The sequence below is a fragment of the Galeopterus variegatus genome, unplaced genomic scaffold (assembly GCF_000696425.1).
Source record: "Galeopterus variegatus unplaced genomic scaffold, G_variegatus-3.0.2 Scaffold212, whole genome shotgun sequence".
Lineage (NCBI taxonomy): Eukaryota > Metazoa > Chordata > Mammalia > Dermoptera > Cynocephalidae > Galeopterus > Galeopterus variegatus.
Genome location: NW_007726323.1, coordinates 53,480 through 123,937, shown reverse-complemented (window position 1 = coordinate 123,937; position 70,458 = coordinate 53,480). Strand labels below are relative to the sequence as shown.

Genomic DNA, 70,458 nt, shown 5'->3' with positions numbered 1-70,458 from the left:
TGAAAAACTGCATCTGAGAAACTTAGAAATGGGCTGTGGTCTCAGCAGCCCAAAGCTCTCTCTCCCCTGGGCTTTGGATCTGCCCATGCCTCGGGCCGCGCTTCCATGCTTTGGGACCAAAGCCAGGCCTGCAAATCACTAGAGACTCAGCAGACTTCTACTGGCTTGGAATTTGGTTTTGGGTATGGCTTGAAATATCTGGACTGTTTGGATGACTTGGACATTCTTTACTTGAAATGGAACGTTAGGGTAATTTGTTAAATATGTATGGAAAATGTCTGTGGCCAGGGGTGACAGGGGACATGAAATGGGGTGAGGTGCTGCTGGATTCTGACTGGAGAGGCTGCTGGTCTGATGGGGGAGGGAAGGCAAGGATCCAAGTGATAGCTGTGAGGCAGGATGTGATCAGTGATAGATGGCTTTGGAAGGTCAGAGGAGGAGAAAAGCTCTCTGGTTATTAATGTCTGCCAGGTTTCCTGGAGGAGGAAGTGTTTGCGAGGATGCAGGCTGGATGAAGGGGGACAATGGGACACAAGATTGGGTCACGGGGAGGCTGCAGTGTCTTGCTCAGGAGTTTGGATTTTATTCTGTAGCTGATAGAGAGGACAGAGGGTTGTAAGTAGCTTGTTGAGTTGCTGCCTGTTACTGTGCCTTGTGCCAGGCACTGTGCCAGGCTCTTTATAGACACCCCATTGAAATATTACAATACCCTGCAATGTAGCTGCTGCTGCTGCTGCTGCTGCTGGTGATAGTAACCCCCACCCCCACCCAGTTCTCAGATGGGGAAATGGTGGCTCAGAGGGGTGGAGTCACTTAGTGAGCTGGACTTTGAACCCAGGCCTGAACTGTTCCTGCCCTATTGTGTTTCTTCTCTCAGGGGTCATTTGGCCAAAGATGGTAGCAAGACTGGCAGGGCTAAGATCAGCCCAGAGTAGATGCTCATCATGGCCCAGCAGAGAGCTGATCAAAGTCTGACTCAGGCAGTGGGCCTGAGAGGGAAGGAGGGGGAGGCTGCAGGACTTTGTAACAGCTCCCTTGCAAATTGGGAATCAACACAGGTGGTCTAAGGTTTGGGGAAGGGCCTTTAAGGGTCAGTATCACTGCTTTTCAATCCCTGAATGGCTCTCTACAGGCAGAGGGGATAGAGCTGGACCTTGAACTCAGCTGGAATTGTCCTGTGGGGCTCCTGAGGGCAGAAGCAACACAGAGGGTGACAGCTCCGGGCAAGCTAACTGGGAATAAGCTGAAAGAACACAGAGACCAGAGAGTTGGAGGAGGATGCAGGAGGAGGTACCAGAGAGTCAGGCCCGGGTGACCGCTTTCAGTTCCCTTTTCACTGAGAATCTCAGCACTGGGTCATGCTCAGCCCTCTTCCTCCCCCTGCATTTCTCATAGCTTTCCTAGCTGCCCTTCCTGTGCATCTTGGGAAGTTCCATACCCGCTTGGCCTGCAGAGCTCCACCTGCAAGAGTTCTTGCCCTTTGGAATATGCTCAGCCTGACTGACCTTCAAGGGGGCCCCTCAGGGATATCCAGAGCAGTGGCCAGAGTGTGGGCTGCTGGGGACTGTAGTTTCCCAGAGGACTTGAAACTTCTGCTTTATTTCCCCATCTGTGAAATGGGGTTAGTCTCTCTTTTCTCAACTATGAGGAAATAAGGCTGAGTCATGAATCAGGCTGAATCAATAGGGGTTGGGGAAGAGGGCTAGTGGGTTTGAAAATGAGGAGCAGGGCTTGGGGGATGGGGGTGGGATGGCAGGGTTGTCCCCCTCCTTCCCCTCAGTAATCATTAAAGGAGGGTCTCCTGGTCTCTGGGGGTCACCAGCAAAGGCACTTTCTCCTGCCAATGGGGCTGTTACAAAGCTCTTTCCATCAGCTTGGGTCCTGGAGGTCTGGAGCTCATTGGAAGAGGTGGACTTTGGGGGGCATATGTGTGACTTCAGGGCTAGAGCCAGTCTGCCACCAAAGCTCTTCTTTAAATGGAGGAGAGTTTGTGCTAACTTGCCTCCTGGTCCTTTTTATTCCTGCCTTCTTATTTCTTGATACAGATTGGATTAATCTAATTTAAAAATGTGCATGGCAAAAAAAAAAAAAATGTGCATGGCAGATGAACATTTGTTTATTTGAGGGCAAGGTGTGGGAGGTGGCCTTACGTGACCACAGTGCCCCATCTCCCACTTTCCCTCAATCTTCAAGCAGAACCTGCTTTCTCCCTCCCTGGCTATGCCCTATCCCTTCCTGCCTCCACATCTCTGCTTGTGGTGAGAATGCTGCACCTCAGTCACTTGTCCTCACCTACCCCGAAATCCACCCCTGCTAGTGCTCAGCTCCAGCATCACCTCTTCCATGTAATCATTTCTAATTCCCCAGCGCTGGTATTGCCTGCTCCCTCCTTTACTTGTGCAGGACCTGTTATCTGGACCTTTCATGGGGCCCTTTCACTCCTGGTTTTGAACTCCGGTTCTTTAAAGACACGGCTCATCTCCTGTAAGCTCGTTGTCCTGGAGGCAGGGGCAGTGTGTGTCCCATTTGCAGTGGGGGTGGGCAGCATTGCAAGCGGAGGCAAAAGTCCTGGCTTCAGATCCCAGTTCTGCCACGTTAGGTGTAATGTCAACTGCAAAATGTCATTGAGTAAATCAGTGCCTGACACATAGAGCTTAGGAAGTAGTAGTTTTGTTACTCAGATATAACAATGGTTAGTATTATTGTTTATTATAATTATTTTTTGGTGGCTGGCAAGTTTGGGGATCTGAACCCATGACCTTGGTGTTGTAACACTGTACTCTAACTAACTGAGCTAATTGGCCAGCCCCAGTATTATTGTTTATGGCTAGGAAGTGATCTGTCTTTTTAGAGGTAGAGGGAAGAATCCCCACAATTTGAGTTTCTGAACTTTCTGCCTATAGCCTCAGAAGGCTTATGCAGATGAGGAAACTGAGGCTGGAGAGAGAGCGTAGTTTGCATGATGTGCGGGAGCTCCTAGTCTCATCCAGGAAGGCTGATGGAATTTCCTCTCTGTTACTTCTCTGTTTTTTCTCTTCTCTTCTGTCATTAAGGTTAAAGTGCTTATGTTCCATAGGCTCACTCTTTTCCCTGGTGGCCATGTCGAGCAGTGCCTAAAGCTTGCACCAGATAAGTTGGGCTGGCTGGAAGGCCGTGCTGAGCAGGTGGCCCTGGTGCTGCTCTCATGACCAGAAACAAAGCTGGAGCTTCATGAGGCCTCTCACCCAGCCTCCCATGGGAAGGTAGAGAGGATGGTGGCAGGGAGTGGTTATATGGGCTTGGTTTTGGGGCAGGTGGCTAAGAAATCCAGACAGAGCAAAGGTTGGGAGCTAGGCTCTGGAGCTGAAGATCTGGGTTCAAATCTCTGCTGGACCACTTCCTACTTGGGGGATCTTGGGCGAGCTGTTTAGTTCTTCATCCGTACAGAGGGGATAATAATTGTCCCCATCTCACAGCATTTAGGAAGATAATATAGGGAAGGTACTTTCTATGAGCTCAATCCATGTTAGTGAGGTATTGATGTAGTTGATATTATTGTTATTGATTAAAGAGCTCATTTAATCCTCACAACAGCAGTAGCAGATAGACACTACTATTATCCCCTTTGAGCAGATGTGGCAGCTGAGGCTTGGAGAGGTGGGTGGCTCAGCCTGGAGGAGTTTAGACTCAGGGGATTACAGTCAGGGTCTTCTGACTCTGGGGGCTGCTCTGCACAGAGAAAGTGGACTTGTTCTGTGAGGCACTGGCAGGCACATCTAATGGGTAGATGTGCCAGGGGAGACTGACTTCAACTCAGTGATGAGGAATCTTAATCAGAGCAGACCAAGATGGAAGGGGGTGAGTCTGGAGGGAGTGAGCTCCCCATTTCTGGAAGTGGGAGCAGAATCCTGGAGCTCACACGATTAAGATGTAGTGGGGACTCTGGCTTCGTTCAAAAACTGAGGTCTGGCAACATGAGGGAGGGCTTGGACTCTCATCGTCCCCAGGCCGGCCAAGGATTGGCTTGTCTGGGCAGGTCCTGGGGTGGTGGTAGGTGGAGGTTTGCTGTAGTCATTTTTTAATGGCAGCCACCTCAGGTTTACACTGCCAGCCTTGCAAATAGCTACCTGCCCAGACAGAGGCCAGGTGAGGAGAAATGAATGTTGTCACAGCAGGGCCTTTACTCATGCTGTGCCTTCTGCCCGTGTGCCCTTCCTCCATTCCTTACATGTGGGCAACTCCTGCTCATGCTTTTATGGGAGTATAAGCATCATCTATTTGTGGAGGCTCTCCCTGATTCACCTGCAGGTTAAGTTAGTAGTTCTTAAAGCTGAGTTTGGGACCCGGTAGCATCAGCATTAGCTGGGAAGTTGTTAGAACTGCAGATTATCTAGCCCTACTCCAGACCTACTGAATCAGATACTATGGGGGGTGGGATGCAGCAATCTGTGTCTTTAGAAGCCCTCCAGGTGATGTGTGCTAAAGTTTGAGAGACACTGGGTTAGGTCATTAGAAAAACAAAACTAGATGCCTCTTTCCTTGGGTTCTCCTGTTTTCAGCATATTCAGACACCCAGCAAATGTGGGACACCTAGAGTTTCCCTCTACCCTGTCATCAAGGAGCTACCATCTTGTAATAATAGCTCCCTGTCCCCCAGGAAACAATCTCTGACACGTGCTGGGGTACAGAAGAACCCCAACGTGATTAGAGGAGACAGTGCTGGGGCAACTTGAGGAAGGCAGGATGGGGACTTTGGAAGAGTGGGAGGGGTGTTTGTAGGTGGCAAGGATGAGTGCCAGGAACAAGCCAGCTGTGTTCTGGGGCTGGGGCTGGGGTTGGGCAGAGAGTGTGGGTCCTGTCTCAGAGTGATGCGTGGGTGATGTGTTCTGGGGCTGGGGCTGGGGCTGGGGTTGGGCAGAGAGTGTGGGTCCTGTCTCAGAGTGATGCGTGGGTGTGTGTGTGCAGGCATGCGTGTGTGTGTGTGTGGGGGGGCGTACATGTATGATCACGACGAATAGATGTGGTCTGAGAGAGCTAAGGGACCTTAGCTGTCACCAGTCCAGTGGTTTTAAGCTTCTCAATAATTTTAATGACAATGATCATAATTGCTGCTCACATTTATTGGCAGCTTATAAATCCTTGCTAGGCACTTTCATGTCACTTCATCTGGCATAATCCCTAAAACAATCCTGTAAGGTAGACAGACACTCTTATTGTCCCTTGTTTATAGATAGACATACCGAGGCCATATAGCTCTAAGTGTACGGGAGATCTAGGAGTTCTATAGAATTCTCTAGGATTGCTTGGAAACACGATCTCATTGGAAGAATGGCAGTGGGGGATTGTCATGGAGTGTTTGTGTAGTAGGCACAACTTAGATTGGCTTTCTAAATATGTCCCCAAATATTTAATTAATTAATCAATTAATTTATTTATATATTTACTTTTTGGTCCCTGGCCAGTACTTTTTGAGATCCAAACCCTTGACCTTAGTGTTACAACCCCATGCTCTAACCAACTGAGCTAACTGGCGCTGGCCCACAAATTAGCCCCCACAAATACATATTCTATCAAATGAGTGAATCAGGCTTTGGGGAGGGCCAGTGGATTGTGTTGGGGTGGTTAGGGGTCCAGCCTCCAAGTTGTAGCCTCCACTGCAGACATTGTTCTTTTCAGTCTCAGAGACCCGGTGGTGAGTTCAGGGTCCCACAGCTAGGGCAAGGATCAAATCAAAGAGATAAGTGAGTCTCTTTGGGTCCTAGGAGAGGTAGGAGGGTCAAGATCAGAGCCCCCTGCTGTTCTTTCCTGTCTCACTGTCCCCAAGGTACTGCCCCATGGGCTTCCCTGACACAGGGTAGGAACCCCTTCATTTCACAGTTAGGGGGCTGAGGCCCAGAGAGGAACAGGGTCTTGCCCACGGCTACACTGGGTGTCAGAGGCACAGTTGGGACAGCAACCTAGAATTGTCTCTGTCCTGACCAGAGAAGGGTTTATTTCTCAAAACCTATCCCTGCCCCACCCCATCTTTGGTAAGCTGGGTAGCCGTAGCCCTCAGGATGCCCAGAACAATGCTGGGGGCAGAGATGGGGTGCCCTGGGAGAGGGCCAGCAAGAAGGGGTGGGACAGCCTCCAGGAGGAAGAACACCAAGAAGCCCAGACTCTAGACGGAAACCAAATGTGTTTTCTAGGTCCTGGGAGGATATTTGAAACAATAGAAGTGGGATGGGGGAAGCTGGACTATAAAAAGGGCTTCTTGGTATCCTTAAGGAAAAAAAGTAGTCTTTAGGTTTGACTTTTGTTCCTCCGAAGGATGTTTATGTAACTTCCTGAAAGCAGGGTCCCAGAGCTTTGTGAAGTTTGTCAGGTGCTGCTGTTTATAGACTCAGGGCTCCGGAGCTGGAAAGAACTTGATCGGGTAGTCTCCCCTGAGAAACAGAGGCTGAGAGGTGGGAGGGGCCTTCCCAGGCCTTACAAGGGGCTGTCCATCTTGGCTTCTACCCCCCAGGGCTCTGGCTGGCATGGAGGCTGGGCAGGGTCTTCCCTGGAAATGTTCCTTGCTGCTGAGGTTGGGGTAAAGCCAGGTCTGGTCTGCAGTGAGGTGGCCCTGCTGGTGGAGAGGGCTGAGACAGTGCGCTTGGTGATGCCACCCCCGTCCAGATGCCAGGACCAGCTGTGCACCGTCTGCCCAGCAGCTGGGAGCCGTGAGTCACACCCAGGGGGTGCAGAAGCGAAGGCCATTGTGTGTCGTGATTCATTCTTTTCTCCCAGCCCTGAAGGGATGACGGGGCCCTGAGCCCCATTTGTGCCCACGCCTGTGGATGAAGACAGCTGTGGGTTTGCGCTCTGAGTTTGCAGATATGAGGGGGTCCCGGGCGCCTAGGGGAATCCCCTCCCTCTGCCAACTCCTGTCTCTTGAGTGTCCCGTGATCTTGGCCTGTTCATTCCCACTAGTGCAGGGGTCTGTGAGTCCCTGAAGTCAGGTGCAACATTTTGTAGGCATTTATGTGCTTTTTTTCCTGAGGAAAGAGTCTGTCAGTTTCATCAGGTTGTCAGAAGACTAGGTGTCCCTCTGAAGTGCCGACAGGGGCCCGCACGTACTGCAAGCTTGCGAGAACCTGGCAGTGTGGTGCAAGTAGAAAGCAGCCAGGTGGCGGTGTGCCTTGTGGTCAGAATGTGGTGTCCAAGGCTGGCCGCCGGGTCCTCAGCCAGCTCCTCCACGTATGAGCTGTGTGACCTTGGGTAAGTTCCTTTGCCTGTGCTTCAGTTTCCTCATCTGTGAAATGGCATTACTGAGAATATTTGTCTCGCGGTGTTATAGTTAGACTTTTCAATAAGGTAATGCATATGAAGGACTTATCCCAGTGCCTGCACAAAGTATTTACTTGGTGAAAGTTTGCTATTCTTATTGGTTCTAGCTCTTGCTGCTGTTTGCTGTGTGATCTGTAAGTGCCTTATCTTGGGGCCTTGGTCTCCACCTCCAGCTATGTACTCTGTGTTGGCCTTTCCGGGAGCTGCAGGGCAGGCTTGGAGAGCAGGGGTGGGTAGGGGAGGGAGGACAACCCTCTGCATTCTGGGACTCCCTAGCCCAGGCCCTCCCTGGCTTTGTCCTGAGGCAGGGTTATGTAACCAGTGGCCTTGTTCTGTCCCTCCATTGTCTCGTCCTCTCCCTTCCCCCATGGAGCTGTCATTAGCTGACCTGTTCTTCAAGCTCCAGGGATGAAATCAGACCCATGTTGTTCTGCCACCCATTGATTTAGTATGGAGGTTTGCTGGGCAGGCAGCCCCTCCTCCCACCACCTGGGGACAGAACACACCTGATGCCTCTGTGCCTGCTTTGGGGACGGTGAAAGGGACTCCTTTTTGGGGGGAAAGGCAGGCCGTCTAGATGGCCTGTGCCCTTGGTCCAGCCTGCTAGGTCTTAGAGCCGGAGGCACCCACTCATAGCCCTGGTAGTTCCAGCACTGCACCCTGTTCCCTCCCCAGGAGAGCCTTCCTCTCCTCGCAGCCAGCTCCCAGGCCTCTTTTCCCAGGAAGCCTTCCCTGGTACCTCAGCTGCAGGGAAGTTGGCCTCTACTGAGCCTTCCTCTCCTCGCAGCCAGCTCTCAGGCCTCTTTTCCCAGGAAGCCTTCCCTGGTACCTCAGCTGCAGGGAAGTTGGCCTCTACTGAGCTCCACAGCATGTTCTCCATCCCTTTTAAGAAAACAGAGGTCACAAGCTGGCTGGCCACATTTGCCCTGTGGGAGGATTTTGTTTGACCCATGCCAAATATTGAGCTAGTTGCCAACAGAAGATTTTGCATTAAAAATCCAGACTTCTGGCTTTACTTCAAAAATGGGAAGATCGGAAAACCTTGAGCCTACATTCTCCAGTGGCCACTGCTGGAGATGAGGCATGTATGGGGCACGTACACTCACTCCACTTTACTCCCTCCCCAGCTAGCCACTTCATGCTCTTGCATGATCTTTCTGGTCCCGGAGGCAGCTGAGTTTGCAACCCTGTCCTTAAGGCATAGACTACTTTCTCTCTTGACTTGTAGTGTGCTGCCTTGTCTGTCTCCTTTGTGAGCTCCTTGAGGACAGTGGGGGTGGGGCTGACTCATCTCTGTGTGCCTTGAAACATTGTGCTTAGGCTCAGGACTGTGTACCCAGAAGGAGCATCATAAGTGCTTCCTGTGTGAGGAATGGCATGGCAGCAGTATGTCCCCGCCAGCTGTGAAGTTTCCATTTGATAGAGGCCTCTGGATCAGCCTTCCCTGTGGCCCTTGAATCCTCCGCCCCAGATAAGCTCTGGCTGCTTAGCCATGACCCAGGCAGCTTCTTAAGCTGCAGATAAATAGTCCCTGAAAGTGTTGCCCCCACACTGCAACACCTGCAGCTGTCCCCAGGTTTCACTCTCACAGGGAGCTTGGAGCAGTTTGAGAAGGAGGAGGGCTGAGCTTGGAAGCCTTCAGAGGGCATCAGGTCCAGACCTTTGCGTCGCAGGGACAGGTGACTGGGGGTGTGGATTGGTTTGGATGTTTACTGGACTGGGTTTCCCCTCTGTTGGGCCTTTCTCTGCTGTATTCTCTTAGGGTAGGTTACTTTATCCATTAGCTCCTTTGTCCAGCTGTCTGTCCATTAAAAGTTTATTTGACTCTTTTAACTGAAATCCTAACTATCCCTCAAGGCCAGCTAAGATGTCTCTTCCTGGAAGAGGTCTTAGCTGAGAGGTCAGAATTGTTCTGGGTACAAGAAAAACCTGAGAAGCTTGCAAAAATTCACAGATTTCTGCCCCCCCTCCCCGCTACCATCCCCTGCTCTGATTCTTTTAGTCTAGGGTACAGCCTCCCCCTCCCCAGAAGATTCAGACATGGGGGTCTATAGACTCCACCTAGAGGATCCTGTCTTAATGCATGGAGCCCAGGGCTGGTTGGGAGGACCCATGGGTGGCAATTGTGCTATGTGACAGCATGAACCTTTCTCTGTCTGCACCAACATGCCAGGCTCCTCCTAGTTGTTGTGACTGAGAGTGCCTTGTGAGCCATCTTTGGAGAGGATAACACAGAAGGGATCAGGGCAGGTGCCCGTGTCTGGGTAAAGTGAGGGTTCCCAGTCCTGGCCCCACCCCAGCCAGTCCTGGAGGCATTTCACATTCTCAGCAGGTAACAGCTCAGGAGAGGAGTGTTTTGACCCAGGGGAGGAGGTAGGCCAGAAGCCCGGGTCGGAGTGGGCAGGAGCTATGCCCCTCGTGTCAGGCCCCACTGGGAAGGCTTGGCCTGGGTGGCCCGAAGACTTGGCTACAGGCTGAGGGACTCCCACGCTATATGCTCCTGTGGCAGGCAGACTGAAATGTGAAGTGCAGGCTTGAACACCCCATTTACAGTTGGGTAAACTGAGGTACCTAGAGGGAAGAGACTCTCCTGATGTTACACAGTGGAAAGTCAGGCTGGGACACCATGTCTTTTGAGTCCAGGTAAGGCCACACTCCTCTGTCCCCACCTCCCTCTGCAGGGTCAGTGGCAGATCACCCAGCTGGGACAGTCTTCTGATTGTCTGTGATGACCTGGAGGCTACAGCCTTCAGAGTGAACCATCATCACACTTCTCCCCCCAACCCCCCAGGCATGAAACTGGTTGGCTGTGCAAATTATCCTGCAAACATCCGTCTGTTTTTTTTGTTTTTCCTTAAAGTGTCTCTGATGGGCCAGCTGCCTCTGTGCCCGCTTCCGCCTGGCACTGGGCTTCATGCTCTTTTTTCTGAGAACAAAGCTTCCTTCTGACAGTCCTCCTGCTGACCATGGGGAAAGGGCAGGCATGGCGCTGGCCTGCCTCCTCTGCCTTCTCTGCCGGGAGCATGGGACAGCCTTTGTTAGACACTGGCCCCTGGCCCCACTGGTAGGCTGCAGGGGAGGGCAGCAGCAGTCCAGCCCATGTCCCCTCTGGTGGCCCAAATTCAGGACCCAGAAGTTCTCAGTTGCCATAAGGATGGGCAAAGGCACCAGACAGGGACGGATGTAAAGTCCTGTCCATTGGTCCTAGCAGGCAGTTGTCCTACAGCAGGATTGGGGATTGACTGGGAACAGGTCACATGAAGACCCTCAGGGTCTCAGCTGGCACAGGTGGTATATCATACCAACCTTCAGGTAACCCTAGGCTCCTCGGGGCCTGCAGAGGCCAAAAGTGTGTTCAATGAGGGCAGAAATAGTCCTCATTCAACACTTTTTTTTTTTTTTTTTTGATGGCTGGCTGGTAAGGGGATCTGAACCCTTTGATCTTGGTGTTATAACACTGTGCTCTAACCAACAACACATTTTTGTTAAGCATCTGCTTTGGTCCAGGCCCTTTTCTAGGTACTGGAACACAGCAGAGAACAAAACAGGACAAGTCTCTGTTTCAGACTTGGGGCTGACATCCTAGTGGTAGGATAGAGTCCACAAACCAGCAAATACATCTGTTTGTCACGGCGTGAGAAGTGCCTGGAAGGAAAATAAAGCTGGGTTGGGGATAGAAAGTGTGACTCGAGGGAGTGGCCCTGCCATGGTTGGTGGTGGTGGAAGGTCTCAGGTGAAGGGGCAACAGATTCCGGAAGGAAGGGGGCGGGCAACGGGCAATCTCCCAGGCAGAGGCAGCAGCCCCTCAGAGGCTTGGAGGCAGAAGGGTGTGTGTGTGTGAGGAACAGCAGGGTGGCGGGTGCGGCAGAAAGCCTGAGTGAAGGTGGAGGGAGATGGGCGGGGTTGCCGGGGGCAGATTGTACAGGGCCTCAGCCCCGCAGGAGGATTTCACTGTTTGGGTGAAGGAGAAGCTGCTGGAGGGCTGTGGGCCCAGCACTGACTTGTTTCCATACATTCTAGAAAGGTCACATGGGCTACCTACCGCATGGAGGAGAGACTGGAGGGTGGCGAGGGTGGGTGCAGGACCACTGGCTGGGGGCCTGCTGCAGTCACACAGATGGGAGGATGGACGGTTCAGTGGCGGGGGCAGAGGGGGAGGCAACCAGGAGGGGTTGGATTCTGGATTTATTTTGTAGGATGAGCTGATAGGATTTGCTGATGGATTAGAAGTGGAGCGTGAAAAGAAGAGAGAGTGTCGGCTGCAAGGTTTCTGGCTTGAGGAACTAGAAGGACAGTGTGTTGCCATTTACTGAGACAGAAAAGACTGCAGGACAAGCAGGTTTGGGGAGAGAATTTGAGAATTTGGGTCAACTGTGTAAGGTTGGGGTATACGCTGGTGGGGGGTGGAGGTACATTGCTAGAGATTTGTCCTGGGCCCTGCATGCTGTTGGGGCAATTCCTGCAGAGATGTGCGAGGGGGTGTCCTGTAGGGCCCTCCACAACCTCAAGATTCTGTTCTGTAAGAACAAACGTTTCCTGGTCCCTTCATGTTCTTTTCTCTGTCTGCAAACCTCCTGCTGCTTTTCCCTTCATTCTGGACAGAGGAAAAAGGCAGATTCTGAGGACTCATTGCCACAGTGGTGGTCCCACCCTTTCTGCCTGGCATGCCTCATGGGTGGGAGTTCCTTCTGGGGTGGGAGGAGCTGGAAAGGGAGGCTGGAGGCCTTAGGTCACCATAACCTGGCTCTGCTACCAATAGAGAGAATTCTGTGCCTTGGTTTCCCCTCCTGTGCACAGAAATGTTGAGCTGGCTCCTGTGCTCTGAGGGTGGCAGGGAACATTTGAGGAGGCTGTATGCACAGTGGTTAAGAATCTGGGCTGGGAGTTAAGCAGGTGTGGGTGTGGATCCTTGCTCTGCTGCTTGGCTATGAGACTCTGTGCAAGTGACATAACCACTCTGAGCCTCAATTTTCTCATCCGTAAAAATGGGCTAATCATAGTACCTGCTTCACAGGATTAGTGTGAGGGTTAAATGAGAAAATGTGCATAAAACACTCTGCAAAGGCCTTGACACCAACTATACCCAGTTAATGGAGGCTGTTAGTAATGGTGACCTATGTAGTTGGTCAGGTTAAGGGTCTTTGCCCAGTGGGTAGTGGGAGCTATGAGAGGTTATTGAGCAGGAGCATGTTATGCATGTGGTTTGATGGGGCAGCTGTGAGTGTGGAGACTTGGTCTGAGTTCTCTTAGCCAGTCCCTGAGCCCCTTCCACCTTCCAGAATGAGAATGGAGGGTTGGCTCTAATGGACTATCTCCCCCTTCCCCAGCTGAGGGTCTTCATTGACCTGGCATGGGCAGCCTCTGTCTTTCACAGGTCCTTCAGAGATGGGGGTGGTCATTTTCCTTACGGTCTCCTGTAGGACTCTTTGTCTCTACATCCTAGTGACCAGCCTTAGGGAAATGTGAGTGAGGGGCATTGAGGAGTGGGTGATATTGAGGGGATTTAAGTTGCATGTAGGGCTCTGGACAGGGCTGGTGGGGCAGGGCATTCCACTGGGCACTTGGATGTGACCTTGGTTCCTGGTTTGGGTCCAGGCTGGGTGTTGCCTGCTCCAGTGGAGCCGTGGAGAGGTTGACAATGGGTGGAATGTGGCCCCCTTAGGACCCACACTTCACTGGTGCTCAGGCATGCTGGCTGAGCTCTGTGCTTCTGCAAGCCTGTTTTCCAGCAGTTGGGCTGTGCCAGGATGGCCAAGGACATTTTAGAGTCCTCAGGGCTCATAGATAGGCCGTCACCAAGCATTGCTTGTTTTCATAGGATCCAAGGGTCTTTAGGGGTGGAGGAGGCACTGGAGATATTCCAGGGACTTTTCTTAACATCTGGGTAAATTGAGGTCCGGAGAGAGCAAGGCACTTGACCAGGGTCTCACAAGGCCCCCTCCCTCATAACTGTCACCTTCCTCTGTTCCCATGTCCCTTACTCAGACTCCTGGCCTACTGCCCAGATGTTTGTAACAACCTCCCTCTTGTGGGCTTCCTGAGAGTTTTGTTTATCCTCCTATTATCATAATCTTGCCATAAACTGCCAGGCACACTCACCATTTGATGTGTCTGTCCCTCTGTCCCCCTCCAGTGACTGCCTGCGATGGAGTCTCTCAGACAGACCTGAGCAGCACAGGCTTCAGGCCCAGGCTCTGGAGCCAGACTGAGCTCAGGTAGAATGCCAGCTCTGCCCCTTCCTAGCGTGGCCACCCTGGCATGATGCCCTACATTTCCAAGCCTCAGTGTCTCTGTCTGTGAAATGAAAGCAGTAGCAGTGCTTAATTTATGGGGATGTTGGGATGGTTAAATGAGATAATATGCGAAGTACTGAGTACAGTGTGTGGCATAGAGTAAACTCTCAAAACTGGTCGTTGTTCCAAAGGCCCATCAGTGCTGGCTGAACTAGAAAGATGAGAGTGTGGAGGAGTAGACCCAGCCTTGGACAGGGAGGCAGAGGATGTAGGCGCCAAGTTCACTGTAATGCTCTATGGTTTTTGGAAAGTCACTCATCCGCTGGGAACCCCACTTTCCTCTTCTGAGAAAGGGGGAAGAAATCCCTGCTAGGCTTTTATAAAGTTGTTAGGTGACACCAAAGCAGTCACTGTAAAAAAAAGCTTTGCATCTGTGTAATGATTTAAAAATGGCACAGTGGTGGCTGTGGTGTGCTGATGGTGATGAGGACATTGTAACCACAGTGGTGGACAACTGGCTGGGCTGGAGGCTGGTCAATCTCTGGAATGCTCAGCACTCACGCGGATTTCCCCATCTCCGCCTACCTGCTCCTGGCTGTCCACCAGCCTGCCTTGCACATTAACCCCAGCGTTACATGCTAGAAAATGTGGCAGGTGCAAAGATCCAATGGCATTTTCCTGGCTCTGGTGGGATTGGGGTTATCGGTGGGTGATGCCATGACAGGGTGTGGGAATTAAGAGTCAGATAGACGCTGGTATGAATCTCAGCTGAGCACTTCCCAACTGGGAGCTTGAACAAGTTGCTTAACCTCCAGGTGGGTTAGTGCCAGGCTGGGGCTGGGATGGGGTGAGTGAGGCACAGGTGCAGAGTCGCAGCAGCACCCACTCCCGGGTGCCCACTGTGCGCTCGCACACGGAGAGGACCAGTGCCTTCTCCAAGGCGGCGCCCTGGTGCCTCACTTGCCTCACCTGAGCCCGGCCCTGGGTTAGTGTCTGATCTAGGACTTGAACTCCAGTCTCCTGACCACTGAACTGTTCAGGACCCCTGCAAAGCACCTTCTATAATGTCACCAACCCTCCTGAGCCCCTTTAAAAGGAGCCTGTGTGATGTAGGTCATTGGGCACTTTTTGCTCTGTGTCTTTGCTCTCTAGCGGTTGGTGCATTCTAGAGAAATCCAGGTCCTCCTGCCCACCTCCCTCCACCACTAGCCCCCCAAGCCCCACCAGCTACGTCCCCCTTCCCCAGAAGCTGCACCTCCATGCAAGCGTGTTGAGCCCCCTCACACCAGAGCTGTGTTGGCAGTGAGCTCCTGTTGTGGTGACAAGACCCAGCAAGTCTGGAGGGACAGTCTGCTTTCATGTGGGCCCTCGGTGAAGCCTCCTTGGTCTCAGCAGGCCCCGTGTTGTGCCCGCCAGGCCTCCAGGAGATTAGGGGGCTTCTGCAGCTCCAAATGCCTCAAAGCTTTTCCCTCCTTCTGTGTCATCCGCAGCCTGCCTGGCTTCCCTCCCCTCTGGCCGTGGGGCCTGGAGGCTTTTCATTTTCCCAAGGCCTTGGCGTCTTCCAGGGTGGGCTGGTCTTGGGGTGTTCATCTGTCACCACTGCCAGTCTTGCCCACTGGCTACAGCTACTAATCCCAGAAAGGGATTCCTAGGATTTACCCGTGGCTGGTGGGACCCTAGATCACCCTTATGGTGTGACATAAGGCTCTGGAAAGTCAGCCCAGTCTCCATCCCTAAGCTCCACACATATAAACACACCATCTTTTTTTTCTACTGCTGCTCTTAGGGCCATAGGCTCTCCTTGATGTCCTCTAGGAAGGGAAATACCTTTTCAGGTGGACACTTTTGAGTGTTTGCTGTCAAGAAGTAAACCTAGGCTGGCCTGGCCCTTTTCAGTTTAGCATTGCGATGCTCTGGCATTGATTTTTAACACTCTCCACACCTTCGTCAGTCGCCTTTCTCTCTCCTCTGCAGGGTGGGGCAGTGTAGGCTGGCCTGGCCCTTTTCAGTTTAGCATTGCGATGCTCTGGCATTGATTTTAACACTCTCCACACCTTCGTCAGTCGCCTTTCTCTCTCCTCTGCAGGGTGGGGCAGTGGGAGGGGCCTGGCAGCTGAGCTGGGGCAGGGGCCGGGGCTGAAGGCCAATGTCATAGACCATAGACGCCTTGACCACCAGTTCGTCCTTATAGGGGATATTGGTCCTTCTTCCTCTTCAGGACAGGTGGGGAAACTGAGACCTGGAGGGGGAAGGGCCTTGCCCTTGATCACATAGTAAGTCAGGCAGAGGGGGACCAGAACCCAGTCATCCTTATTGCCAGTGAGGGCTACTTCCACTCCTGGCTGCCACCTTTCTTGAGAGTTGACCAGAGGACCCATTGAGGGTCAGGGGCATGCTTTCTCCTTTTCCAAGGAAGGCATCTCTAGGCATGGTCCCTGCCTGCTATGGGGATCCCTGGGCATCGGGCAGAACTGGGGGGGATATCCTATTTCTGAGGTTGAGGAGGTATGAGCTGGTGGCCCTAGCAAGGGAGGTGGGGGTGGGGGGAGGCCGGGAGGTTTCCGGGAATGTGGTTGGTGTCTCAGGGTGCCCTAGGGCCAGCTTCTTCCCTTCTTCCTTCCCTCCCTCTCAGGGAGGGGACTGGGCCGACAGTAATGCCATTTGTTCTGGCTCTGGGATTAGGTGCAGCCGTGTTTAGTGAGGAGTGTGGAGCCATTGAGGGGACGTGGCCAAGTGAAGAGGAGCCGAGCAGCCGCTGCCTGGAACTCTGGTGGGTCCTGTCCTTCCTTCCCTGGCTCCCTGTACCCTCTGGCCACTGTCCCTAGTCCCCTGCCCTGTCCTTCCAGGTCTGTCTGAATGCGTGTGTGTACTTACATACCTCAAGGGAGGGGCCTGGGTGTCCTACCTTGGCTTTTGGTGGGGGCCGCTCACAATCACCCTGAATATGTGTGTTTGGGGAGAGAGTCTGCTAACAACTGCCATTAGATTCTCAAAGGGTTCTGTAACCCCCAGAAGGTCTCACACTTTTACTCTAGTCCAGCCCTCGTTGTGCAGTTAAGGAAACTGAAGCTCAGAGAGGGGAAGGGGCTTTTCCAGAGGCACACAGGCAGTGATGGAGTCTCTGAGACATCTCCCCATCGGCACTCTGGCCTCAGCTCCCGACCTCATGGGCTGGGGGAGCCTGGCTCACTCAGAGGGGACTCTCGTCCCCCTAGTACTCAGAGCCTGGGGAGGGGCTGGGATGCTGATGTGGATTCCAGTCCTACATCCATGAGATGGAGGCCCTCAAGTATGCCTGCTGCTTGGAATCTCTCGGGGTGTCTGGCGGCCTGGAGTTGGGCATGTGAGAAGGTAGGGGCTGGTGGGGAACAGCACTTCCCAGCTCCTCCTCTGCAGTGGGAGAAGCTCACTGCATGATAAAATTCTTTTCACTTCATTGGGAATAAATGACAAATACATGAGGTAATGACTGGGAAATGCTTGGTATAGTGCCTGGCACGTACCAAGCCCGTGAGGCATGCTGGTCACCATTGTCCTTTGCGTTCCCTTTTAACTGAGATCTCTTGCTTTTGACTCTCGCTCCTGTCTCTTTCCTCTTCCTTAGCATGAAGCCTCTGCCTGGGGCATGGAGGCAGCCCTCTTTTCTCATGGGTCCCGGGGGAGGGAAAAGTGAGGACCCTCTGGCTGAGGTTCTGCCTTTCTGGGGCCCATGGTGCACTTCTTGGTCAGTGCAGGCTTTCCCAGGAGGCTGAACCTCACCTTTGCTAAAGAAGATAAGTCATCAGCCCTGGGGCTGGTCATTTACAGGTAGCCTCTCTCCTGGGCTCAGGAATGGCGTGGAGTGCTAGGCAGCAGGACTATATAGGGGTTATGAACAGGGGCTCTGAGATGGGCTGGGAGGGGCTGTTCTAGCTCTACTTCTGCCAAGCTGTGTGACTCTGAGTGACATACTTGCCCTCTCTGAGTCTCTGTTTCCTTGTCTGTAAGGCGTGGAGTGCTAGGCAGCAGGACTATATAGGGGTTATGAACAGGGGCTCTGAGATGGGCTGGGAGGGGCTGTTCTAGCTCTACTTCTGCCGAGCTGTGTGACTCTGAGTGACATACTTGCCCTCTCTGAGTCTCTGTTTCCTTGTCTGTAAGGTGCACGTAGCAGTGACACCAGCTGTCAAGGTGTGAAGATAGAGCATGGTGAAGCAAGGGGTGCTCTCAGCATAGCCCCCAGGAGTTTGCAGGAGCTCTGTCAGTGTTGACTGCTGTCAACGGGGGGAGGTTATGAAATTTGTAAGGAAATGTTGTTCTGTTCCTTTTGAGTGTCTGTGATCTGAACCTAAGAATAATAGTTCAGGATGAATTTGACTCTGTTGTAGGCAGATTTGGGAGTTGGCGGAGAAAGAGCCTATTTTGGGAAGCTTCATGAGCCAATGAATAGCATGTCCTGTGATAGGCCTGCCAGCCTTGGTCTGCATTAGAAGCCTCAGTGGGACTGGTGGGAGCTTGTCCTTGGGCTGGGAGGGTGGCTGGTCCCTACCTGCCTTGTTCCCCACACAGCCTCCACCCCCAGGCTGTCAGTTTGTTTGCTTGGTAAACCCTTTCTTCAGAGTTGGTACAAAGATAAACTCTCAACTCAGACCCCGTTGGAAGAAGCAAAAATTCTCAACAAGTAGGGTCTAAGTTCTGAGGTTTTCTTCTGGGCCTTCTCTGCCAGGGAACCCAGAACAAGTTGAGAACCAGGGAGTAAACTGGCACTTTAGGCTTTGTTTGCTGGTTGTAAGCTTTGTTTGCTGGTTGATTGATGGGTGATTTGTGGGGCTACTTCCAAGAAGGATCATTAGAAGCTGCTCATGATTGTTAAAACACACATAAGATGGATGAAAACAAAAACAGAAGGGGAACCACTCAAAGGGAGCAGAGAATGGGATGTATGAGGCATCTGGCAAGTGTTAGCTGTCTTAGGGGAACAGAGGGGGCCCGTGGAGCTGAGGGGTGAAGAGTCTACACTCAGTGGCCTTGTGCTCAAATTCCTATTCGCCCACTCACTCTTTGGGCCTCAGTTCCTCATCTGTAAAATGGGGGAATATAGGTCATGGTGCTGTTGCAAGGTTGAAATCATAGCACATACTACAGAAATATTGTGTGTAATAAATGGAAGTTAACATTAATACATTTAGCTTGGAGGTGCCTTGTAGCAGATTCAAGAAGGGGAAATTAAATGGCAAAGGCACTTTGCTCTTGAGCACCTACTCTGGGTAGGAGACCACTTCTGCCTTGGAAAGCTTTCTGCGGGGTTGGGAGACCTGTGTTCTAGTTGCGAGAGCAGTTCACAACTGGCATTGCACGGTGGGATGAGAGCAGGAGAGCTCAACTAGGACTTTGGAAATCCACAGCAAGTGGAATCCAACTCCCTGCTGAGGCTGGCCTTGGAGGAGGATGGACAGGGTTTTTAATGGACAAGAAAATGGGCCAAGGTAGTTGGGAGCTGAGTAATCCTGGCCAGCAAAATAACAAGGAGTCCTTTCCTCTCTCTGGGCTTTAGTGTCCCTGTGTGCTCACTGCAGGGTGGACTGTGTTCTCTGTGGCCCTATGGACTCCAAGCCAGACCTCTGACAGTCCCTCCCCTGGCGGTGGCAACCCTGGACTCCGGGGTGACTGACAGGCGGCAGCTTGGCCCCTGGCCAGGCAGCACTGCTGGGTGGTGGGGGATGGGATGTGCCGTGAATTCCAGCAGAGGAAGGGATTTGCTTCTGGTCTCGGCCTCCCAGGAGTGTAATTGCACTGGAGAAACTCCCGCACAGCTGGGAAGCAAATGTGGAAGATTTTCTCTGCTGTGCTGGACATGGTGGGTGGAGCAGGCTGTGGCAGGGTGGCTGGTGGAGCTGGGCGGCTGTGGGGTGTGGCTGGGTGTGGGTGGTATTGCGACTGTGCTGGGGGTGTGACAGGCTGGGAGGGGCTGGATCAGCTGTAGGGAGTGGCCCTAGGTGCCTGTGGGACTACCAGTGTCTGGGCCTATAGCCGCCACTCCCCCTCCCTGCTCAAGTCCTTGCCCAGGCCTGATGCCCATTCACACGCTTTTGAATCTGCTTGCAGGCCTCTTCCTACACTGACCTCCTCTTAACCTTGTCCCCCCATGTGCATGTGATGACACCTCTGAGCATGTCAGTATACTGTAAGTGTGTCTATGCATTCATGTGCATGTGAGTGTGGTGTGTCAGGGAGGGCGGCCCACAGTGGGCATTGTCAGAAATGACCCAGGCTGGAAATAAAATATGGGCTGGTGAGCATTTAGGGATGTCGGGACCTTCCCCTATTCACCCTGCCGCAGCATCAAACCAGAGACTTAAAACCCTGGATCCCAAACACCTTTGGAAACCATTGTGGGTCTTGGTCATCACTGCATTTTCAATGCCTAGTGCCATGCCTGGCACCTAATGGTGCTCAATAAATGCAGAATGAAGGGAATGATCCCTTGCTTGTTCCCGACTCCCGGTGTGATCTCAAACCTTTCACTCCTTTCTGGAGCCCTTTCTCTTGCTTCTCCCCTCTGGCTTCAACGTGACCTCTCTTCCTCTTTCTTTCTGGATCTGCTATTAAGTTGATATGTAGTTCCTTCCTGAGCCTCTGTTTCCAAATCTGTTCAATGGATAATCATTTTATTAGCCTATGTCACCACATGCCAGGCACTGAGCTGAGTGTGTTAGGTGCATCATCACTCTTTGTCTTTGCAGCAGCCCTGCAAGATAGATAAGTAGTATAAACCCTATTTTATACTTGGGAGACAAGGCTAGACTGTCTCCAGTCTGAGCACTTACCTGCACTGCTAGCAGCCACTATGCTGCTGTCTGTCAATTGAGATAGAATGATGCACACAGCCCTTCCAGGAGGCTTGCTGGCACACAGTAGGCACTAAGTACATGGGTTATTGGGCACACTTTACCATCAAAAGCACAGCTAGCTCAGTCTCTTTGCCTGCTCTCAGGGAGCTCTTGGTGTCGTTCCTGGAGCCCACCCATTCATCTAAGGCCCAAGCTGGACCCCCTTCCCTGGTCCCAGTCTCTGGACAGATTGCTCTGTAAGAAGGCACTTGTACCTCTGCCCCTTTCTCCTCNTAAGTCATCAGCCCTGGGGCTGGTCATTTACAGGTAGCCTCTCTCCTGGGCTCAGGAATGGCGTGGAGTGCTAGGCAGCAGGACTATATAGGGGTTATGAACAGGGGCTCTGAGATGGGCTGGGAGGGGCTGTTCTAGCTCTACTTCTGCCGAGCTGTGTGACTCTGAGTGACATACTTGCCCTCTCTGAGTCTCTGTTTCCTTGTCTGTAAGGTGCACGTAGCAGTGACACCAGCTGTCAAGGTGTGAAGATAGAGCATGGTGAAGCAAGGGGTGCTCTCAGCATAGCCCCCAGGAGTTTGCAGGAGCTCTGTCAGTGTTGACTGCTGTCAACGGGGGGAGGTTATGAAATTTGTAAGGAAATGTTGTTCTGTTCCTTTTGAGTGTCTGTGATCTGAACCTAAGAATAATAGTTCAGGATGAATTTGACTCTGTTGTAGGCAGATTTGGGAGTTGGCGGAGAAAGAGCCTATTTTGGGAAGCTTCATGAGCCAATGAATAGCATGTCCTGTGATAGGCCTGCCAGCCTTGGTCTGCATTAGAAGCCTCAGTGGGACTGGTGGGAGCTTGTCCTTGGGCTGGGAGGGTGGCTGGTCCCTACCTGCCTTGTTCCCCACACAGCCTCCACCCCCAGGCTGTCAGTTTGTTTGCTTGGTAAACCCTTTCTTCAGAGTTGGTACAAAGATAAACTCTCAACTCAGACCCCGTTGGAAGAAGCAAAAATTCTCAACAAGTAGGGTCTAAGTTCTGAGGTTTTCTTCTGGGCCTTCTCTGCCAGGGAACCCAGAACAAGTTGAGAACCAGGGAGTAAACTGGCACTTTAGGCTTTGTTTGCTGGTTGTAAGCTTTGTTTGCTGGTTGATTGATGGGTGATTTGTGGGGCTACTTCCAAGAAGGATCATTAGAAGCTGCTCATGATTGTTAAAACACACATAAGATGGATGAAAACAAAAACAGAAGGGGAACCACTCAAAGGGAGCAGAGAATGGGATGTATGAGGCATCTGGCAAGTGTTAGCTGTCTTAGGGGAACAGAGGGGGCCCGTGGAGCTGAGGGGTGAAGAGTCTACACTCAGTGGCCTTGTGCTCAAATTCCTATTCGCCCACTCGCTCTTTGGGCCTCAGTTCCTCATCTGTAAAATGGGGGAATATAGGTCATGGTGCTGTTGCAAGGTTGAAATCATAGCACATACTACAGAAATATTGTGTGTAATAAATGGAAGTTAACATTAATACATTTAGCTTGGAGGTGCCTTGTAGCAGATTCAAGAAGGGGAAATTAAATGGCAAAGGCACTTTGCTCTTGAGCACCTACTCTGGGTAGGAGACCACTTCTGCCTTGGAAAGCTTTCTGCGGGGTTGGGAGACCTGTGTTCTAGTTGCGAGAGCAGTTCACAACTGGCATTGCACGGTGGGATGAGAGCAGGAGAGCTCAACTAGGACTTTGGAAATCCACAGCAAGTGGAATCCAACTCCCTGCTGAGGCTGGCCTTGGAGGAGGATGGACAGGGTTTTTAATGGACAAGAAAATGGGCCAAGGTAGTTGGGAGCTGAGTAATCCTGGCCAGCAAAATAACAAGGAGTCCTTTCCTCTCTCTGGGCTTTAGTGTCCCTGTGTGCTCACTGCAGGGTGGACTGTGTTCTCTGTGGCCCTATGGACTCCAAGCCAGACCTCTGACAGTCCCTCCCCTGGCGGTGGCAACCGTGGACTCCGGGGTGACTGACAGGCGGCAGCTTGGCCCCTGGCCAGGCAGCACTGCTGGGTGGTGGGGGATGGGATGTGCCGTGAATTCCAGCAGAGGAAGGGATTTGCTTCTGGTCTCGGCCTCCCAGGAGTGTAATTGCACTGGAGAAACTCCCGCACAGCTGGGAAGCAAATGTGGAAGATTTTCTCTGCTGTGCTGGACATGGTGGGTGGAGCAGGCTGTGGCAGGGTGGCTGGTGGAGCTGGGCGGCTGTGGGGTGTGGCTGGGTGTGGGTGGTATTGCGACTGTGCTGGGGGTGTGACAGGCTGGGAGGGGCTGGATCAGCTGTAGGGAGTGGCCCTAGGTGCCTGTGGGACTACCAGTGTCTGGGCCTATAGCCGCCGCTCCCCCCTCCCTGCTCAAGTCCTTGCCCAGGCCTGATGCCCATTCACACGCTTTTGAATCTGCTTGCAGGCCTCTTCCTACACTGACCTCCTCTTAACCTTGTCCCCCCATGTGCATGTGATGACACCTCTGAGCATGTCAGTATACTGTAAGTGTGTCTATGCATTCATGTGCATGTGAGTGTGGTGTGTCAGGGAGGGCGGCCCACAGTGGGCATTGTCAGAAATGACCCAGGCTGGAAATAAAATATGGGCTGGTGAGCATTTAGGGATGTCGGGACCTTCCCCTGTTCACCCTGCCGCAGCATCAAACCAGAGACTTAAAACCCTGGATCCCAAACACCTTTGGAAACCATTGTGGGTCTTGGTCATCACTGCATTTTCAATGCCTAGTGCCATGCCTGGCACCTAATGGTGCTCAATAAATGCAGAATGAAGGGAATGATCCCTTGCTTGTTCCCGACTCCCGGTGTGATCTCAAACCTTTCACTCCTTTCTGGAGCCCTTTCTCTTGCTTCTCCCCTCTGGCTTCAATGTGACCTCTCTTCCTCTTTCTTTCTGGATCTGCTATTAAGTTGATATGTAGTTCCTTCCTGAGCCTCTGTTTCCAAATCTGTTCAATGGATAATCATTTTATTAGCCTATGTCGCCACATGCCAGGCACTGAGCTGAGTGTGTTAGGTGCATCATCACTCTTTGTCTTTGCAGCGGCCCTGCAAGATAGATAAGTAGTATAAACCCTATTTTATACTTGGGAGACAAGGCTAGGCTGGCTCCAGTCCGAGCACTTACCTGCACTGCTAGCAGCCACTATGCTGCTGTCTGTCAATTGAGATAGAATGATGCACACAGCCCTTCCAGGAGGCTTGCTGGCACACAGTAGGCACTAAGTACATGGGTTATTGGGCACACTTTACCATGAAAAGCACAGCTAGCTCAGTCTCTTTGCCTGCTCTCAGGGAGCTCTTGGTGTCGTTCCTGGAGCCCACCCATTCATCTAAGGCCCAAGCTGGACCCCCTTCCCTGGTCCCAGTCTCTGGACAGATTGCTCTGTAAGAAGGCACTTGTACCTCTGCCCCTTTCTCCTCTGGGTCTTGGAGAGGGTTGTGGTGAACCAGAGCATTTTCGGGTGGGGAGGTGGGGTAGGGAGTGACTTTCAACTCCAGAGCAGTGGCCATGGTTGCTGTGGTATTTCCTGAAACTGCAGCGTTGCCCTGGCGTCTCCATGACAACCAGAGCATCTCATTCATTATCCCCAGCACCTTGGCAGGGAAAGCTGGGGCTAGGGCTGGGAGAGTGGAGTGGGAGCTGAGCTGAGGGCTGGTGGCCTTGGTGGCTGAGGTCCCCTCAGGCTTCCACCTACTCCCAGCCAAGGTTCCCCTGCAGGCTCTGGAGCTATCTCCCTCTCCTGGGGTCTGGGTTCAAGTTTTAGTTCTGCCACTGACTAGCTTTGTGATTTTGGGAAACTGACTTAACCTCTCTGTGCCTCATTTTCTTCAACTGTTAACATGAATAATAACGGTATTAGTTGTAAGGATTAATTGAGATAAGGTATGAAAAGTGCTCAGCACAGTGCCAGGTTCATAGTATCCTCAAGATGTGGTAGCAGTTAATAATTATGCTAATTATAATGGCATTATTGTTGTTGTTAGTTTTATGATAGAAACTATTATATATTATATATTATAGAAACTTCTATGTATATATTATAGAAATTACAGTTTTATGGAGGAATGAAAGACCAAACTCAAAAGTCAGGAAGGAAACCTGTTTGAATCCAGATTTAGCAGATTCAGGGCTGGATGGTTAGCTCAGTTGGTTAGAGCACTGTGTTGTGACACCAAGGTCAAGCGTTCAGATCCCTGTGCCAGCCAGCCACAAAAAAATTTAGCAGTTTCCATGTGACTGTGGCAGTCTTCATCTCCTTATCTGTAACTTGGGAATAATAACAGCTGCTCATTCATTCATGTCCCGAGTACTCAGTAAGGAACTGGCCCTAGGAAAAGTAGGTGCTTCCATGATGAATCAGACTTGGTCTCTGCCCTTGTGGCACCCAGGCCGGGGGAGAGGGGGAAGAAAGGAAATTATTTGCCAGGTTCTGGGCAGGGTCTGCCTATGTAGAGGTCAGTAAGTACCGGCCTTGCCCTGAGGAGCTGGAGGCTCCAGGAGGCAGAGGCGTGTGTAGAAATGCCCAGGTTTGCTCTGCACAGACCACACGCTTGGGTGCACCCAGGGGCTGGACAGGAAGTTCAACGACGGGGATAGTTTGGCTGTGAGACTGTAGAGAGAGGCGGAGAATACATGGCCCATCTGAGGCGGGCACTGTAAGTGTGTCAGCTGATGGTGGCTGATGGGAATGTGTGCCCGGTGTCACCAGAACATGCCTTTTTTTCTTTTTTAAAGATGATCGGTAAAGGGATCTTAACCCTTGACTTGGTGTTGTCAGCACCAGGCTCTCCCGAGTGAGCTAACCGGCCATCCCTATATAGGGATCTGAACCCGTGGCCTTGATGTTATCAGCACCACACTCTCCCAAGTGAGCCATGGGCCAGCCTGAACATACCTTTTTTAAAAGAGAAATTAGAACTTCTGACTTTTATGTGAAATTTCCTGATTTAAGAATGTTGATAAGGAATCCCAAATTAAAGAAAAATGCTGTGCAAGCCAAGGAACACATGTGTTTTTTGTTCTGGACTGAGGGTACTGGTTTTCAGCCTCCATGCTGTGGAGTGGGGACGGGGCGGGAGCCTAAGGACTGGGACTCAGGGCAGGAGAGGGGGTGGTGGTTGGAGATGACTTCAGAGAGGTGATGACATTAGAACTGGGATCTTGAATGATGAGTAAGTGTCCCAAGGGGTCAGAGGATGCATTCCAGGCAATGGGAACTTCATCAGCAAAGGCCTAGATGCTTGACTGAGATTGGTGACCTGCTGGGTGAGGCTGGAGTTTAGGGGAAACAACTGGTAATGTCAGCAAGGCCTAGGGTGAAAGGGGCATTGAGGCCTCAGCCCCAGCTGTCCTTGAGGCCTTGGTGGCTCCAGGGGGATTAGAAGCCCCCAGTTATTTGCACCTTGATCCCAGGGGCTCTGGAATGCAGGCTGCTGAGGAGGGCCTTGAATGGCGGAGTAGGTTGCAGCCAACTGTGCTGCAACCCCCTTGCCAGCGAGCTGAGTGGTCAGTGCTTTGTTTTCAGAGCAACTGGCTCTCCCCCAACCCCAGGATATTGGCCTTCTTTGGGGTCAGGGGCTACTTTGTCCTCTCCGTGGCCTGGGTTTTGCCATGGCCTTATCCCTGGACTCCTGGTTTCTAATTTTCTGGGCCCTGCCCATCCATCCAGCTCCTGGGGAAGATGGGGAGCTTTTCCAAAGATGGGGACTCTTCCCAGGGTGTGGTTTGGGGAGGACAGCTGCAGACAATGAGGAACAGGCAGACCTCCCTCGTACCTTGCTGTGTGCCTCTGGGAGGTGAGCGTGCTCTCCATGTCTGATTCCTAGGGCTGTCAGAGACTTGAGCCAGACAGATGAGCTAGAAAGCGCTCTGTGAGCTAAGCCATTATCCATGTTGTGAGGGGTTTTTGTGAGTATGTTAAATAAGCTACAGAAGTGCAGGATAATAGTAGCTGACAGTTACTCAGGGCTGTGTGCCAGACATGGTTGTGAGCGTTTTATTTATCAACTCATTTGATTTTCACAACCTTGGGAAGTATGTAAAAATTTCCTGTTTTGCAGATTAGGAAACTGAGATACCGAGAAGTTAAATGACTTGCCCAAGATTACACAGCCACTGGGTGGTAGAAGTAGGGTTTGAACCGAAGCCACCTGGCTCTAGTCTGCACATATAGGCTCTATTAACTTAGGACTTTAAGTCCATGGATGGACTTGGGAGATGAAGGTCTGAACTTCTTGAAATTGTTACAGCATTTTTCAGGATATGTGCATATTTATTTTTTTAAGAGACTTTATTTTTTAGAGCAGTTTTAGATTGACAGCAAAATGGAGAGGAAGGTACAGAGATTTCCTATATGCCCCCTGCGCCCGCAGATGCATAGTCTCCCTCACTGTCAGCATCCCCACGAGAGTGGTGCATTTGTTACAATTGGTGAACCTACGTTGACACATCATTATCACCCAGGGTCCATAGTTTTCATGAGGGTTCACTCTTGGTGCTGTACATTCCATGGGTTTGGACAAATGTATAATGACACGGATCCACCACCATAGTATACAGAGCAGTTGCCCTGCCCTAAGAATCCTCTGTGCTCTGCCTATTCATCTGCTCCACCCCTAACCTCTGGCAAAGAAGTGCATTTTTTTAAAGTGCATATTTTTTATATCTGAAAAATGTCAGATTTCCACAGGCATCCCTGACCCCCAGATGCCTGAAACTCTGTGGACTGCAACATTAACATGCTGAAATGCCATTGATGTGACAGACAGAGGGTCAGTGACCACAGAACTCAGGCCTGCGAGGAGTGGCCTGTGGCTGCACTCCTCCTCTTCCATGGGGTTGGGTGGCTGACTTCGGCAGGCACTGTCAGTGTATCCCTACCTCCCCACCCCCTGTGCTTCTCTCTTGTCCCTGAGCCAAGGGGTGGGGCTCTGCTGTGGTTACAGACAGAGGGCTGCTCTTATCAGAGGTAGGGAGACACTGGTGCACCCTGGGCACAAACTTGACCAGTCACCCCAGACTTCCTTGCTCTGCCCATGACACTGGCCCCTTCTTGCCCTGCTTTCAGCTAGAATTGTAGGGAGTCCCTGGAAAGCGCCACACACTCCCTTGTCTCCAAGCTGTGGCATGTGCCATCCCCTCTTCCTACCCCAGGCCAACCCTTACTTCTGGTTCTGGTCAGCTCAGGTACCACTTCCTCCAGGAAGGCTTCCCCAGATTCCTTCCGCCTCCACAGTGGTTAAGTGCCCCTCAGTTCTCCCAAACACCCTTCCCTTCTCCCAAGCCTACACTCATTTGCCTGCATTGCCCCTCTGGATTTTCTTGGCTGCCTCTGGTTCCCCAGGGTGCTGACACATAGGGGGGACTAAAATGTAGAGTGTCAGAAGTAGAGATTATCTGGCCCAAGCCCCTCTCTAACAGGAAGGAGGCCCAGAGAGGGATAGGATTTGCTCGGGGTCACACAGCACATCATGGCAGAGCTGGGACCAGACCTGCTGTTCCTGTTGTTGTTTCCTCATTTCACAAATAAAAAGTGGAAGATAAAAACCACCCAGTGATAATCGCTGTTAACTTTTTTTTTTAAATTTAGCACCAGTTTCTAGCCTATGTATAACAAAAGGTTTAACAAAAATATGTATGACCACACATACAAACTGTTTTATAAATGTTTTCCACTTTAACAATATATATGGTAATCTTATTTCTATGTCAGTAAATGTTCTTCTTTGACGTACTGTAAATGGCTGCCTAGGATTCCCTCACATGCTTGCATTATAATTTCTAAAGACAATCCCCCTATTGTTGGGCATTTGCTATTATAAACAGCACTGGGATTCGTATTTTTTTTTTTTTTTTTTCCCCTATATAAAGATGACCAGTAAGGGGATCTTAACCCTTGACTTGGTGTTATCAGCACCACACTCTCCCAAGTGAGCTATGGGCCGTCCCGGGATTCGTATTTTTGAGGGAAAATCTTTATGTAGTTCTGCAATTACTACCTCTAGGATAAATTCCTAGAAGTGCAACCTTTGGGTCTCTGGCATGCTGTACCCATGCTGAGCACACCATATAGTCTTGGGGCTGGGAGGGATTTCAGAAATCTTCCCTACCAAGGCTGGGCTTGAGGCTTCGGAATTCCCTCCCAGGCTCTCACCCCTTTGGCTCTGGTCGTGGAGAGCTCTCCTGCTGGCTTTCAGCAACTGTCGCTGATAGAAAGTTGCTCTGTGGATTGCTGGGAAATCTCACTTCCTGTGGCTTCAACTCATGTTTAAGAGAGACTGGAAGGCCCTGTTTGGGGTTGCTGTTTGGGGTGAGGGAATTGGGGCCTTTGCACAATGTATGTGGGTCTTCATTAACTCACTCTAGTGAGATGGGTGCAAGTGGCATGGCCTGTGTTGGGGTTCAGGTTGTTGGGGGAGGCTGGAACCTGGAATGCTGGCTGCCTGGGTGGACAGAAGGCTCAGTGTGGGGGAAGCCTCCTTGTCAGTCCCTTGGTAAGCTTGGAATCCTCAGGCAGGGGTGGTCACCTGCTGTCCTGGGCTGCTGTGTGCATCTGTGGGCACATGCCCTGAGGGTGAGAGGGGCCTGGTTGCACTAGGGGCAAATAGTGACTGCTGCCATTTCTGGGCATTTCTTGTGTCGAGCTCCTCAGACTCATTTGCTCAGTTAACTCTCAGCCACAGTCCTGCACCACAGAGGTGATGATCTTACAGATGAGCTTGAGAGGAGTGGGGTGCTCTAGCTGGGGCCTTTTTTGCACAGGGCCTCAGCTGTGTGTTTAAATCCTGGCTTGGCTGCTTTTGCTGGAGACTTAGTCTTTTCATGTGTTGGATGAAGCTGCTGGGCTCATTCAGAGAAAGAAATGGATAGGGGAGTGTGGGAGATGGTGAGGATGTGGTGTCTCATGATTTGGAATTCCACCTTTAGCTCCCAGGCCTTGCAAAGGCCATCGCTTCACTTTATTTTTTATTTTTTTATTTTTTTCTAAAAGATGACCGGTAAGGAGATCTTAACCTTTGACTTGGTGTTATCAGCACCACGCTCACTCAGTGAGCTAACCAGCCATCCCTATATGGGATCCGAACCTGTGGCCTTGGTGTTACCAGCACCGCACTCTCCCGAGTGAGCCACTGGCCAGCCCCATCGCCTAACTTTACCCTTCCTGCTTCTGGATTTTTCTTGGCCTAGTCTTGGACTGTGATAATAATAAAAAATAGCAACTACCATTTGTACCATTTGTACCAATAGTACCATAAGCTGGGTACTGTTCTGAAGTGATTTACGTACATTGTGGGACTTAATCCTCCAACCCCTTGTGAGATGGCTGCTATTTATTGTCTGCCCCATTTCACAAATGAGGAAACTGAGGCTCAGATTAAAGAGCTTGCCCCAAACCATGCAACCAGGTTGGGCAGGAGTACTTGAACCCGGGCCCACCTAGGTCAGGTCCATGTGTCCGCAGTCACTGCCCCCTGAAGCCCACACTCTGCCTCTCCTGTTCTCTCCACAGCTTTAGCCTGGTGGCCCACTGAGTGAGTGCCATGCAGCACCCCCGGGCCTGCCTGTCCTCTGGTCTGCTGCCCAGCCCTCCCAGGAGGCCCTGACGCCCTGGGGCACTTCTGCTCTGCGCAGGACCACGCGGGGGTTTGCCATGGTGACATAAAGGGCGTGGAGGAAGGAAGGAGCGCGACCAGCCTGCGGACTGCGCCCCCGGCTGGGAGGAAGGGCCAGGGGCCGAGATCCTCTGTCCCCGCTGCCTAAGTCTCTGTGGATTTATTCGTCAGCTGACGACTCTTGTGTCTCTCCTGTGTGGGGCCTTGGGGTGGCCAGGGCAGGCTGGGCCTCCGGTAGCCAAGGTCTCGGGGGCCAGGATGCCTGCCCTGGCGTGCCTCCGGAGGCTGTGTCGGCATGTGTCCCCACAGGCCATCCTTTTCCTGCTGTTTGTCTTCTGCCTGTTCAGCGTTTTCGTCTCAGCATACTACCTATATGGCTGGAAGCGGGGCCTGGAGCCCTCGGCAGATGCCCCTGAGCCCGACTGTGGGGACCCGCCGCCTGTGGCCCCCAGTCGCTTGCTGCCGCTCAAGCCTGTGCAGGTGGCCACCCCTTCCCGCACAGACCCATTGGTGCTGGTGTTCGTGGAGAGCCTCTACTCGCAGCTGGGCCAGGAGGTGGTGGCCATCCTGGAGTCCAGCCGCTTCAAGTACCGCACAGAGATTGCTCCGGGCAAAGGTGATATGCCCACGCTCACCGACAAGGGCCGAGGCCGCTTCGCCCTCATCATCTATGAGAACATCCTCAAGTACGTCAACCTGGATGCCTGGAACCGGGAGCTGCTGGACAAGTACTGTGTGGCCTATGGCGTGGGCATCATTGGCTTCTTCAAGGTATGCAGGGAGCAGGGTCCATGGGCAGTTCAGAGCCCCATGTGCACACTGTCTAGCTGGGTGCCTGACTTTTCTCATCTGTAAAATGGGTGTGATGGTAGCACCAACCTCCCAAGATTGTCGTGAAGGTTAAATGGGTACGTGTGAAGTACTCAGAGTACACAGTGCCTGGTGCCTTGTGAGTGCTTTATGATTATTAGCTCATAAGTGTGAGGGGTGCATGGTAGGAAATTGCCTGCCATACGTGGGGTCCAGCACACAACACAGCAGGCACTTGCCTAAAGGAGGTTCTGGGGATGGGTGCAAGGTAGGAGATGGCGTGCTCTGCTGGGTGCCCTGAAACCTGCCACAGCAGTTCTCCCGAGGGAGGGGGTGTGTCCCCATTTTGCAGATGAGCAAATCAAGGCTTAAGGGGATTAAGTTACTTGTTGTAGGCTATGCAGCCTATAAGTAGGGAAGCCAAGACTTGAACCCAGACATAGATAGTTTGAGCTCTGTATCCCATGATCTTTCTTCTTGCTCGACCCCTCTGTGGGTGTGGAGCATGTGCATCTCCCAAACCCTGTTGCATTGCAAGAAAGAGGAGAAGGAAATCCCAGTGGGCCGGTGGGGAGCTGCTCTGGACTTTATGGGGATTCTGGAATGACTGCTGGGGTTGGGGTCCTTGCTGAAAGGGTGTCATGAAGAATTTGTCCTTGGAGAGGGGAGGATGGGAACAGTGAAGGGGGACCCAGAGGCTGGGACCAGAGAACTCTGACCTGCAAGATGAAAGCAGGCATTAGCTGGCACTCTAGATGGGCATTTGTTCTTTCATTCAACAAATATTTACTGAAAGCTTGCAGTGTTCCAGGTCTGTACTAGGCACCGGGGACACACAGTGGTGATCTAAATGGACAAAATCCCACTCTCATAGAACTGACATTTCAGCACCGTGGGAGCGGGGTGGGTGACAGGCAATGAACAAATAAACATAGGATATGGTAGGGAGTGATAAATGCAAAGAGAGACAAAGCAAGGAAAGGTCATAGAGGTAATGGGTGTGGAGGTTGACACTATTTTTGATAGAACGGCCAGGGAAATCATCTTTGATAAAGTGGCCTGCAGGAAGCAGGGGAAGGAGCCATGTGGCTCACCGTGTGAAGAGCCTTCCAGGCAGGAGGGACAGTAAGAGCTTTCTTGGCATGAGTGAGGAGAGGAGGAGCAGCAGATGGGTCAGAAGGGGCCCATGTCCACCGCTGGTGCCCATGCTTTCTAAGCCTTCCCAGTGTGCTTGTGCACTGGGCCCTGTGCTCCATGCTGGGACGGGGCTGGCCTAGTTGAGGGTTTCCCACGGCATGTTCTTTCACACACTAATGCAGCAGGAGGCTCTGCCACTAAAAAGGTATTGTGAGCCAAGAATCGAAAGCCCTTAGAAGTCCTGCAGTAAAGCAACCTGGTGAGATCCGTTCCCCAACTGGTTTGATCACAGAATCCTTTTTTTCATAGAGCACCCTCTGGGGAACGCTGGCCTGGTTTATGGCTTTACAGTGGCATCAAGTCAGACTGTCTCCATTGTCTTTTTTTTTTTTTTTCTTTCCCCCTGGACTCTGTTTCCTTTCTTCCATGAACTTCATTAAGTTGATTCAGAGCCCCTGGCCTGAAAAACGTAAGGATGGCTGACATTTATTGAGTGCTCACTCAGTGCCATGTACTGTCTACATGCTTTCTATGAATTAACTCACTTCACACGAATAGACCACCCTCCAAGGCAGGTGGAATAGCATCCTGATTTAAGAGAAGGAAACTGAGGCAAAGGGAGGTAAGAATTGTGCCCAAGCCCATACCTCTAATAAGCGTAGATCTGGGATTTGAACCCTGGCAGTCTGGCTCCAGAAGCCTTCATCTTAACCACTGTTTGATGCAACCAGGAGCCTCACATACCATTTATTTAGCATAAGTTGCATCAGAGGCCACATCCAATGCACAGAGCTCCCATAGTCCAGGCAGTAGGCTGGGGTCATTGGGCACAATTGGTGTAATGGAGCTTGGACCCTATCTAGATCCATCTCCTTGCTCTACAGAAGGTGAACATGAAGTCCAGGAAGGGGCAGGGACATGCTCAGAGTCTCACTGTGGGGTCAATGGCAATTCCAGGTCTTTGTGCTCTTCCTACCCTATTGCATAAGACAAGACCTCTCCTTAGTTTTCAGCAGAGGCCTGTGATTTTCCACTCGAATACACACCCCCTGGTAGTCAAGGTACATCTTTCAGCTCTTTTCTGCAAGGCCAGCTTGCTTCAGTGCTGTGCATTGGGCTTGCCAAACCAGGAGGATCTGTGGACTCCAGGGATCTGGAGACCCTCATTTTCCAGTTTCCATTGCACTAGATTCCCAGAGCAGTGTGAAAGCAGAGGCCTCAAAGTCCAGACCCTGGTTCAAAATCTTCTGTCACTCAGAAGCAGAGTGACCTTGTGCAAGATACTCAAACCCATCTATAAAGTGGGGCCAGTTACAATTCCTGCCTCCCTGGGCTGTGTTGAAGATAAGACAATGAGTGGGAAGCACTAAGCGCCATGCCCGACACCTGCAGCCACTCAGCAAAAGGCAACTGTCATGCTTTGTCGTTTCAAGTCTAGACATCACAGAGGTGGTGGCACTTTGTCTCCCTTGTAGCTCTGACTGATGTGTGCCCCTGTGAATTCCTTGAGGGTGAGAATTGGGTTGTCCTCATCTGGAGCCCCAGATCCTGGCCCTGTCATGCCTCAACCTTACAACTCCAGGTGCTTGCAGAGATGTGGCAGAGGTCCCTGACCTCTCTGTTGAGCACTTACTGTGTGCCAGCCACTGAGCTCATTGCTTTTCAGACATTATCATGTTTAATTATCACAACCAACCTGTGAAGTAGGCACTTTATCTTCAGGTAAGGACCCAAGGCTCAAAAAGTTAAATGGCCTGTTCAGAGTGACATAGCTAGTAAGTCATGGAGCCAAGATTTGACGGCCAAGCTCACTGCTTCTAACTCAGACATAGGAGTCCATATAAGAGCAAACTGACCTAGGAGGGACCTGAAGCCAGGGAAGAGATGTGGGACTCTCAAGGCTGTCTAGCTAGTGAACGGTTAAGGCTGTGCTAGGCTTCTGCCTCCCCACTCCTGGATCAGGGCTCTTTCTTCCTCTGCATGGGTGACCCCATTGGAAGATTTGGTGACTCCTCAGTGGGTCCTCAGTGCTGAGGAGCAGGAGGGATTTCCACTCCGTGGGGGGAGTCCTGTACTGGGGGCCAGCCTCTGCAGTGCACAGGCTCTCTGTTCCCTTCCCTGGCTGGTTCCTTTCTGCTGACTGGGGTAGACCATCAGTGACTTGGCTTTCTCCCTTCTTCGATGGCTGAGCTACCAGCACCTGGCCCTTAGCTTAAGGTCAGGACTTTGAAATGGGGTCCCTCAGCACCCATGGCCAGTGTGGCTTCCTGGACCTCAGCAGGTGATCGACAGGGCCTGAACGTCTCTGGCCCCCATGCAGCCCAAGCAGTTTTGTCCTTGGCCAGTGCTGGCTTAGGGGTTGTGGGGAACCTGGAGTTGGGGGAGGCAGCCTCTGAGGCTCTGGCTCTGCATTGGGCCTCAATCCCTGATGCTGGCTCAGGGTGAGTTGGGGGGTTGGCAGGTACTTCTGGTATTTGGAAAATCAGATGCAGCCTCCTTATCATGGTTTACAAGGCCAGGTCCCCACAGAGCCTTGTGGGCATTTGAATAAAGAACTTCTGTGTGGAGGAGATTAGTAAAAGGCACCCTTCTGAACAGGCAGAGCTCCACATTGGGGTACAAGGCTTGGCTCAGATTTTACCCCCAACTCACCGCTCAGCTGTGTGTCCTTGTACAGAAATCACCTGAGCAGCCCTCCATGGGGTCCTCCTGTACATGACCCTGTCTCCCTCTCCACACATTCTGTGATCTTTGTCAACTCTTGCTTTGCCCCACCCCACTCATCATCCATACAGCAGCCTCAGGGATCTTTTATTTTTATCTGTGATCTTTGTCAACTCTTGCTTTGCCCCACCCCACTCATCATCCATACAGCAGCCTCATGGATCTTTTATTTTTATTTTTTTTTAAAAGATGACTGGTAAGGGGATCTTAACCCTTGACTTGGTGTTGTCAGCACCACACTCTCCCAAGTGAGCCACAGGCCGGCCCTCACATGGATCTTTTAGAAATGCAAATTGGAACCTGTCATACAGTCTTCAGAAGCCTTTCATGGAGTCTGATGGCTTCCTCCTGCCACTCAAGCCTCCAGGGTCCTGCAGGTCTGGTCCCAGCTGACCTTTTGGCCCCATCTTCTACTGTCCCTCTTGATCACTCTGCTGGTGTCTTGCTATTCCTTGACCATGCCAAGCCCTCTCCTACCCCAGGGCCTTTGCATTTGCTGTTCGTGGACTTGGCCCCTTTCTCTCCCCTAGTTGATGTGTACTCACTCTTTAAATGCTAGCTCAGAAGTCCCCTTCTCCAGGAGGCCTCCTGAGCCATCGACTGTGTCCAGTACTCTGCTCTTCTACATCTACGAACCTCCTCTGTGTACCATGTGCCACACTGAAGTTTTCTGTTTATTCCTGGGGTTTTGATGGATGTCTCTCTTCCCTGATGGACTTTAAGGTTCATGAAGGCAGGGGCTATCTCTTTCTTTTCTCACTGTATCACTGGCACTTAATACAGTGCCTGGCACAGTGGATGGTTGTGGAATGAACAGATAATGCAGCAGCTGAGGTGAGAAGTGTGCAGCTGAGACTTTAATATGGTCCAAGGGAGGCCAGTGCAGAGAAGAGGGTATATGCATTGGGTTTTGAAGGACGATCAGAAGTTTGCCAGGCCAAGAAGACAGACTGGAACTGGCACAGGAACAAGGACAAATTGTACCATATCCAGAGGCAGGTGACTGTGAGGGTGAGGGAAGGAATGAAGGAACAGGACTGCGAACCTAGGGAAGAGGATCTGGGGGGCCGTGAGCACTGCCTGTGGACCCACTGGGAGCTGGGCAGCAGCAGACCCTGGAGGAGAAGGAAGGCAGAGACCTCACCACAGCCAGCATGACCGGACAGGCATGGGAACTGGACTCCTGTGAGGGGGTGGCCACAGGGGTGCTAGGTCCACGAGGGGGCTGGAATGCTTAGGGTGAGGTGTCTTTGCTTCCCCAACCCCAGCAGACACCTCCTTTTTGATCTTCTGCGTTGGCATCCATGTAGGATTTCTCCTGAAGAAAGGGTTGTGTGACCAAAGCCAGTTTGGAAACCCCAGCGGTGGAGCCTAGTAGTTAAGTGTGAAGGCTCCAGGCCAGACATCCTAGCTGCAAGTCATGGCTCCTTCCCACTGCTGTGTGACTGAGGGCAGCACTCCCCTCCAAGCCTCAGTTTCCTCATCTGTGGAGTGGGAAAACAAGGCTGATGATGTGAGCACTGGATGAACAATTGATCGTGCCACAGGCCCTGTTTAAGCACTTTGCCTGCGTTAACACTGATCATCCTCCACCGCCTCTGAAGGTATTTATTGTTCTTAGCCACAGTTTACAGCAAAGGAAACTGAGGCACAGAGAGGTGACATAACTTGTCCAAGGCCAGGCAGTCTGGTGGCAGTGTTCATGCTCTCAACTGCTAGACTCTCCTCTGGGTGATTTGGCCTCTCTAGGCCTCAGCTTCCTCATCCGTAAAATGGGTATGGTAGCAACACCTCTGCCATGGGGCACTGGGAGGATTAACAGCATTCCTTCGAGCAAAGTGCACGGAACCCAGTGCCTGACTTAGATAAGTGAGTCATATATGTTTGCCAGTATATTATTGTGGGGGTAGGAGGGTGGAGCACAGGGCTGGGGATATGGTGTGCCCTCCAGGAATGCTGGTGAATATCACTGACACTACTGTTATCCATCCACAACTGAGTCTGTATCCCTTGGGTTTTGGGTCTGATGGCTCTGTTCCCCCTCCTGCCCTACCCGGCTGCAGGCCAACGAGAACAGCCTGCTGAGCGCACAGCTCAAGGGCTTCCCCCTATTCCTGCACTCGAACCTGGGCCTGAAGGACTGCAGCATCAACCCCAAGTCCCCACTGCTGTATGTGACGCGGCCGAGTGAGGTAGAGAAGGGCGTGCTGCCTGGTGAGGACTGGACCGTGTTCCAGTCAAACCACTCCACCTACGAGCCGGTGCTGCTGGCCAAGACACGCTCGTCTGAGTCCATCCCACACCTGGGTGCAGACGCTGGCCTGCATGCCGTGTTGCATGCCACCGTGGTCCAGGACCTGGGCCTCCATGACGGCATCCAGCGTGTGCTCTTTGGCAACAACCTCAACTTCTGGCTGCACAAGCTTGTCTTCGTGGACGCTGTGGCCTTCCTCACGGGAAAGCGTCTCTCGTTGCCTTTGGACCGCTACATCCTGGTGGACATCGATGACATCTTTGTGGGCAAGGAGGGCACACGCATGAAGGTGGAGGACGTGAAGGTACGGCTGGAGTCCCGGACTGCGTAAGGCGGGGCCTCACAAACTGCAAACCTTTGTGCACTTCATCATCTGCATCTCCCCTGTGCTGTTAATTATTTAAAGTACAGAGCCCTCCCCACCTCCACCAGTTGGTCTTTATTTATTGTCTTATAGGAAGCAAGTGTTATTTAAAATTTTACTGAAATATCAGATCTAGAGGAATTTTGCATCTGGGGTGTGGAGTTTAAATGTGCATCTGTGAAGGAAAAGACCTAGTTACTAAAATACAAAGATGGGAGCTCTGCAGCATTGTTTATCCACCTTTTCTTTCTTTTTTGTGTGGCTGGCTGGTTCAGAGATCTGAACCCTTGACCTTGTTGGTGTTAGCACCATGCCCTACCCCAGTGAGGTAACTGGCCAGCTATCCACCTTTTAATCCAGGTATGTTTTGTGTGGCTGGCTGGTTCAGAGATCTGAACCCTTGACCTTGTTGGTGTTAGCACCATGCTCTACCCCAGTGAGGTAACTGGCCAGCTATCCACCTTTTAATCCAGGTATGATGCTTAACTCTTAACAATGTTTATGTCAATATCAGAGCTCCTACCAAACTTTTAAAACAAGAGTGAGAGCTTGAGTCATACATAAAGCATATTTTAACTGAGTGGAATGCCTTTGTCTAATTCAAAAAGTGTTTACCTTGGAGGCTGGCCTGTTAGCTCAGTTGGTTACAGCGTGGTGCTGACAACACCAAGGTCGAGGGTTTGATCCCTGTCTCGGCCAGCTGCCCCCGCAAAAAAGTCTTTACCAAACAAAACTGTACGTAAAAGCACTTTGCAAACCATAAAATTTTACACATGTGAACTATCACTGTGAAAGAGAAGCCTACGAATTAATATCATTAAGCTATCTTTAAAATACAGTTTTCATCTTCTATTATTTTACCTTAAGTTATTTGTAAAGGAGACAGCATCCTAGTGTAAAGGAGAAATCAGTATCAGTTGCCATAGACAGAGAGCAACCATAACAATAAATCCAATGAAAACAAAACAGGAGGATTAAATTCTAGAGAGAGACTGCTGCCTGCTGACGGCCTGTCCTCTTTTAAAGCAGATTAGCAAGTGTTAGTAACATATTAGCATCAAACCAAGACTTCTCTTTGATGTTAGTAGGAGGCTTTAAAAAGAGACTTCTAAGAGGAATACTTTTCTCCCCCAATGACTCAGGCTTGTTGGTGCTGTGTCCTCTGTCCACCTGAAATCCCTGGTAGGGGTTGGCTGGAAGGAAGGTCCTGGTGGATTTCATCCCCATGCCTTGGTCAGGAGTGAACTCTGCTCTTCCTGACATCTCCAGAGAGACGAGCAGAGCAGATGGTGTTGGGGAGCAGGCACTGTCTGGGGAGCTGACACTTCATTTGAGTCCAGTCCCAGGGGGGCCCTCATTGACTGGGTGACTTGGAAGTCCCTTCCCATCTATGAGCCTCAGCTGCAAAATGACGAGATGAGGAGGGTGAGAGGTTTCCAGGCTATTTCCTGGTGCCCAGGGGTTTCACAGAGGTGCCTGGATAGCTGGGCCTGGTAAAGGTATGTTCAGACCAGCCAGACTCAGCCTCCAGGCTCCCTGCCTCAGTGAGACAGGGCATTCTACCTAGGCTGTTTTTCCAGTGGCCCAGCCTTGTCTCTCCTGCTGTATGTAACCTACGTCCTGGTTGGCCCCAGGAGGAAATCAGGCTGCAGGGCTAACTGGGCCCCCCACAAACCCTGGTTGGCCCTCTTTGGCTTCTTATTTTCCCCATTTTTAAAATGAGGGGAACGCTAGCAGTTTGGAGCCATTTCTTTCGAAGCGCCCCCTTGTGTGTGTTTAGCTCAGTGCAGGCTGCTGAGTGCTGCTCCAGCCAGGGTCTCTTTTGCCTTAAACATCTTTGTGAGTCAGAAAGGGCAGAGAATTTTCTTCTTTAATTCAAGCACAGGCTATAACTGAGCCCTTCTCTCAGAGACATGAATGTCACCTCATTAACGTGCAGTACTGGCTGTGCAGCACAATTTAAATAATACCAACAGCAGCTGCTTGTTCAGGGCTCTGTAAGCACCAAGCTCTGTGTGTAGCCCTTTCCTAGTGTCGCCTTATTTGACCCTCACAGCAGCCCTGTGAGGTGGACATTGTTGAGTCCCAATTTACAGAGGAGGGTGCTGAGGCTTAGAGGTGGGGCAGGAGTGTCCACCAGGTAGTGCACGGCCTGGGTAGGATGTCGGTGTGACAACACTGCACTGGGCAGAGCCAGGACTTTTAGTTTGCAGTGTTCCGATAGCAGGCTCTTGCAGGTTTCTTAGCAGCCTGGTGAATCATGCAGTCCTAACCCCAGAGTACAACTGTACATTTGTTTCACAAGTGTCAACATCCCCTCATTAACTTGCAAAGCACTGGGTGTGCCATGCATGGGAACATCACATTGCTGGGCACACAGTATATCCTTAAAAATGTCAAGGTCCTTTGACACCAGCCTTGCATTCCACCAATGAGGAGAAACCCTCCACGGTTGACAGATGAAGACACTGAGGCTCAGGGTGTCAGAGACCACAGACATAACAACGGCCACCATTTTTCATCACTTTCTAAATGTTAGGCAGTTTTATGTGCAGTATCTCACTTGATTCCAAGAGCCCTGTGAGGGAGAAATTATCGTCTCCATTTTACAGTTAAAAGCAAGGCCTAGAGAAGTCATGAGGCTTTCTCCAGGACACACAGTGGAGCCAGGCTGGAGCCTCGGTCTTCTCTTGCCAGAGGCCTGGGGGAGGAGATGGCACAGGGCTGCCTTCACGGTGCGTGGCCTGTGCAGCCGCATGAGCCCCAAGCTCAGGAGGGGCCCACACGTGCTTTCATGCCCTGCTGTTGCCTTTTTGACATTCTTCATAATTTTGGAACCACATTCTTATTTTTCACTGGGCCCCACAAACTTTGCAGCCGGTCTTGCAGTAGCAGGACTCTTCTTGGGCCCTCAGTGGGAGGAACAGGGAGCCCTGGCTTCCCCTCACTCCTTGCTTTCTCCACTGCCTATCCCAGGCCCTGTTTGATACGCAGAAGGAACTACGCACACACATCCCAAACTTCACCTTCAACCTGGGCTACTCAGGGAAATTCTTCCACACAGGTACGTGGGCCTGCCTCTGTCCTCACTAGCAACTTATGGGGGCTTCTCGACACCCAAACCCTCAGAGCACTGTGCCACGAGGGCAGCAGGTGGGCTTAGTGGCCCATATTGGGGGCAAATTTGACCCCTCTTGGCCCCCAGAGCCACCAGCATATAAGAGCAGTCACAGCCCCCAGCCAGAGGCCATTTGGGGACAGCAGCAGCAAGGGTTTCCACTTGTCCCTCCCTGGCCTTTCAGACTGTGCTGTCCTGGGTGGGGCGGGCAGGGCAGGGCGAGGGATGTTTGTGTGCACAGGGACACACACACACACACACACACACACACACACGCACGCACACACGATTGTTTCAATTGGGTTATAAATCGAAGCCTTTCCAGATATAGCAGAGGCCTATCCCAGGGCAGCCTCATGGGGCATCCTGGATGACAAAGAGCCTGTAGACAAGCTGCATTGTTCAGAAGTGCTGGGGATTGAGCACTGGACTGAGAGGAGACTCAGATGCTAGAACCATTTCTGCTGCTAATGTGACAGGGGACAAGTTACTTTAACTTTTTGATCCTCAGTTTCGCTCATCTTTTAGGGGAGCACTATGGAAATATATAGCATAGAAAGTTAAAATGCCCTGTCAGTGTACCCACCCTAGGATGACCAATGTCCTGAGATTAGTTTGGAGTTGAAGGGGTTGAAGCTGAGGCCATAGGTTGCTTGGTCACGCCTTCCTTCCTATTTTGGGCTCTCTCAAGTTCCTCACATGCTGTCCCTCAGGGACTGGAAAAGAGGGAATAGCCCCCGAGCTGGTAATCTGCAACCCCTGAGCTGCCTTCTGCTCAGGCCACAGTGAGGACAGCCTCTCTTGAATTCTACACAAAACTGTATTTGTCAACAATTTGGAATGAGGGGAAATGTGCAACATAGCCCCAAAGCTAGGTCGGAGTCACACTGGGTTGTCTCTGCATGTTTTGAATTCTTTTTTTTTTTTTTTGTCTTTTTCCGTGTCCGGCAACGGATTGCAACCCTCAGTGTCGCCCCCGTACTGGACCGGGACCGGCAACGGGATTGCAACCCTCGGTGTTGCTCCCGCGCCTCGCTCAGCCAGTGAGCGGGAACCGGTCTGTATGTGGGATCCGAACCCTCGGGCGGGAGCGCCGCCGCGCTTCCCAAGCGGCGCACTATCCAGTACGCCACCGGGCCGGCCCATGTTTTGAATTCTTAACCCTTAGCATATCAGAGGTGGTTGTAGGAATACATATGAGACATCCTATATATATATATACAAAGAGCTTCCGCAAATCGGTAGGTAAAAGGCAAATGACCCAATTTGGATCATCATAAGATCAGAGCAAGCATGTCCGAGGTGGAAGAAACCCTTGAGATCATTGACTTTGAACCCTGAGTTGCACAGCTGGGGCCCAAGGGCCCAAAGAGGAGAAGATCTTGGCTAAAGTCACTCATTGAGTCAAGGACACACTCTGGACCTGAGTCCAGGGCTCTGGATTGGGGCTTTGTCTGCTCTCATGCTATAGCTCAGAAAACTTTTTCCAGCAGCTCCTGGGTGGGCCTTGGCCGTGGGCTCCCACCCCCAGGCACAGGCCCAGGTTGGAGAGACTTGTGGCCTGGTGGGCTGGGCTGAGCTGCCTGTGCCTGGCTGCAGGTACTGATGCTGAGGATGCTGGGGACGATCTGCTGCTATCATACGTGAAGGAGTTCTGGTGGTTCCCACACATGTGGAGCCACATGCAGCCCCACCTTTTCCACAACCAGTCTGTGCTGGCCGAGCAGATGGCCCTGAACAAGAAGTTCGCTGTCGTGAGTAAGATTCCCTACGGGCAGAGCCGGGCGGGGTAGGGGCTGGGCTGGGGGTCTGGTCTGCGGGCCTCGCGCGCCTTCTGCAGTGGGGTCTGACAGATTTTTACTAAAATCTCTGTGCCAGGGCCTGGGATAAGTTTCCTTTATAGCCACTGTCTCCTTGAAGCCTTGAGAGAATAGCCCCATTTTACAGACCAGAAACTGAGGCTCAGGGAGGTCACACCAGGATTTAAACCCAGGCCTGTTTGTTTCCTGAGCCCAGTCTCTGCCTTCAGGCTAGGGCAAGAGCACTGGAAGCTGGGCGAGGGGCTTAGTAAGCTGGGGCCTACCAGCCAGTCAGAGGCAGGAGAAGGTGGGAAAAGTCCCTGACCCTTTCACTGACTGTGGGGTGCTTGAGTGCTCTGTGCTGGAGGGCACATGCCCTGGATCAAAGGTCATGAGACCTGGCTTCTAGATCAGCTCTGGCAGTCACTCATTTTGACATTCTGGGCATGTCCCTTTCCCTCCAGGCCTCAGCTTCCCTATCTGTCCTAGGAGGGCTTGGGCCAACTGCCCTGCGGGTCCAGCCTCTGATTTCTCTCTCCCGTCTACAAAGCCTCCAGGGGGCGGGCCCCATGCTCATCCTGCTCTGCTTGTCCTCTCCCCAGGAGCACGGCATTCCCACAGACATGGGGTATGCAGTGGCGCCCCACCACTCCGGCGTGTACCCTGTGCATGTGCAGCTGTACGAGGCCTGGAAGCAGGTGTGGAGCATCCGCGTGACCAGCACAGAGGAGTACCCGCACCTGAAGCCGGCCCGCTATCGCCGTGGCTTTATCCACAATGGCATCATGGTGGGCCCCTGGCAGCAGGGGTGGGGGGTTGAGAAAACTGAAGACACAGCTGTGTGTGCATGTGCTGTCCTGGGAAGCATGGCTTTGGGAAGCGGGCTTAGCCGTGTCAGCCTGGTCCCTGCCCCACTTCTGGCCTCTGAGCTCTCTATCCCAGGGGAGGTGGGCTGCCATTCTGGCCCCTTTCATGACTCCTTAGCTTTTGTGACAGAGGATCAAGGAGTGAGCATTCTTTAAAGGGGGTTCTGAGGAGGACGCAGGACAGGCCTCTGTTAACATTCATTCGTCTGCTCATTTAAACATTTTTCTTGAGCTTCTACTGTGTGTCTGTAACTTTTCTAGGCACTGGGGACACAGAAATGCCCAAACCAAGTGCACAAAACCAAACAGAATTCCTACCCTTGTAGATTAGACATTCTAATGGCAGGAGACAGACAATATACTCATGAGTGTGTAAAGTGTATAATGGTCAGACAGTGATAAGTGCTGTGGAGATAAATCAAGCAGGGAAGGGAGATAGGGAGTGCTGGGGGAAGAGAAGCTATTTTATTTTATTTATTTGTTTTTGTTGGCTGGCCAGTACAGGGATCCAAACCCTTGACCTTGGTGTTAGAAGAGAAGCTATTTTAAATAAAGTGGTTACTTAGGGCCAACCTGCAAATGAGCCATGCTGCTGTATGAGGAAGAGCATTCAAAGCAGAGAAAGCAGCATGTGCAAAGGCCCTGAGGCAGGTTGGTGCTGGATGTGTCTGAGGACCAACTAAGAGGCCTGTGTGGCTGGAGGGGAGTGAATGAGGGGGAGGGGAGTGAATGAAGGGCAGGCGGTGGATGAGGTCAGGGTTCACATAGGGCCATGTAAGGGGCCATTAAATGGGCTTTAGCTTTTAGCCTACGATGGAAAGATTTTGAATGGAGCATGATCTGACTTATATTTTAAAATGATTTCCATCATTCTGGCTGTGGTGTGGAGCAGACTGGAGGGGATGAAAGTAGAGGAAGGGAGAGCAGTTAGGGAGCCACTGCAGTCTTCCAGATGGGAGACATGGTGACTTGGACCAGGGTGCGGTATTGGGGTGTGTTCATGTTCTGGGCCTATTGGAAATCAGAACCAACAGGATCTGCTGATGAGTTGGATGTCGGGTATGGGAGACAGAGAGGGGTACAGGATGACTCTAAGGTTTTTGGCTTGAGGCACTGTAAGGATGAGATGGGGCAGCTGTGGGAAGGCCAGGTTTGTGCAGTCATCTGTTTGTCCTTCCATCCATCTGTCCATCCGTCCATCTGTCTACCCACTGACCTCCTCAGTACCAGGCACTCATGAGGCACTGTAAGGATGAGATGGGGCAGCTGTGGGAAGGCCAGGTTTGTGCAGTCATCTGTCTGTCCTTCCATCCATCTGTCCATCCGTCCATCTGTCCACCCACTGACCTCCTCAGTACCAGGCACTCACATTAACTCCGGGAATGAGGTGGCAAGACTGGTACATTCCCTACTTACTCGGAAGCCACAGTTTCATGAGGGGAGACAGACAATAAATAGCCAAGCCAGTGCATGACCACAAGTGCTACCAGGTTGGAGTGTCGCGACAGGGCTTGCAGGGTGTGACTGGGAGAGCTACTATAGAGCTGCAGACAGCCGCCATTTCCAGAAACATTCTTCCTCTGTTACTTGTGGGCCTGCTCGTCTGTGCAGGGAATAGCAGTGATGCATGTGAAACGACAAGCCTCCGGCTCACATGGGAGAGTGTCGCAGGCTGTGCGAGTCTTTGGGAGCGAGGACCCCAAGGGTGGGGGCTGTGTAGCCCATACAGGAGGCTGCCTTTCTGAAGAGACACCTAGAGACACCATAGCCCCTCTCCCCTGCCCATCCCAGGTCCTCCCGCGGCAGACCTGTGGCCTTTTCACACACACCATCTTCTACAACGAGTACCCTGGTGGTTCCAGCGAGCTGGACAAGATCATCAATGGGGGCGAGCTCTTCCTCACCGTGCTCCTCAATCCTGTGAGTGCTCCACAGCCTGCAGCCGACGCAGGCCTCTTGGCGCTGGGATTGGGCGTAGGGGGGGAGTGAGGGCCTGGGAATTGAGAGACCCACTCGCCTGCCCTGGCTTTGTCCTTCCTCTGCTGCATGACCTTGGCTAAAGAATCTGACCTTTCTTTTTTCTTCTTTCATGATCATGCGCTTTCATGATCTGCACAACAAAAGTGCTGGCATTTTTGTGCATGTTCTTTTTCCAGTCTTAGCTTGCGTGTGTGTATATGCACATGTGTGTATACATAGACACATGTGCGCACACACACACATTTTACTCTTCATTTGAGCTTCCTGGTTCTCTTATCTGTAAAATGTAAATAACCATCCATACTTTGATAATATTAAATAAATATCAAGTGATTGTTATTCTGCTTTATGGGCTGCGTACTCCTTATCTTCCATGCACATCCTCCCCTGCCAAATTTGCAACACAAAACACAGATAGCTCCCACACAGGTCCTCTTCCCATTCTGGGGTTGTAATATGTATCTGGGGGGTCAGTCAGATGTGGGTTTGCACCCGGCTTTGCCTAGCCTAAGGTCACACAGTGAGTTTGTTGACAGCCCTATTGGACCTTGCACTGGCCATCAGGCAGCCCTGCAAGCTGAGGCAGGACCAGCCAGGTCAGGGGTGGGGGTGAGGGTGGCTCCAATGCTGACCCAGCCTCTGCCTCCCTCCTCCCCTCCCCGGAGCAGATCAGCATCTTCATGACGCACCTGTCCAACTATGGGAATGACCGCCTGGGCCTGTATACCTTCAAGCACTTGGTGCGCTTCCTGCACTCATGGACCAACCTCCGGCTGCAGACGCTGCCTCCTGTACAGCTGGCCCAGAAGTACTTCCAGATCTTCTCCGAGGAGAAGGATCCACTCTGGCAGGTGGGGGCAGGGCAGCCTGGTGCCTTGCTGCAGGGACGGAGCGCCCCCCTGCTCATAGGCATGCACTCCACACATGGCTCAGGCTTGGCCCTCATGCCCTCATACTCTCAAATGTAAAGTCAGGTGCCCATTTGCTCTTCTGCACACGTATGTGCCTAGGTACATACATGGACACACCTCCCCACACAGACCTACATGAATGCACACTCATACACAGCCTTGGAGGAAACAGTGTTAAGAAGCTAAGAGTGAACATGGTGTAAATGGAATGTAGAAAGTGACTGTCCTGCCTCGGTTAGACTCTTAGATCATCTCTTCTGCTCCTTCTACCACCAGCAGGCTCTGAGCCATTGGGAAGAGGACTGATGGGAGGTTTAGGGGACAATACTTGGGAAAGTCTGCCTCTGAGTGCTTTTAAAACCTGGAAGCAGAATTGGGAATTGGTGGCAGTCTAGTTCAAACCAGGGTTCTACAAACCATGACTCATGGGCCATATCCAGCCTGTGGTCTGTTTTTGTAAATTAAGTTTTATCGGAACATAGCCACATTCATGCTTGTATGTACTGTCTATGGCTGCTTTCATGCTACACCAGCAAGCAGAGTTGAGTGGTGCAATAGAAACTGGATAGTACTCAAAGCCTAAAATATTTGTTAAACATTTTCTAGAATATTTACTAAACTTTAAAGTTTGATGACCCCTGGTTCAGACACAGCTTGTCCAGTTAAATTCAACGAGTGCTCATGAGTTCCTATGATGTGCTAAGCACAGACTGAACATTTTTCTAGGCTCTTTGGGGGACATGAGACTAACCAGAAATGGTCCCTGCTTGTCAGCAGCCAGTGTCTGGGGGTGGGGATGTGACAGAGACACATGGAGGTATTATGCTTGTCAGTCAGGGCTGTAGGAGCCACATGTCCATGTGCAGTGGGAGACAGTTCACTAGGTGCTTGGACACCCCTCACACCCCTTCCACTGTTGCTTTAGGACCCCTGTGAGGACAAACGCCACAAAGACATCTGGTCCAAGGAGAAGACGTGTGACCGCTTCCCCAAGCTCCTTATCATCGGCCCCCAGAAAACAGGCAGGTCTCTCCACTCTTGGCCCAGCTTCTCCCACTGCCTGCTGTCTCAGCTACAGAATTCTGGGAACTGCCTGGCCCTGGTCCCACTCCCCAATAACCTGCCCCCTCTTTCCCAGGCAGTGAGAGTGATGTTGAGGTGAACGTGAGTGGCCTGTCGGTATGGAGGTGGGAAGGGTGTTGGATGGTGGGCATGGAATTCTCCTGTTTGTCACAAACCTCAACCTCAGGGAGCTTTCTCTGTGTCCTGAGTCTCTGAGTCTAGGCAGAGAAGCCCGGATCAGCTGCTCTGCAAGTTTGAGCAGTTCCAGGCAAAATGGGTTCAGTGCAGAGAGGACTGCGGTCAGTTAGTCCTGCCTGCTAGGGGTGCAGGAGGGAGGAGTGGTGAGGTGGTTGCTAAGCATCTGCTACCCAGGACCCTGTGAGGCACAAACAGGCACTCCCATTTTACAACAGACTCGAGGCTCAGAGAATTTAACTAACTTCCCTTAACACATTCAGTTAGGAAATGGCAGTTCCAGGTCTTGAACCCTGGTCTCTGGGACCCCAAAGCTTATACTCTTATTTGCCAAACTCTACAGCCTCCTCTTCTGAGTCCTCTCATTATAGCGTGAAATCCGTGGACTCACACCACAGGGAATGAATGAATGAACTGAACTCCTGAGGAGGAGGGAGAAGAGGGAGCATGAGTGAGGGGAGGGCACCCGGCAGAGGAAACCCAGGAGCTGGACTTCTTGGCTCTTCCAGAATTTCACATTAAACAGAGTTGGAAGGTTGGGAGCATCCTATCCCCTGAGCTTCTACCAAGTGCCAGAGAGGACGGAGGCCCAGAGCTGGAAAGGATCAGCACAAACCATCTAGTTCTAGGATTCTGATGAGATAGTAACCAATTGGACATGGCTGCTGGAGTGCAGTGGTGGGAAGGATTCAGAGGCCAACTCCTTGTTTAGTGATGCAGGTGCTGTGATGGATTAGTGATGTCTGCAGTGGGTACAGGAGATGGGGTGTCCACATGCATGCCATATATTTGCCATCCTAGATTTAGTATAATTCCTTCATTGTACAGATGCGGAAACTAAGACCCAGAAAAAGGAAGTGATTTTCTCAGCATCTTCCAGTAGGTAATGGAGAGCTAGGCCCAGAACCCGACTCCATGTTTTTGTTGGGGGCTGGGCCCTGGGTCTCAGCTGCCTCCTTTCCCCACAGGCACCACAGCCCTCTACCTGTTCCTGGGCATGCACCCGGACCTAAGCAGCAACTACCCCAGCTCAGAGACCTTTGAGGAGATCCAGTTTTTTAACGGCCACAATTATCACAAAGGCATTGACTGGTGAGTGGGCCTTTCTGTCCACAGCAGGATGGGAAGGCCATCATGGAGCTGCCCAGGAGGTCTGCTGTGGCCACAGCAGGAAGCAGCTGGAGCTTGCTCACACGCAGCTAAAGTTCCTGTAAACAGACAAGCGTGGTGACCCTTGAGTCATGGTGTGAGAGTGTTGTCACAGACAGGACCCTGGATGAGGAAGCCCTTTGCCCCATTGCATTATCGCCTGGGGTCAGAGACTGCTGAAGTCAGAGTCCAGCCCCTCCCTTGCTTGCACAAAAGCATCCTGAGTCCTAGAGGAAGAGAGGGGTCCCCTAAGACCCCCAGGTCTGCTGGGGACAGAGCAGGGGCTGAAATCCAAATGTTCTGACCTGAGAGCTGGCCCTTCCCACTGTTTGGCTGACTGTGGAGCTGAAGGTGTTCTTCAGCCTCAAGGGTGCTTTGGGGTGTCACCTGGGGAGGTGGGTGCAGTCGCAGCTTCCTACCCAAATCTAGACAGAGTTGCCTCGAGGGTGTGAGGGCCGGAGCTGTGATGGTTTTACCCTCCAGTTTTTCAATTTGCATCTTTCTCTACTGTTTGCCTTTTTTACGTTTTGTATAAGTGTTACCATTATTTATTACTTTTATGTCAATGGAATACCTGGGTGGAGAGACTATGGGCTTTCTATTTCTTTGTTTTTGGTATTTTTCTGTGTGCATTTCTCTCTTTTATCTATTGACTCTCTGTCCATCTGTCTTCCTGTGTATCCGTCTATCCATTCACCTGTCCATCCGTTTCTCCATATCTCTTTTCCTTTTTTTTGTCTTTTTTTCGTGACCGGCAACGGATCGCAACCCTCAGTGTCGCGCCCTGACCGGACCGGGACCGGCAACGGGATCGCAACCCTCGGTGTTGCTCCCGCACCTCGCTCAGCCAGAGAATGGCTGGTCTGTATGTGGGATCCGACCCCTCGGCGGGAGCGCCGCCGTGCTCTCAAGCGGCGCACTGTAGCAGTGCGCCACCAGGCCGGCCCATTTCTCCATATCTCTAACATGTCCACATCTCTTATCTAAAACCCACAATGACCAGATGTATTATTGGAAGTCAGCAGTTTTTGGATTTTAGCGGGAGCGCCGCCGTGCTCTCAAGCGGCGCACTGTAGCAGTGTGCCACCGGGCCGGCCCATTTCTCCATATCTCTAACATGTCCACATCTCTTATCTAAAACCCACCATGGCCAGATGTATTATTGGAAGTCAGCAGTTTTTGGATTTGAGGAAGGTAATATGGTGCGAAACTGTGCACTGAGCAACATAGGACCTGGGGCAGCATCCCACTAGCAAATACATTGACACGTCTGTACAAAGTGTGTGAATATTTACACTAAGGATGATTAATAAGTCAGGTTTTGCTGCCAAATGGCTTTGCTACAAACTTAGGAAACAAAGCTTCTGTTTTCAGGGCTTTCTCAATTTAGAGATTATAAGCAAAGGATTGTGGACATACAAAGAAAATTCAGAAAGATGAGAAAGAGTGTGATTCCTTGGCCCCATTCCCAAGATTTTGGTTTTGTAGGTGGGTCTAAGGTGAGGAGCAGGAATCTAACAATCCCTCGGGTGATTCTGATTAAGGGGGTCCTTGGGACCACCCTGGAGACATCCTGTTTCACAGGATAGAGCAGGGATCCTATACCCTTAATCAGTGTGGGTTCCGCCTCCCATGAACTCCCAAAGTTGTACCCCGATTTTTCATGAGTAGATGCCCCTGGGAGGATCTGGAGTATTCATTTACTTTTCTGAGGGATCCTTAATCCAGAGGTAGTTATTGGTCTGGGTGGGATATGGGATGTTAGTCTGGAAAGCTGTGCTTACTCATGGCAGGTTGGGGAGAGGGATGAGTGTAGGAGGTGACCCTACCCCCCACCCAGGTTCACAGTGACAGCCTCAAAAATGCCATCCCAGGGCAGGAAAGAAACCCTCCCTCTGGAAGCAGAGGAGGGCATCCCTCCCCTCTGTGCTGGCCCTCCCTGGTCAGGCGAAGCTGCCCTGAGCCCCCTGCTCGCCCCCTAGAGCTACCCACAGCAGCCCTCACCCCTCTTGCTGTGTTCCTCAGACCCCCCTCTCGTGAGTCCCCTGTGAGCCCCCTCTCTGGGCTTCCTGCAGGTACATGGAGTTCTTCCCTATCCCCTCCAACACCACCTCCGACTTCTACTTTGAGAAAAGCGCCAACTACTTTGATTCAGAGGTGGCTCCCCGGCGGGCAGCTGCCCTGTTGCCCAAGGCCAAGATCCTGACCATCCTTATTAACCCAGCGGACCGGGCCTATTCCTGGTACCAGGTGAGCAGGGTGGGGGTGGGGCCACTGCATGGGGGGTGTGGGGCTCTGTATGACACTCAGTCACTCACTGACCATCCTTATTAACCCAGCGGACCGGGCCTATTCCTGGTACCAGGTGAGCAGGGTGGGCGTGGGGCCACTGCATGGGGGGTGTGGGGCTCTGTATGACACTCAGTCACTCAACTCATATTCAGCAAGCTCCTACTGTGTGCAAGCCCTGACAAGGCACTGGGAATGTGGTGGTGGCTAAGAGTAGAGTTCCCCTCCGTGGTGCTCTGGGCTGGCAGAGGAGACCAGCAGAAATGGATGCTGATGCCTGGCAGCAGTCCGTGGCCCACCCTCCTGGCTTCGTGTGGGCCTTACCTCTGATCTGACACCAGTAGGAGGTAGAGGCCAATTAAACCTTGAGGAAGCCAGGGTTGGCAAACATGGTCTGGACTTGTGCTGGCTGTACCTTCCTTGCTGGACATGGGGTGGACGGGAGTTGGGACTCCGAGGAGGACAAGACACAGGACCTGCTGTTCTCAGTGGAGGGCATGGGCACTTGGTCAGCTCAGGAGGTTACCTGGACCACGACACATGCTGGAGAAGGTGTGAATCCTTGTCCCTGCTTGAGGCATGTAAGAACCAGAACTTTCTTTAATTTCTATCACCTGACTTAATTTCTTTTGTGTACCAGCCTGCTGGGCTTACAGGAAAGCTCTCAGGCCTTTCGTGTCCCTCCCCTGCCTTCCACTCTTCCTGGGATTACGCCACACAGCCAAGTCCTTTGATTCAGAGATGGCACCCTGGTGGGCAGCTAGCCTGTTGCCCGAGGCCAAGATCCTGACCATCAACCAGTGGACTGGCTCTATTCTTGGTGTTGGTGGTGCCTGAGCCTTAGCTCCTGGTCACCTGAGAGGTGTCCACTTCCCTGGCCAGGAAGGACTGTGCAGGCGCGGCCACTTTGGGTAGTCCCTGCCCTTTTGAACTTCTTTATTTGAGTGCCTCAGTGGCTGCTTCATGTCTGGGCCCCGCTGTGTCCTCTGCAGGACTGACAGCAGGCAGGTGGAGAGCCTTTTTGCCCCTGGTCCCACAGAGCTTTCTCCCCCTCCTGTCATACCCTGAGCTTGGTAGGGAGGCCTCTTGTTCTCTAGGACTTTTGTTTGTGCCCTGATATCCGCGTTTCCTGTGGGCTTTGTCTTTAGGGGAAACAAACCTGGAAGCACTCATAGGGCGTATCTCTTTTCAGCTTTGCTTGTGTCCCCACTTCCTGGTGACAAGCAGAGAAATGGCTCTCAGCTTTCATGGGGGACATGGTGGGATCTGGAGGAAGCTGTCACAGGTTGGCTCAGTCTCTGTTCTGTAGTAATGACAATGCTCTCCTTCTGCCCCCTCTGAAGCATCACAGCAGTGTTCTAGAAGGCAGAGGAGGGTTCGCGCGTGTATGTCCCCTTCTCACAGATGGCATAAACCAAAACTCAGCAAGTTCCATGTGGTGGCATTTTGAATCCAGGTCTTCTAAACCTAAGACCCCATTTTTTCTTCTGCCCGTGGTCAAGGAGAGTAAGGGAGACTGAAGCCCAGCAGGAGGACCCAGGAAGGTGCTGAAGGAGAGGAAGGGTGTGGTGTGTCTTGGGGAGGTCAGGACCAGGAGGCTGCCGTGCTCCACCGCTGCCCCAGCTGGCCCCTTCCCTGGGCTGCATGTGGTCCTCAGTGGAGTGGGGGTGGCTGGTGAGGTGTGTCACCAGGTGGGTAGGTGCCCCAGCTCTGGACTTTGAGGATTCTGCAGCTGCTGGTGGCCCATGACATTACTGTAGGTGGTTGAGACCTGGCATTTCCCCCTTTACAGTTCTTTCCCAATCTTTCCAATTTCTATAAAGGAGAAATGCTCGGTTTGATACAGGTGGCTCTTAGGTCCTTTCTGATACTGCTAAGCTCTGTTTTCAACAAAGGGAGTGCTAGCTTTGGTTTCAGTGCCTGTAGCAGACATTTGTGTCTGGCTGGTGTTTGAGAAGATTGCTTTATTTTTATTATATTTATGAATGGTTATCTTTTTTGTATGACAGCTGATATTCTAGTATTTCATTTATGGAGGTGAGAGTGAGTTTTCTTTTGAAATAAGTTTATGTGAAAAAGAAGGGTGAGTCAAGGTAAAGAAAGTTATGTTGACATTGGCACCTACCAATGGTTTGTGGATATGGCAGAAACTGCAGAGATGGTGTGTGATTGACCAACATTTGTAGACACTGATCTCATCCAACTCCCATCTTGCAAAGACGGGGAAGCTGGGGCTCCAGGGCTGGTGACTTCCTTGAGGATGAACAGCAATGAGAGGCAGAGCCAGGACTTGGATGGAGGCTCCAGCCCAGGATCTTCTGGCCACCTCCTGAGCTGCTGTCCCTTGAAGGCCTCTTCCTCTGTGCTCTCCATGTGACATGCGGACCTCTCCCCTTGCCTGCAGCACCAGCGGGCCCATGATGACCCTGTGGCCCTGAAGTACACCTTCCACGAAGTGATCACTGCCGGCCCCGACACGTCCTCGAAGCTGCGTGCCCTCCAGAACCGCTGCCTGGTCCCTGGCTGGTATGCCACCCACATCGAGCGCTGGCTCAGCGCCTTTCATGCCAGCCAGGTAGCTGCCTGTCCCTGCCCCTTGGGAGGGCATTGCAGTGCTGGCTCACTGCAGTTAGTGGAGATCCTCAAATTCTCTCTCCCCAGTCATCAGGCCAGAAATGCTCTCTTGGTGAATTAGACCTTTGGGTCTGTAGAAAGGTTTTAGTTTTCTTTATCCCAAGATTGATACGTGAGAATTCTCCAAGCCCTTGTCCCATCTCAGCAGGTTCTGTGGCCCTAAGGGGACCCAGAAAATCCTGGAGGGGGAGAGTAGGGCGTGGTGATGGAGGGGGAGCCTAGTTGGAGGGGTGGGTGGGGGCCAGATCACATGAGGCCTTTTAGGAAAAGCCTTGACTGATTTGAGGAGGAGTGTGATGATGGGCTGGAAGCTTGGAGAGAGGCCAGGAGAGGGAAGTGGTAGGGATGTGAGGGTAGGCAGGTTTTGGTGATAGCTTAGATTCTGAGAGAAGATATCATCAGTCAGAGGAAGCTGGCAAAGAGCAGAGAGTTAGAACACAGAGGACTGAGGCTTTGGAATACCTGCCATTCAAAGGTGGAGGAGGAAGCAGATTCTGGAGAGTGTAGGGTCTCATATTTGTAACAGGTCCTCATCAGTCAGAGGAAGCTGGCAAAGAGCAGAGAGTTAGAACACAGAGGACTGAGGCTTTGGGATACCTGCCATTCAAAGGTGGAGGAGGAAGCAGATTCTGGAGAGTGTAGGGTCTCATATTTGTAACAGGTCTGTTCCTGCTGCTGTGGCTGCTGCCCCTGTTTGCTGTTGGGGTGAAAGTAGGTCCAGGTCACCTTCCTCCCTTTCCTTCTTTCCAGATTCTGGTCTTGGATGGCAAACTGCTGCGAACAGAACCTGCTAAAGTGATGGACATGGTGCAGAAGTTCCTTGGGGTGACCAACACCATTGACTACCACAAAACCTTGGCGTGAGTGTGGCCTCAGCCTTCCAACAGGGCAGTTTTCCTGATCAGGCACCTGGCCAAAAAGCCAAAGGCTTGTGTGATTACAGTAGAAACACAGGTTAATTAGAGTCAGCAAGTATGAGAAAGTATGCAGACTTCCCTGACGGCAGTTTAGCAGAAAAGCTACTATTAATATGACTTAAGTCATACACATGGTGGTATCGACTTAAGAAAAAGGGAGGTGACAAATCTGTTCTACTCTGGTCAGCCCACCCTGGCATGTTCTCTTCAGTCTGGGCTGAACATTTTCAGTGTTTTATCTAGGTAAGCTAGATCCAGCAGTGAGCAACCCCAATTCTCACAAGATTTTCTTAGCATTAGATTTTGACTTAAAGTATAATTTCAGGAAGAGAAAACTACAAATATTACTGTTGATAACTAATAATCCCACTCACTCAGAACCTGGTACAAGTGCACTGAAAATGCCCCCCGATGAGTAAGTGCTGCAGGAGCTCAGGGCTGGGGAAAAGTTGCCTTCTAATGCTGTGTCACAGACAGTGACACACTCAGCTGGATGAGGGGGGCCCACAAGAAGGAGCAATAAAGTCACCCTCCCTGGTTCCATTCTTGGGAAAGTCTTGCAGCAAGAACAGTCCCTTTTCACTGTCTTGGCAGCTAAAGGTGGAGAAGGGAAGTCAGTCCTTCATCTGGTTGCAGAAAGGGACAAATAGCTAAGGGTATGGGCTGTGGAGTCAGAGATACCTGGGTTAGGGTCCCAGATCCGTTGCTTAGCTGTGTGACCTTGGACAGGTCCCTTAGCCTTTCAAGCTTCACTTTCCTCCTCTGCAAGTTGGGAATAAAGATACCTTCTGAGGGTCACTGAGTTGAATGAAAGCATGCGTGTGGAGCTCCCAGCTCAGTGCTTGGCAAGTACTAAGTGCTCAGTAAATGGTAGTGGTTGTCATCATTACCACCGCCACCACCATCATCTGTTCCTATCCTGGGGCCCATCCAGAAATGCCTGTCTCCCTCACCTGCCAAATGTGGATTCCGTTTTCCTGATGCCCTCATGCTGAAGAGTCTCCTAATGGTTTGTGGTGTGGGGTTGAGTTCTGATGGCAATGTGCCCCTCCTCATGACAGTTTCAGAGCTCATCTCCCAAAAATGCCTTGAAAGGCAGCATGACGTTGGGTACAGAAGTCTTGCTCTGTCATTTCTGAAATTTACTCCCCAAAATGAAACTTTCTAATGATAGGATGCTTAAGTGCAGCTGCAGACATTGCATTGCTGATAAAGATGCACTTTACTGAAAAGCAAAAGCACCTCCAGTAAACTTTTTTTCTCCCCTATTGTCTCTTGAAGCTGGGAGGTGCAGAGAAGGCATCTTGGATTAAAAAAAAAAAAAAATGTTACTCACTATTGAGTTAGAGAATGTTCAGAAAAGGTTTCCCAGAGTAATGAAGGCTGGGAAAGTATTCATGTTATGGATTGCTGAAGGAATGATGGCTACTCAGCCTGGAGAGAAAGGGTTCAGAGCATGTGAGGTACCCTGTGCTGGGAGGAAGGGCAGGCGTGTTTTATGTAGCCCAGGGGCAAAGCTTGGGCCAAGATAGCAAATGTCAGCCCCATAATCAGTGTGGGTTCATGAGTGTGTGGAGGGAACTAGATTCCCTGATCTCCCAGGCTCTGCTATTCCTGGGATCTGGGAACATTGCCTTATGGTGGGCAGGGGCTGGGCTGGGCCAGCTCCCGTCCACAGACTTTCCTCACCTCCACAGGTTTGATCCAAAGAAAGGATTTTGGTGCCAACTGCTCGAAGGAGGAAAAACCAAGTGTCTGGGTAAAAGCAAGGGCCGGAAATACCCAGAGATGGACTTGGATGTAAGTGACGTGCACTCTACCTGTGGCATCTGGATAAGTGGAAGGGGGTTCCTATATCGGGGGGTCTTCTCCCCGCTTTACGCTACACCTAGCATGTTAACGGCCTTGGCATTTCTTCGACAGTATTCTTAAGAGGAGAAAATATGAGCTGGGACATGGTGGGTCAGAATTGATTCAGTCAGACATGTATTTATTACCTTCTCCTAAGGGCTAGGTGCTGTGAGGGCTTGAGGCTGAACCAGACACATTCTCTGCCTTCAGTGAATTCCTGGTCTAGGAGGGAGATGAGTCACACACTCAACTGTATGTAGAACACAGGGCAGAGGGTGTTTTGTGCAGTAAGACAGGTGCAAAGAAGTGCTGGGGGGATTCAGAACAGGGGATGTCACTCGAAGCTGGGAGAGGTAAAGGCTGCTCAAAGGAGAGGTGGGGTTCTCTGGAGTTGGGCTAGAAGGATGGGTTTCTTCCATAGGATTCGGACCTGTGGGTTGGAAGGATAGGCTGTTCTTGCAGGAGAGAACAGCGTGTGCAAAAGCACATAGGGAAAAGATCAGACTGCAGACCCTGTTAAGCTTCCCTTTGCCCACCTGCCTCTGTTTTTCTCCCAATCACAAGAATTTTGACCTCGTGAGCTATATTTTGGAGCTTCTACTATCCAGGAGTTTTCTAGTGGGGGCTACTATTTAGAAGAAGAGTGTGGAAGAATAAGAGGTGTGTGGGATGGTACCAACAGATGGTGGTGTTAAAGAGGGGGTCACTCTCGAGTCAGCACATCACCAAGACCTGAGCTTTCCTTCCTGTTACAGTCCCGAGCCTTCCTGAAGGACTATTACCGGGACCACAATATCGAGCTTTCCAAGCTGCTCTACAAGATGGGCCAGACACTGCCCACCTGGCTGCGGGAGGACCTCCAGAACACCAGGTAGCCACGGCCACCACAGCCAGACTGAACGTTGGTGACGGCGGGGACGTCCCGCCGCACACTGAGCCAGACTGACCTGCGGAGTGGGGAGCTGGGCCTGGGCTGGCCAAGCACTTATGAGCAATACTCTGCTGAGGCCACACAGGGCCAGGAGAAGAGCCCCGGCAGGTCTACAAGCGCCTCAGAGCATCCACTGCTGGGTCTCTGTAGGACTTCCCTAGCCACCAGAGGTCCTTTCTGTTCACAGCCTCTCCTGGGGAGGTCACTTCCTGTTGGTGGAAGGCCACTTTCTGGTAGGAGGGAGTCATGAGACTCTCTTTTCTGTCTGTCCCTCACTGTGTTCTAGCACCCCTGTCCTCCCCTTCAGCCCACCACTCCCTGCTCCGGCAGGGTAGCCCCTCCGTATCAGCTGCCATATTTTCCCTGTCCTCCAGATTGTAAGGGAGAAGAGCCCAGCTGGGCCTTTTGCCAAACCAGGGAGAGAGACTGGACATTTCCCTGACTGTTTCGAGCCAGGCCCTTCAGTGGGGTCAGCTGTGTACCAGAGTTAGTCACGAGGCTGGATGTGAGGTGGCCACCTCGAGAGAGCTCTGAACCTCCACACTCTGGTTAATAATACCTTCACATCTCACCTTCCCTTCCTGGGGAGAGAATCTCTGGTTCCTACAGTATCACCCAGTCCTCAAGGCCTGCTTCAGGGCCTGGGGTGTGGCCAGGCCATTTGGGCCCAGAGACCCAGGCTTCGACCCTCCCCCTTTCTTCATCCTGGGATATGACCTGTGTGGTGTTTCCTGTGGTAAAAGACGGAGGAGGTGCAGGAATCTGCCAGTATACATGTTCAGTGTACATACATTGTCCCCAGCCCCACCCCCAGCCTCGGCCCCTGGCAGATGTGGACAGAGTTGGAGAGACTGCTGTCTGCTGCTTTGCCCCAGCTACCTGTGGCCAAGGGTTCCCCCAGATCCCTTAATCTCCCAAATACTAAGAAACTAAAGTATTTTAATTTTTTTTTCTTGGTGCCAGAGTTTATACCCTGGGTGCTGGGGTCGCACTGTGTTTTATATATATATATATAATGTGTGTGTGTGTGTGTATATATATATATATATATATATATATATATATTATATATTTTTTGGTTGGGTTTGTTTTTAATTCAGTCATACAAAATGGCAGTAATCCCCAGTCTCCAAGGATGGCATATCTTAGTGCTAGAGAATGGGATGGAATGGGGGGAGGGCATGTCTTGGAGTGTCTAGGCCCTCAAAGAGACAGTGTGAAGGGTCCCTGAGAGAGGTCTCTGTTCCCTCTCCCAAGTGCTGCAGCTGTCCCGGGGCTACCCCAGCTAAACAGAGGTGGTGAGATGTTCAGGGAAGACCAGCTCTCTCCAGGAAATCTGGCTTCACGAAGCCTGGTGACCCTAGGGGAATCTTGACCAAAGGAAACAGCTGGGGCTGGGGTAGGAGAGCTGGGACCAAATGTGGCCCTTCCCTGTCCCCCTCACATGGTGCTAGGTCAGGAGCTGCCCTGGGAGCTGGGATGCCCACCAGGGCCCAGAGAACTGCCTCCAGCCCCCCTGACTCCCCCACCGTAGACAGTGGGCTCTCTGGGCTGTTTGCTGGTTGGGGTCTGCTCCTACCCCCCTCTTTTAACAATGTGAAGTGACTGAGACTGGGGCACCTCTCCCCAGCCCCCTCCAACTGCCAATTCAACTTTGAACTGAGACCCAGGAAATACTTTCTGGAGAGTCTTCTCTTGTTCAGAAGACTAGCATCTTGGGGCTGGAAGGGTCCTTCGACGGGTATGGAACATGTCCAGAAAGGGGAGGTGGCTGCTTGACTGATGTCACAGAGCTGGCAGGGAGCAGGGCTGAGCACTGCGCTCGAGGCTCCTGATTCTGAGTCCAGTGCTCCTCTTCTCGTGCCACACTGCCTCCGAGCCCATCCTTGGGACCCTACTCTGTGCCAGGTTCCTGTCCCTCCTTCAGTCACAACCGTGGTCATTCCAGGATAGGGGACAAACCACTCCTTCCCAGCCAGGGTGCCTTTGAGCCTTCTCATTCCCAGACCTGCGTTTGCCTCTCGGTCTTGTCCCCACTCCTCGACAGGTCCTCCCCAGCCTGCGGGGCCTGTGGCTGTCTTCCTTCTCAACTGCTTCCCTTTTCTCCACTTTGCCTCTGGGGTGGAGCCCAGAGTTGGTAACTCACCGGGACCAGCTGCTTGTGGTTTCATTGTGTGCAGAGTGCAGTGTTCCCAGCAAGCTTCTTACTGGGGCCTTTAAACCTGGGACTCTTGGGCACCATCGGCCCAGCAGGATTGAGTAGCGCAGTGTTTGATGACAGGGTGGCATGTCTCTTTGTACACTCAGCACGACTTCCCCACACCGTGAAACTAGACTCCCAGAGTGGGACAGCGACTTCTGTAGCGCAAACCCTGGGCCTCACTTCCCATCTGTCCACAAGGGGGTTGGGCCCAGTGATCTGTGAGTGAGGCCTGACAGCTCCCACATTCTGAAATCTACCCTCCCTGGGAGCTCGGGCTGGCCTCGAGCCGGCCCTCGTGGGGTAGGCGGCTTCACTGCTTTCTGCCTCTGGCCTCAGGGAAGAGCAGGCATGTTTGAGAACCTGGGAGAGCAGAGGAGATACTCTGGATTTTTGCCTAACGAATCCTTCTTGAGGACCCACTGGCCCAGACACTGCTGAGGCTTGCAGGCACAGGGCAGGAAGGGAGGGAGGTCATTTGCCCTAGGAGCTCTCAGATGTAGCAGGCACTCAGATCCCCTCACGAGAAGGGAAAACTGGGATGAGTGGGGGCAGTGTCTTCAGTCTTTAATGTCCACTAATTCTCTGTAAGGGTTTAGCCAAAAAAAAGGGAGGGAGACATAACTTAAACAGTGCAGGTGACGCCATTGTGCACTATGGTCCACCTCCACAAAGCCTTTGCCCCACAGTGGGCGCAGGTGGGAGGCGTCACCTGCAGGTGCCTCTGTCATTCAGGATTCTAGAACCTTCTGTAGTGTGGGTATCTTGCTGTTTGGCAGATGAGTCTGCAGTTTAAATATGGGCCTTTTCTGAGCCCCTATATGAGCAGCCAGTGCTTCTGAGCCCAGCTGAGGAAGCAGCATGTGTTGCCAGCAAAGGAAAGCTGCTGAACTGACCACAGAGATCAGTGTCCCAACACAGAGCCATCCCCACCGGTTTGTTAATGGGAGGAGCAAGTACAAAAATGTTTTACCAAACATTTTACTGTGAATGCCCGCTGTCCAGTGTCTAGATTTAACATGAACATTTGCCGTGTCTGTTTCTCTCTCTCTCTACATACGTATATTTTTCTGACCTAGTTTAAAAGTAAGTTGCAAACATCATGAGACTTTATCCCTAAATGCTTCCACCTGCATCTGATAAGAGTTTGGGTATTCCCCTACATATTGGCTCGATATCACAGCCAAGACGATTTCCTAACAACATCTGCTATCCAATCTATATTCAAATTTTCCCTAATTGTCCCCCAAATAACTCATACCTGATTTTGAAATTAGGATCCAATCAAGGTGCACATATTGTTTTTGTAACTGTTTTTACAATCTCTTTGAATGCTGAAAAGTCTTCCTTGTGCCCACTTTGACTTTTTGAATGACACTATTCTCGAGGCCCCAGACCTGCTGTCGTGTAGAAGTCCCACATTCTGGATCCGTCTGATTGTTTCCTCACAGTGTCACGTAACCACTTCCTCTGTCCCCTATTTTCAAGATTAATTTAGGCTATGTGGGTTTTGCCTTTTGTGCTGACTTGACAGCTTTGTTCCTGCCTAAGATGCACCTCCACTGTCACCTGTACCAGGTGCCAAACCAGCAGAGGGGTCAGTCGGAGCTCCAGGAGCTCAGGGGAGGGGTGGAAGGGCTCCCTGGAGAAGGCTGCATCGTGCTGGGCCTGGGAGGAAGGGACAGGGCTTCTCTGGAAGGAGGAGCCTGCCTGTGGAGGCTGGGCCAAGCAGCCTCGGGGCCTGCTGGGAATGAGACACCTGTGGCTTGAAAAGCCTTGCTTCCCCCTTCGACCCTGGGGATGGGCTGCCGGGCACCGCACGGCATTTCTCTTTCTGTTTTGTGGTCCCAGGATTTTCACTTCCTGGAGACCTGTGGTCTGTGTGCACTGGAGCAGAGCCAGGCTTCTGGGATGCAACAGGGAGGGGCCCAGATGGGGAGCTGCTTCCCACAAGCTGCGGTGTGAGAAGAGCACTGGGCTGGAGGCAGGAGCTGTGAAATTTCCTCCCAACTGGGCACCTGTAGTAGCTGCTCGACGTTCTTCCTCCCAGGGTCTCTGTTTGCTGTAATTGTGTATTATCTGTCGAATGAGCAGATGGGGTACAGCAGGTGTTTTCACATGTCAGAGAAGCAAGAGGCTCTGCTCTGGGTGAAGCCTCCAGGCAACGCTAGGCTCCTGGTTTGCCGACTCCGGGCTGGTGCTCTTAGCAGCTCAGACTGCCGGGGATTTCGTGTGGAGTCGATGCCAAGAGCCGGGGGAGACTCTGGCTGTGTTTAATCCTAAGAAGTTCATCCCTCTCGCTCTTCGCTGTGGCCCTGGAGGAGAATGAGGGGGAGGGTTTTCTGTAACTGCGCTAGCTTTTACTATCAGCAAGAGGCCTCCTTTTGTAATTGGTGCATGAAATTCATGTCGTTTCCTGGGGAGAGGAGAGGCTGACTGCAGAGGGTGGGGGCACATTACGGGAGCAGGCAGAGGTTTCCTTCCCTTGTGGGGGGTGGGGAGGGGTTGAAGAGGGGGCGCCACCCAGCTCACCTGATGAGGGCTCTCAAACCAGCCGTTTTGGGTTGTGTTAAAAGTGGGAAACTTCCTCTATTAATGTACAATCTCGAACTAACTGCTAATAAAGTGGGGTTCTGTTTGTACACATTGGTCTTGTCTGTCTGTTTGACCTTTTTGCAAAGCCTGCAGGGGAGGGGAGAGAGAGGGATGCTTGTATGCATGGCCAAAGTCTGCCCGACACACACACACACACACACACACACACACACACACCCCACAACACGCGCACACACCCCAACACACACACACGCATGCGCACACACGGTAACTTAGGTCGTTTCCACTGGTTTATAAATTGAAGCTTTTCCAGATATGGCAGAGGCCTATCCCAGGGCAGCTACATGGGGCGTATTGGACGACGAAGAACCTTTAGACAAGCTGCATTGTTCGGAAGTGCTGGGGATTGAGTGCTGGACTAGGAGACTGAGATGCTAGAACCATTTCTGCTTCTATTTGACTAGGGACAAGTCACTTTTACTTTTTGATCCTCAATTTCCCTCATCTTTTAGGGGCGTGGAGGGAGTTGGCTTCAGTAGCCTCACCTGGAGAACTAACATGCAGATTCCCAGGCTCCACTTGCAGAGATTCAACACCAGTGGTGTTGGGCCCAGGTATCTGCATTTGTAACAATCTCTTCAGCATTCCAAGGCACTCCTCTTGAAACTCTGGCTCAGATTGATGGTTCCTACAGGTTCTAATTTATGTGGAGAGCTCCACTGTCCAAAAAACTAAAACTTAGAGTAAAACAAATGACTTTCTAGCCTTCCCAGTCTAATTGAGGGCCAGACTCGAGATTTGCTTGGGGAGGGACAGAGCCTGGCCAAGCAGAGAAGCCCTGGCCAGCTGTCTGCTATGCAGCTCTCTGGACCCGCTTCCTCAGAAGCTGGTGGGGAAGCTTTTAAAAATGCACATTTCTGGGCTTCCCCCAGATCCACTTGTTCAGAACCTATGGGAGTGGGACCCAACCGTGTGTATTTTAATAACTTCTATGGTACTCAGGAGGGTTTGGAAACGTTGAATAAGGCCACTAATTGTGAGCCAGAGAAGGTCCACAGAAATGTGTACAGACATTTCCCAGGGGATCTGAGGAGGGGCATGCTGGGGACACAGCAGGTGGTCCTGGATCCCAGGATCCAGGAGAGTGGATGAGGGGCCAAAGAGAACACACCAAAATGCCAACTGTGGCACAAGGACTGCACCTGCAGAGACTTCTTTGGGGTTCATCAGCTGGGAGTTTGGTGTGGGTCATGTCGAATCACCAACAGGAACATGGCTGGAGGCTGCATTAACAGGAGCAGATCCAGAAGGCACGATACAGATGGGGTTCCTGTGCCAACTAAGGGTCAGGTTACATAATAGGTGTTTGAGCTTTCAAACAGCTGAGATTTTTTTTTCTTTAACCGGTAAGAGGATCGTAACCCTTGGGGTAAGAGGATCGTAACCCTTGGCTTGGTGTTGTCCACACCACGCTCAGCCAGTGAGCGCACCGGCCATCCCTAAATAGGATCCAAACCCACGGCCTCGGCGCTTCTGGCACCGCACCCTCCCGAGTGAGCCACAGGGCTGGCCCTGAGATTGTTCTTTGAAAGAGTCACTTAATCGAAAACCAGGTAAAGGTGGGGGTGCTCTGGTTGGAGTGGGGGCGAGGGTGTGGACTCTCACCATCCCAGCACCTCCCTGTCTCCCATCTTATCCTGGAACCCTAAGATTCCTTTGAACACATTGTGAAAACAGTCCAGCTGCTCTCAGAGGTCCCGAGAATACTGCAATTCTAATAGGTTGAGTGAATAAAAGCCCACAATGAGGAGTCCACGGAGGGAATCTGGTATTCCAGGAGTCGTCCAGGCTCCTAGAGGTGGGTAGTTCCCTTGAATCGTGTGCGTAAGGTGTTGTGTTTCATAATAGCAAAATGTTGGGAACAACCTAGATGTCCTTCTATAGGGGATCAGCTAAATACCCTCTAGTGTATCCATACACTGAAACATGAAACAGTTGAAAATAATTAGCTCATTCTACAAGTCCTGCCAGGGAAATTTCTCCTAGACTGATCTGTACAGTCTGACCATTTGTGGGAAGAGAACACCACATAATGTGCATTTTTCCTGGGCTTATAGATAGACACATCTCACACCAGACTGATAACAGTGGTTACTTCTGGAGGAGGGAGAGGAGATGAGGAAGGGAGGAGTTTCAAAGAGGACTTTAGCCTTGGCTATAACAGTTTTTATATTTTTAAAGCAAGGATAATGTATTCATGTATCATTTGTGGAATGAAAAAGTCTTAGTAAAAAATAACTAGAAAAAGGGCCGGCCCGGTGGCGCACTGGAGAGTGCGCCGCTTGGGAGCACGGAGGCACTCCCGCCGAGGGTTCGGATCCCATGTGGAGACCGGTTCCCGCTCACTGGCTGAGCGTGGTGCGGACGCAACACCGAGGGTTGCGATCCCGTTGCCGGTCCCGGGTACGGGCGCGACACCGAGGGTTGTGATCCTGTTACCAGTCAGTAAAAAAGACAAAAAGGAAAAAAAAAAAAACAACTAGAAATGGATGAAGCAGAAAGAGGGGCTCCAGGCAGCTAGAACTGTCAGGATGATGACATGCTGTCCTTTACCCAGCCCTTAGGTCCTCCTACCAGAGTTAAGGTCCAGAGGAGGCCCAGGGTGGTGGTGGGGAATTTCTTGTCTTGCTATATCTGTCCTGAGCACTTGTCAAGACCTGGGCTGAGGACTGTGATCTTCGTGTGAGTATAGGCAGGTCTCAGTTCCTCTCTGGCCCTTGGAGCTTGGCTTCTCCACACTCACAGACGGGGTAACTAGAGTTCACAACACCAGTATCGAGACAGACTGACGTCATGTGTCTCCTGATGTGATGCACTGAGAAGGACCCAGCTTAACAACACCTGTGAAATTCCTGGGAAAAACATAGCATGAGTCTAGCTAAGAGCAGATGGCAGACACGACCTTTTCGAGGGATACTTTGCAAAATAATTGGCCTGAACTCTAACAATGACAAGGTCATGGAAGATACAGAAAGGATGAGAAGTGTTTCAATATTAAAGGATACTAAAGAGATCTGGTAATTAAATGCCACTTATGATCCTGCAGGGGTCCTGGGCCAGGAAACAATTAGCCACAAAGGATACCAGAGGGACAACTGGCAAAATGTGAAATGTGGACTGTATGGATTAGATAATAGTATTCTATCAATGTCAAAATTTCTGATTTTGATTATTTTACTGTTACGTAAGAGTATATCATTGTTCTTAAGATGTACACACTGAAATATTTAAGAGTAAAAGAGAAGAAATGGAGCTGAATTGGGTCAGACTGGTACTTATCAGGTGCAGTCCAGAATGTGTCCACCAGGGGGCACTATTATCTCAGCGTCATGGGATAGCCAGCATGAGGCTCCCACCAAAGAAGGAGCTGGTGGTTGATGGTGGTGGGGTAATAATGTTAAAAATAATAATATCAATGAATTAAATAATATGAACAATAAAAAATGTTTCTCATTCTGCATCAGGCGGGCACGGTACTTGTCTAGTGCTATTTTTTTTAATCCTTCTAACAACACTGTGAGGTAGGTATTATTACCATTCCCATGGTATAGATGAAGAATCTGAGGCTCAGAGAGGTTAAGTAACTCTACTAGGGTCACACAGCTGGGAATCCTTGGTCTATGAGACCCACAGCCTGAAGCCCACTTGGCAATCCTGCGTCCTGCTTGGTGCTGGGAGTGTTCCCTGGCTTTGAGAGCTGAGAAGTGCAGCGCCCATGAGCCGAGTGGGGATGACACACTGAGCCTGTCTTGTCTCCCTCAGGGCTGGGGACTGGGTGGTCCTGCGGAGCCACTAAAAACACTTAAAGTATATGTATCCATGAATCTAAAACAAAACCAAAAAAGGTACAACAGGGCATATAATGAGATAGAAGTCTCCGTCCAACCCTGACCCCCATCCCCCAACTTGCCTCTTCAGAGGAAACCACCATTACCCATTTCTGTGGATCTTTCCAGAAATTGTTTTACATTTATGAGCAGCTAAGTACATATACATGTCCTGCTGGTTTGCACTCCTCATCCTATTCTGCACTTTGCTTTTTCGCAGGAGCCTCTGTGCACTGGGTGGAGGGTTATTTTTGGCTTTGCGTGGCAGCAGATGGAGGGTCTCCTCTGCTGTAGGTGCTTGGGGAGGCGCTGTTCTGTTATACCTTTCAAGGAGGGAGGGAAAGGCTAGAGTTTAATTCCCCAGTCTTAACCACATTCTGGGGTGCTCTCCCTTGGGAAGGGATGAGGCTGTATAGCGTAATTGTCAAACACTACAGGGCAGATCTGGTTTCAAACATAGGTTGATATTGGCTGTGTGACCTTGGACAAGTACCTGATGTCTATGAGCCTCAGTCTCCTCATTTGTAAAATGGGGATGGTAATAGGACTCAGGTGACAGGGCTGTTGTGAGAAGTAAAGAGACAGTGCCTGGAAAGCCCTCAGCAGGAGCCTGCTGCACAGTCAGTGCTAGGTAAAGTCTGCTTGGGTTCTTGGTTTCACACTCATCTAGCTCCTGTGTTTGAGCCTGAGTCTGGGGGTGACACTGCCACCTTAGTCCTGAGACTGATGAAGGTGGGGCTGAGGGTCTGCGAGGCTCACCAGTGTGGAAACTCATCACATTTTGATTTTTCTTCCTGGAACTCTTGAAATGGAAAAGTTTGGATGATCTAGGACATTAAGAATGACCCTTCAAAATACAGATATGACTACTGACTTCACAGAAATGAAAAGGAGCATAAGAGACTGCTATGAACAGCTGCACACCAACAAATCGGATAACCTAGATGAAATGGACAAAGTGCGAGAGGTTCACAAACTACCAAAACTGACTCAAGAAGACATAGAAAATCTGAGTAGACCTATAAAAAGTTGGAAAATTGAATCAGTAATCAAGAAACTCCCAGCAAAGAAAAGCTTAACACCAGGTGGCTTCATTGGTGAATTCTATCAAACATTTAAAGGAGAATTAACACCAATACTTCTCAAACTCTTCCAAAAAACTTAGAGGTGAGGGAACATTTTCTAATTCATTCTGTGAAGCCAGCATTACTCTGATACTGAAGCTAGACAGTATCTATAAGAAAAGAAAATTACAAATCAGTATCCCTTATGGATATAGATATAGAAATCCTCAACAAAATACTAGCAAACCAAATTCAGCAGCATACAAAAAGAATTATACATCATGAAAGCTAGACAGTATCTATAAGAAAAGAAAATTACAAATCAGTATCCCTTATGGATATAGATACAGAAATCCTCAACAAAATACTAGCAAACCAAATTCAGCAGCATACAAAAAGAATTATACGTCATGACTCAGCAGCATACAAAAAGAATTATACATCATGACCAAGTGGGTTTTATCCCAGGATTACAAGGGTAGTCCAACACATGAAAATCAATCAAGATGATCTAGCATATTAATAGAATAAAGGGCAAAACCCCCACATGATCATCTCAACTGATGCAGAAAAAGCATTTGACAAAATTCAGCACCCTTTCATAATAAAAATATTCAGTAAGTTAGTACTAGAAGGGAACTTCTTCAACGTGATAAAGACCACATATTAAAAACTTACAGCTAGCATTATTCTCAATGGTGAAAAACTGAAAGCTTTTCCTCTAAGATCAGGAACAAGACAAGGATATCTGCTGTCATCACTTCTATTCAAGGTCAGGAACTTCTATTCAGTATAATACTGGAAGTTCTACGAGAGCAATTAGGCAAGAAAAGAAAAGAAAAAAGGCATCTAAATTGGATTGTTATGGCAGTGGTAATTATCTTCCAGGATCCAATCCCAGTACTCCCTTGAGAATTACTTGTAAGGGTGGTCGTGTGGTGATGAACTCCCGCAGTTTTTGTTTGTCTGAGAAATATACTATTTGCCCTTCATTTCGGAAGGACAGCCTTGCAGGGTAGAGTATTCTTGGCTGACAATCTTTGTCTTTTAGTATTTTGAATATATCATCCCATTCCCTTCTAGCCTTTAGGGTTTGTGTTGAGAAGTCTGACGTTAACCTGATTGGAGCCCAGGGAGAGCATTAATCCATTCATGAGGGATCTGCCCCCATGACTCAATCAGTTTCCAACACTGCCACATTGGAGATCAAATTTCCACATGACTTTTGGAGGGGACAACACATCCAAACTCCATCAAATACTAAGACAAAAACAAAACAGTTTTGATTGCATAAAATCTAAAAATTTAAATTCAATAAGACACCATATAAGAAGTCAGTAAATATGTAACTGTTGGGAGAAATCTATAATGTGTAAAGCCAACAACAGATTAATATACACATGATTACTGCAAAATCAGTAAGTCCCAAGAGACAGAAAATTCAATAGCAAAAACAGAAAAAAGCAATTCACAAATGAAGGAGCCTGAAAGACTGAGTAGTATGTAAAAACATGCTCAACATCATCAGTAATTAGGAAAGTGCTATATACAGTGCCCACTATACTGCAAGAATTAGAAAACCAAATACTACCTGTATTAGTCTGCTCAAGCTGCGATATCAAAATACTATAGACTGGGTTGCTTAAAAAACAGAAATTTATTTTATTTTATTTATTTGTGGAAGCTGAAAGTCTGACATTAGAGTGCCAGAGCGGTCAGGTTTTGGGTGAGGGCTCTCTTCCTGACTTGCAGATGGCCACCTTCTGGCTATGTCCTCTCATGGCCTTTCCTTGGTGTGTACGGAGAGAGCTCTTATAAAACCACCAGTCCAATCGGATTAGGACCCCATGCTATTACCTCATTTAACCTTGATTACCTCCTTAAAACTCTAGCTCCAATTTTAGTCACATTGGGAGTTAGGGCTTCAACATATACATTTTGGCACTACCAAATATTGAGAATAAGATTTCTTGAAGGAGTGTAAACTAGAATAGTGATCCTGAAGAGCAATATGGTAATACTTAGTGAAATTAAATAACGTACATCCTATAGCATAGCAATTTCTCCCAAGAGTATATACCACAGAGACACTATCACAGAAGCCCATTACAGTGATATGTACAAGGATATTTAACATAGAATATCTTGAAGTAGCAGGAGCTTATAAAAAACTTAGGTATCCATCATTAGAGCAATTCATAAATAAAATGGTAGGATGAATAAGATTGAATACTATCTAGTGTACAGAATTGATAAAATTGATAGGCATATCCTAATATGCTTAAAACTTAAGAATATAGTATAGAATTAAAAAAGCAAGAAATTGAATGGAATCTATAGCAAAGTACAGTTTTTAGAAATCTTACACAAAATTATCATATATATGGTGTGTGTGTATATATATATATATGTGTGTGTGTGTGTGTGTATATATATATATATATATAATGGAATGTTATTTAGCTGAAAAAAGGAATGAAGCTCTGATACATAAGTTAACCTTGGTACAACATCAATTAACTTTGAAAATATTATGCTAAGTGCAATAAACCAGACACAAAAGGACAAATATGGTATGATTCCACTTATATAAAATATCCAGAATAGGCAAATTCATAGAGACAGGAAGTAGATTAGAGGTTGCCAGGGACTGAGGGGAGGGGGAGTATAGGGAGTTATTGCTTAATGGGTCCGGTTTCTGTCTGCTTGGGGTAATGGAAAATGTTGGAAATAGATAATGGTGATGATTGCGTAACATTGTGAGTGTACATATGCTACTGAATTGTAGACTTAAAAATGGTTAAAATGTCAAATTTTATGTTATATGTATTTTACCACAATAAAAATACATATACAATAAATGCATGAGGTGATGGATACACTAACTACCCTGACCTGATCATTATACAACATATATATGTATCAAAACATCAGATTATACCCCACCCCATAAGCATGTACAATTACAATGTGTCAATTAAAATAATGATAAAAAAAACATATACAGCATTCAAGGTATTTTTTTAAATTGAGATATAATTTACATACGTAAAATAAAACTTTAAAGTGTATAATTTAGTGTGTTTTAGTATATTCACAGTTGTGCAACTATCGGCACTATCTCATTCCAGAACATTTCATCACCTCCAAAAGAAACTCCTTTTCCATTAGCAGTCATTTCTCATTCTCCTCTCCTCCCAGCCAGCCCTTCACAAACACTAAACTACTTTCTGTTTCTAGTGATTGTTTATTCTGAACATTGCACATAAATGGAATCCTACAATAGGTGGCCTTTTGTGCCTGGGTTCTTTCACTTAGCATGTTTCCAAGGTTCGTCTATATTGTAGCATATATTAATACTTCATTTTTAATGGCTGAATAGTGTTCCATTATGTGGCATATTTTGTTTACCTATTCATCAGTTGATGGACATTTTGCATTGTTTCCACTTTTTTTGGCTTTTGTGAATAGTGTGCTGCTATGAACATTCACATACAAGTATCTGTTTGAAATTCTTTTAGGTATATACCTAGAAGGGAATTTCTGGGTTATAAGGTAATTCTATGTTTAATTTTTTGAGGAACCACCAAACTTTTTCCACAGCAGTTAAACCATTTTGTTTGCCGTGAAGGTTAATTCTAGGCATTGAATGAACTGTATGGTATATGACTTAAAGCTATTTAAAAAATAGTGCTTATAATTCAGAAATATTTAGACATTTCATTTATGAGATCTTCTAGTCAGTCTCTTTTGTTTACTTGACCTGAAA

General features: G+C 50.5%; 1 protein-coding gene across 1 annotated transcript; it reads left to right on the top strand.

Moving 5' to 3' along the window:
- Positions 1-16,168: 16,168 nt before the first annotated feature.
- On the top strand, positions 16,169-57,930 carry NDST1 (N-deacetylase/N-sulfotransferase (heparan glucosaminyl) 1). Its single transcript, XM_008565894.1, has 15 exons — positions 16,169-16,290; positions 29,889-30,762; positions 36,726-37,220; positions 40,257-40,344; positions 41,998-42,152; positions 42,800-42,985; positions 44,855-44,983; positions 45,712-45,894; positions 46,880-46,976; positions 48,180-48,303; positions 50,436-50,610; positions 53,054-53,224; positions 54,034-54,143; positions 55,898-56,000; positions 56,807-57,930. Exons 2-15 carry the CDS (start codon positions 30,250-30,252, stop codon positions 56,924-56,926), a joined length of 2,649 nt encoding a protein of 882 aa, XP_008564116.1. The 5' UTR covers positions 16,169-16,290; positions 29,889-30,249; the 3' UTR covers positions 56,927-57,930.
- The last annotated feature ends 12,528 nt before the right edge of the window (positions 57,931-70,458 follow it).

What these genes read in the sequence shown, in the direction of transcription:
- NDST1 (XM_008565894.1), top strand. Translation starts at nt 30,250, where the DNA reads ATGCCTGCCCTGGCGTGCCTCCGGAGGCTGTGTCGGCATGTGTCCCCA. An exon ending in TCACCGTGCTCCTCAATCCT is followed by an intron (nt 44,984 to 45,711) that starts GTGAGTGCTCCA and finishes TCCCCGGAGCAG; the next exon opens with ATCAGCATCTTCATGACGCA. An exon ending in GACTACCACAAAACCTTGGC is followed by an intron (nt 54,144 to 55,897) that starts GTGAGTGTGGCC and finishes TCACCTCCACAG; the next exon opens with GTTTGATCCAAAGAAAGGAT.